The 65,888-nt window shown below is 33.3% G+C and overlaps 1 protein-coding gene and 1 non-coding gene across 2 annotated transcripts; both read left to right on the forward strand.

Annotated features, from left to right (window-relative positions):
* The first annotated feature begins 3,805 nt into the window (after positions 1–3,805).
* Positions 3,806–47,206, forward strand: CYLC2 (cylicin 2). The gene is made up of 12 exons (XM_007089255.2): positions 3,806–3,872; positions 13,770–13,810; positions 15,181–15,302; positions 16,716–17,196; positions 17,746–18,821; positions 19,155–19,216; positions 31,965–32,096; positions 33,976–34,120; positions 44,466–44,604; positions 45,355–45,488; positions 46,597–46,711; positions 47,043–47,206. Exons 1-5 carry the CDS (start codon positions 3,856–3,858, stop codon positions 18,159–18,161), a joined length of 1,077 nt encoding a protein of 358 aa, XP_007089317.2. The 5' UTR covers positions 3,806–3,855; the 3' UTR covers positions 18,162–18,821; positions 19,155–19,216; positions 31,965–32,096; positions 33,976–34,120; positions 44,466–44,604; positions 45,355–45,488; positions 46,597–46,711; positions 47,043–47,206.
* Positions 40,200–40,305, forward strand: LOC122233301. Its single transcript, XR_006210863.1, has one exon. It is a non-coding gene; the product is annotated as a U6 spliceosomal RNA (small nuclear RNA).
* Positions 47,207–65,888: the final 18,682 nt, after the last annotated feature.

Consider the following 65,888-nt stretch of genomic DNA (forward strand, 5'->3'; position numbering starts at 1 on the left):
TTTATGAAAAGTTTGCTATAATTCTTCTTTTTCTCCTTTGGTAGGTTATGTGTTGTTGTTGTTGTTTTCCCTACACCTGCTCTTTCACCAGTGTTCCTAATTATTAATAATCAGGAAAACGTAATTTAAAACAGTGATATACAATCACATAACTTCAAACTAGCTAAAATTAAAATAATTCATAAAAACCACTGTTGAGAGGACAGGGATGAACAAGAGATCTCTCTCATACACCACCAGTGATACAGATACTTTGGAAAATTATTTGGCATTGTCTAAAGTTGAGCATCATTAAACCCCACCATCAAATACTTTTATAAATGTTATATATCAACATACACATACGATCATGTCTGCCAAAATACATATGAAAAATTGACCATAATAAACTAATTAAAAATAGTTAAAAATTAGATGTAAAATAAATTCATCAATTTAAGAATATATAAACAATGTTATATACATATAATGCCATAATACACAAATAATTACACATACAGAAAAATTATGAACAAACTGCAAACATATGCAACTAGATGGATGAATATAAAAGTGTATATTGAAAGAAACCACATTAAAGAAAATACATATTACATACTATAATAGGATTTCAAAAACAGACAAATTAATAGTATAATAGTTATGATAATTGTGGTCACTTTTGGGGAGGGCATAAGGTTAACAATTTGAATAGATCATAGGCTACCAGTAATAATCCATTTGTAACTGAGATCATTGTTAAAAACTTTGTTCATTTTACAATATTTTATCATGCTGATCACTTAACATTTTAGTTACATTTAAAAATAATAAAAAAAACTTTAGATATTTATATAATTTTGTGGTTAATCTTCACAATAATGACACAAACTACTATACAATACAAATAGCTTAAATTATATTTAATAATTTTATTTCTACATTTATAATACCCTTATTAGGTGTCTTAAATCTTTTAAGCAACACAGAGAGAAATAAATAAGTTGATGATACATGGATACATAAATAAGTTAATAATCACATATATATATTGTATACATAATTCTGTGAACTTTGAAACCAGCACAAGCTTGAATAATCAATCTATCTATCTATCTAATGATCTATCTTTTATGGGGAAAATTATATAACCATACTTTTAAATTGGTAATCTATTATAAAATGTTAGGAAATAGCTGTAAATATCAAGGACCAACTGTACGCACTTCATACTGTATTATTATAAGAAAAAATGAGTTAATATACACAAATTATTTTATAACCTATAAAACCCTTAAAATATATTATCTATTTATACTTTTATATTTTTATTTTACACATAGTTTTTAAATACAATATTTATATTTGAAGACATACTTACTAAGCTGAATGGCCTTTTAAAAAACAACAAAATGCTTGTATATAATCATAGTGCTGCTGGATAGACATTGGCAAACTCTTAGGACATAAAAATAACATATATCAGGCTGATATATTTCTCATAAGCCTCAAATAAAGACTTTAGTCTAATTTTGGCTTTATGTGAAGCCATAGGCAGAATGTGAAGAATGACCCCCAATGACCTTTCATTTTGAGCACAGGTGGGACTTGTGACTATGAAGAGATATTATCCCCATGGTTATGATCTGTTATGAGGGACAGGTGACCCTCAGAGAGATATCTACAGGGGCCTAATGTACCCAATGAGCTGTTTAGAAAACAAAATTTTCCTCATCTGGTAACAGTGGACGAAGGGAGAAAAAGAACACAGATATGAACTAGGAGAAGGATTTGAAATGCTGCTGGTTTGAAGAGGGAGGGGGTCATCTAAGAAGGAACGTAGGCACCTTCTAGGAGCAAAAAGTAGCAGACAGTGATAACACACAAGAAAACACAGACATCAGAACCAGTCACAAGGAAGTGAATTCTGCAAGTGGAATGTTGCTTGGAAACAGATTGTTTCTCAGAGCCTCCAGCTAAGAGACTAGTCAACAAATTGACTTCAGCCTATGAGACACTGAGCAGAGGAACCAACTGAACCTGAGATTTCTGAACTACAGAATATGAGATTATAAAATTTTTTTAATGTTTATTTTTTGAGAGAGTGAGAGAGAGCGAGCATGAGCAGGGGAGGAGCAGAGAGAGAGAGGGAGACAGAATCTGAAGCAGGCTCCAGGCTCTGAGCTGACAGTTCAAACTCACGAACCACGAGATCATGAACTGAGCTGAAGTCAGAAGCTTAGTCAAATGGGCCACCCAGGTGCCCCCAGAATTATGAGATTATAAATGTTTTCTATTATAACACTAAGTATCTGATAATTTGTTATACAGCAATAGAAAATTAATACAAGCTTAGAATAAAAAGATCATTAGGTCTCTGAGATCTTAAAAGATTACATACAGTTAAAATGACTGAGAGATTAATTCAAGAGGTCATGGTGCAGAAGGCAAGTATTGTTGGCTGCCCAGTAATGATCTGGACCTTACTACATGCTGACAGAAGAAATGCACTGGGTATACCTACTTTCATAAACCAGGTATTTATTATAAAGTCTTAACAAAATACTGTGGATTCAGAAATCATACTTTGCTAATCATCACTTTGCAAAAAACCAACAGCATTAATAGTGTTAAGTTAGTGGATAATGAAGCCATTAAATCAGAGAAACCTGAATTACTAAACATTGTTTTGGAGGAGCACCCAGGTGGCTCAGTAAGTTAAGCACCGGACTTCAGCTCCGGTCATGATCTCGCAGTTCGTGGGTTTGAGCCCTGTGTCTGGCTCTGGGCTGACAGCTCGGAGCCTGGAGCCTGCTTTGGATTCTGTGTCTCCCTTTCTCTCTGCCCCTCCCTTGTTTGCTCACTCTCTCTCTCTCAAAAATAAACATTAAAAAAATTTAAATCTTGTTATGGAAACCTCCTACCTCAACCACCCTAGAGCTTACCATGGTCTGAGACATAAGATAATAAGTTTCACTGAGTTAAAACCACTGAGATTTTTGTAACTGATCTCCTACAGTAGCTGAAGTTTAATGAAACTATTCCTTAAGGGGAAAAAAAATCAGCTGAATTTCCCTAAAAGGAGCAAGATAATGGCAGCATGTTCAAATACTACTTGTATTTGCATTCATCTGTTAGTGGGGTGGAGGGTGGGTATAGTAAAAATGACCTGAGATCTATCAGTAACTTGATAATTTAAAAAAAAATTACGTTTATTTATTTTGAGAGAGAGAGAGAGAGAGAGGAGGAGGGAAGGGGTAGAAAGAGAGACAGAGAGAGAATCCCAAGCAGGCTCTGCACTGCCAGAGCAGAGTCCAATGGTCATGAACTGTGAGATCATGACATGAGTTGAAATCAAGAGCCAGATGCTAAACCGACTGAGCTACTGACGTGCTCCTATATTCAAATTTTAGTAAGCACCTAGCCTTATTTAAAATCTTGTATCTATGAGCAACCCGTGTGTTTAAGATGGGAAACGGTAAAAGGCACAAAGTTATACAAAGAATTTAACAAAAGACACATGAATATCAAGGAAGTTAGGATTACAATTTATTTTAATAGATACTCAGATTCATCTTTTTGTCTTATTAGTCAAAAATTAAAATTACATGAAAAACTTAAACAAGAATTTTATAAGATGTAAAACCAACTGGTTATTTTTAAACCACCAGTTGTAGTCTGTCAGTAATAATGAGTGAAAGAAAACACAAATCTTAGACTGAATATTAGAAAACATAAAATACAAGTTAAAGTGATTGCTTTTGTTTTCCCCTTTAACTCCCAGTGCTCTTGGCCTCTTTATGATGTCACCTCTCAACATCATTAATTTGAACTTACAGTGCTTACTTAAGTCCTGGCAAATCATAGGTGGTGGAAATGTCTGTACCAAGATTGTAAGTCCTCTTGTCAAATTTTATATTTTTAAAATAACTGAAATGCTCTAGTTAGCTTTATATTTATTCTCTTTAGTATAAAGAGATGTCCATTATTATTCATTATAAACAAGAGAGTATGTGTTTAGCAGACACATACATTCTCAAGCAACATCATAGGCTGTTTTGATCCAAGACTTAACTAATTCATTCATTTCAGTGAAATATATGCATAGTTTTGGATAAATCTTTTTGAATGTGATCCTTACTTCATTTTTTTTTATCATACTGTATTTTGTAACATACAGAATAAAATGTTTCATGGTTCTCATTCAGGGAACTTTCACATCTTGGAGCCTATTTGGAAATCTCTGGGAATGTTTTTTTGTTTTGTTTTGTTTTTGTTTTCTGTTTTGTTTTAAACTTTATTTTTGAGAGAGAGAGTGGCACTGAGAGAGGAAGAGAGAGACTCCCAAGCACGCTCCTCACTGTCAGCACAGAGCTCGACGTGGGGCTCAAACTCATGAACTGTGAGATCGTGACTGGAGCAGAAATCAAGAGTCAGACACTCAACCGATTGAGCCACCCAGGCGCCCCTTGTTTTTTTTGTTTGTTTGTTTGTTTGTTTTTTTAAATTCTTTTTTTTTTATTTTTTTTATTTATTTTTTATTTTTTTTTTATTTTTGGGACAGAGAGAGACAGAGCATGAACGGGGGAGGGACAGAGAGAGAGGGAGACACAGAATCGGAAACAGGCTCCAGGCTCCGAGCCATCAGCCCAGAGCCTGACGCGGGGCTCGAACTCACGGACCGTGAGATGGTGACCTGGCTGAAGTCGGACGCTTAACCGACTGCGCCACCCAGGCGCCCCTGTTTGTTTGTTTTTTTAATGTCACAGTAACTGAGGAGTCTACTGACTTTTAGAGGGCGTGTATCAAGGATGCTAAACCTTTGGTAATAAGTGGGGCATCCCAACAGAAAGAAGATCAATTAAATACTAACTGTATTCCCCTTGAGAAATACTGAGTAGGCAAAAATACTTTGCAATGAAAAGCAGATTATGCAGACATGGGAAGTTTGACAATAGTAGCTTCCTTATGCTTAATTTATGTTGTGTTATAATGAGGTAGGGAAAGAAGACCTTAAATTATGTAAGCCTTTTAACTATGTAGACTTGGAAAAAAGGTGAAAGTATGAACTATGAAATAGAAAGAATGTAACTGGTTTTTATTTTGGACAGTACTTTTGAAGAAAAATAAAATACAACTCTTGAAAATAAACAAAATGGGCTTTAAAAGTCCCTAGTGCCTACTCCCTTATAATGCAATCATAAAGGACTACCATCAGTAAAAGGGTTCAAAGTATGTGTAATAATTAAAGGGTGAGGGACTTGCTGATGATTACAAAGCAATCTGTACTTTGGCATGTAACATGACAGAATTACACTGTATAATAATTACTTTAAAATGTTGAAGCACAATAAAATATTGATGGCATTACTATTATCATGAGCACTGCATGACTTTCAGAGAACTTCACACAAAGAGTTAAAAACTTATTTATGGTTCTATGACTATTTCTTTATGTTGTTTTCTGGTATAATCCTAAAACTCTCATGTATCATAGAAGGAACGTGTCGTTCAATTCATAATCAAATGGCCTCATTGTTAGCTAATGAAGCACACATACAAGTCCTTAATAACAAAATCTTATATTTCTTTGGGTTCAAATGGCAACTTTCAATTCAGTTACAAGAGAATTTGAGATGCAGAAAATAATTTTGTGCTTTTTCCTCTGAATTCTATGACAGGACCTTAATTCTGGACTTACATTTCTGTGTCATGGCTATCAACTTATAGTTGATAGAAGAAATTTTCTCCTTTCAGTTCAGTTTTCCCCCTCCCCACTTATTCCTCTTTAATACCCTTGTTCATCAAAACCTCAACAGCACCGTTCAAATGTTTCTCCTCTTCCTGCCTTTTCCTCCAACTCAGGTTGTATCAGTCAACCCAATCCTTCCATTTCTAATACTGAATAGACCTAAGGTTACTGAAGGAAGTAAGAGAGGTTTTCACAAAGAATGGGGCTATCTAAAACGTGAACTTCTTAAACTTCCAGTATTAACTTTTGGATCCCATATTGACTATACATTTTTTTCATCCCTCGAGTTGCATTAATAAGGTCCTCTCGTACCATCTTGCCTAGGAATTCACCTTGATATAGAACAAGGTATATGAATCTTAACACTATTGACATATTAGGAAGGATAACTACTTACTGGAGGACTGGGCAGGGGGCAGGGAGGTACTCTGCAGTGTAAGTAGCTAGCAGCATCCCTGGTCTCTACCCACTAGATGCCACTATCAGCACTGTGTGTACACCCCCCCCCCAAACCAAAAGATACACACAATTGTGATAAAAATATCTCAGATGTTGCAAATGTCCACTGCAGGCAAGGCATTAATAATAAACCCAGCTTGAGAAACACTACTCTAGAAAATGTTAAAAAAAAAAAAAAAGAGCGAATTTGACCATACTATACCTAGAGTCATCTTTCACCAAGACAATAACCATGTGACAGTTGAGTTTTGCCTTAAAAAAGAGACCTCTAGAACAAATACAAGAGTGACTCAGACCCAGTCTGTCCCTGGAAAACTTTCTGCCAACTACTTTATTTGTCATATATCTGATGCAGAATACAAAAATCAAAAGTCAGCCAGCAGGATATGTTATGAAACTCACATATAATGATTGTCTGCAGCCATTTTAAATCAAAATAAAGTAGGTATAACATTATTGAGAGCCCTTACTCTTTGAATTTATTATACATTTCAAAGATATACCAGAGATACAGTTAAAGGTAAGAGTAAGGGCAGGTTTATTGTATACAAAGATTAAAAATTTTAAGACTAAGAAAAAAAAGTCCTACAAATACAGTTACACATTTACTCCTTTAAAAGGAAAAAAACAACTTATTTCCAGTGGTAATATAAAAATAGATTTTTGTCATAAAAAATAAAGATCCCCATGTCTCCTACTTTGGGATCTCAATTTTTTATTTAGGAAAACCCAAACCCAGTTTCCCTTTCTAACTCATGAATGCATGACATTCCACAATGCTAACAATGGGCACCTTCTTTACTTAAAGCTCACACATATGTGGAATCTAACACAAAATGAAGAATCAGACCTATAAATACAGAGAACAAAGTGATGGTTGTCAGAGGGGAGGAGGATTGTGGGGATGGGCAAAATGCATGAAGGAGAATGGGACATACAGGTTTCAAGTAATGGAAGAAATAAGTCATAGAATAAAAGGCACAGCATATGGAATACAGTCAATGACACTGCAATATGACAGTGTTGATGTCAACTGTTAATATGACAGTTGTCAATATACAATGACACTGTTGTATGGTGACAGATGGCAGCTACACTTGCTGTGAGCAAAGCATAACATATAAACTCGTCCAATCACTATGCTACACACCTGAAATTAGTGTAACACTGTGTGCCAACTATACTCAAATAAAAAAAAAAATTAAAAGAAATCTTGAGATTAAGGAAAAAAAAAAGCTCAGAGACACTGAGACTGATTTTGAAATGATTAAATGTGTGCACTACACCTGAAGTGAAGGCAGGTTTTTGTGGCACCTGTTTTCCATTGCACCATGGTTAAGATGAAGTATTAGTTATTATGTTTCCTTATATACATATAGCCAGAGATCTTAATTCAAAAACTAGGTATATCAAGACAGAACAACCTTTTTGACTTGTTGCATTTTTTCTTTTTATGAATTAACCAATTGTTTCAAAATAGAAAATATAAAAAAAAATATGCTGACTTTGTGTGTGTGTGTGTGTGTGTGTGTGTGTGTGTGTGTGTGGTTTAATAAAAACTTTAAAAATTGAATCTAACTGCATCCTGGTCTAGAAATTTCTTGATGTCCCAGAGAGGTAAAGGGAGAGATGCTATTGCCAGGAGGACCTGATTTAGGCAAAAAAGTAGAAAAATGGTATCTATTCCCAGCAGGTTAAATTTATTGAATTGTTTATGGCATAGTGAGAACTAGAGTATTAAGATCATGGCTATTTTGGGATCCTATAAAATCTTCCCAGTGAAAATGAAAGAGAATTAAACTTATTTGTCACTAACCCTAACCTAACCAACCTTAAGAAACATTAAGAATTTTCAACCACACCATTAAGTTACATTGTGTCACTTTCTAATCAACCACTCTGCCACTCCCCCACAACGGGGCTGTTAAATTACCATAGAGAGCCTTGCCTATGCTTGAAATTCATACAAATTAGATCATACAGTATATACTTTTGTGTTTCTGGATTTTCTTTCAGTATAATTTCTTTTTGATTCATTCATGTTGCATATATCAACAGTACATTCCTTTACATTGCAGAGCAGTATTCCATTACATGAATATACCACACTTAGTTTTTCCATTCTGCTGATAGACATTTGAGTTACTTTAGTTTTTGGTTATTATGAATAAAGCTGCTATACACATTTTGTCCAAGTCTTTTTGTGAACTTCTCCTGGGTAAGGTACAGTGGAAATGCTGAATCATACGTATAGCACACATATGTTTAACTTTATTTTACAAACATCAAGTGGTATTCCAAAGTGACTGTACTATTTTACACCTACCACCAATGCTGAACATGTCAGATACTCTACACCTTTGCTGTTATGTTGTTAGCCTTTAATTTTAGTTGTTTTGGTAGGTATAAAGTACAAAGGATGTCTGTGAATCAGCAAATATATATTATGTATATGAATAAAAATATAGGTTTATACATATGCATATGTGTGTGTATATATATACATATGTATGTGTGTGTATGTATATATATATATATATAAAATTTTCCTCAAAAATTCACACAGAGCCCAATAATCTCATAGACTGTGAGATCATGACCTGAGCCAAAGTTAGACACTTAATGAACTGAGCCATTGAAGCACCCCTTTTAATGTTTATTTTTGAGACAAAGAGCAATCGACCAAGAGCAAGCATGAGCAGGGGAGGGGCAGACAGAAAGGGGGACAGAGGATCTCGAGCGGGCTATATGCTGACAGCAAAGAGCCTGATCCAAGACTTGAACTTGTAAACTATGAGGTCATGACCTGAACTAAAGTCGGACACTTAACTGAGCTATCCAAATGCCTCTTAGTTTTCTTGCACATATTTCAATAAATTTACCTCTAAGTAGTTTTTTATGGTATTGCAAATTATACTGTGTTCTTAAATTTATATTTTTAAATTTTTCCATTTATATTTAAAAATATGTAATTTTTAAAAAATTTTTATTTAAATCCAAGTTAGTTAACATATAGTGTATTAACGGCTTCAGGAGAATAATTTAGTGACTCATCATTTACATGTAACACCCAGTGCTCATCCCAACAAGTGCCCTCCTTGATGCCCATCATCCATCTTGGCGATCCCCCCACCCAACACCCCTCCAGCAACCTTCAGTTTGTTCTCTGTATTTAAGAGTCTCTTATGGTTTGCCTCTTTGTTTTTTCTTATTTTTCCTTCCTTTCCCCATGTTCATCTGTTTTGTTTCTTAAATTCCATATGAGTGAAATCATACGGTATTTGACTTTCTCTGACTTTCTTTGCTTAGCATAATACATTCTAGCTCCATCCAAATGGCAAGATTTCATAACTTATATAATTAGAGCCTATATCATACAATCTTATTACATTCACTTAACAGCTCTAAATAATTTTTTAAGTTTATTTTTATTTATTTATATTATTTAAAAAAATTCTTTAAACGTTTCTTCATTTTTGAAAGACAGAGGGTGAGCAGGGGAGGGGCAGAGAGAGAGACACAGAATCTGAAGCAGGCTCCAGGCTCTGAGCCTTCAGCACAAAGCCTGATGCAAGGCTCAAACTCAAGAACCATGAGGTCATGATCTGGGCTGAAGTCAGATGCTTAACCAACTGAGCCACCCACGTGCCCCAATTTATTTATTTTGAGAGAGAGAAAGAGAGCACAAACGGGAAGGGCAGAGAGAGAAAGAGAGAGACAGAGAATCCCAAGCAAGCTCTGCCTTGTGAGCATCAAGCTCAACACAGGGCTTGAACTCAGGAACTGTGAGATCATGACCTGAGTGGAAACCAAGAATCAACCAAAAGTGGGATGTTTGACTGAGTCACCCAGGTGCCCCTCCCTAAATCATTCTTTTTGTAGATGTTACTGGATAGTCCACTCAAGCATGTCTTCTATGAACAAAGACAATTTTACTTCTTCCTTTCCAATCTTAATGTTTCATTGTCTTATGGAACAAAATAGTCTGGATTGCAAGGTTGATTAGAAAGAGTGAGCATCTTTGCCTTATTTCTGGTTTCTAGAGGAAAGATAGTCAACATTCCACAACTGATTTTAGAAATGAGTATTGTCCGGAGACATTTTATCCATTTGAGGAAGGTGTCTTCTATTTCTATTTTTCTCAGAGTTTTAAATTATGAATTGATATAATTTTTTTCAAAAATTCTTCTGCGGGACGCCTGGGTGGCTCAGTTGGTTAAGCATCCGAGTCACAGAGAACTCTCTCTCTCTCTGTGCCCCTACCCGGCTGTGCTCTCTCTCTCTGCCCCTACCCCACTTGTACTCTCTCTCTCTCAAAAGTAAATATTGAAAAAAAATCTTCTATATATCTTGAAATTATTAGATGAATTTTCTTATTTGTTATTTGGAGTGACTGCCTGGGTTGATTTATACATGTTAAACCAAACTTATATTCCAGAAAGTAAATTTCAATGACCATGATGTATTTGCCATTTTATATATTGTTCAGTAACTGGTTAACAAATTGCTAAGGAAGTTTTGTGTCTGTGTTAATGCAAGATATTAGTCTATATACTCATTTCTCATAACTTCTCAAAATTTCTTTGAGAAGTTTTAGTGTCAGAATTATTTATATTGGTGTCAAAAATGAGTTGAAACTTCTTTCCCCTACCTCTTGTTTCTCAAAACCTTGTGTAGAGTTAGTATTTTTCCTAATTTTTTTTTTTAAGATCCGAGTTTAGGTCTGTGCTTTCCTTTCTTGGAAGGTTTTTGATAATGGATTCAATTTACTTATTATGGAGCCCATTCACATATTTATTATTTAATCATGTGTTTTGCTAAATTAGTTTTACAAGGAGCTCATCTATATCATTTGAGCTGCTGAAATTTTTGCCATACAATTATAAATAATATTTCCCATTATCCTTTAAAATCTACGTAGTTAAAAAACTTGCATCAATCCTGATATTGGTAATTTGTATTTTCTCTTTATTTTATCAGTCTAAGAGCTAATCAATTTTAATAATTAAAAAAACAAATTTTGGATTTTTTAATTTGCTTTAATTTTGTGTTCACTTTGTTTCTGGCTTATAGCTTTATTATTTACTCCCTCTAACTTTGAACTTAGTTTGATATTTTCCTAATTTTATTCATTTATTTTTCATATTTTCCTAATATTAAAGCAGGGATTTAAAACACTGTTGTAAACTTTTTTCTAATACCAGTCATTAAAACTATAAATTCTCCTTTGTGAACTGTAGTCCACAATTTTTGATACTATGTTATTCTTAATTGTTTCTTTTCGTAAATGTGCACTGTGATTTGATGATAGGTTTTTTAGAAGAACAATTTTTTAAAAAATTGTATATTTTCTATATAGTGACTTTGATTTCTAATTCAATTACTTGTTGATTAAAGAACAACTATAGAAATTATACAAGAAATAAATGGATCATGCCTATGTACATTTTAAATCACAAATTTAATATTGTTTCATGAATCTGAAATATTTCCTCTTTCAGAGTATTTAAAACAGAGATGTTCATAACCATAGCTGAACATCAAAATTTCTTCAGCAATATATTAACATACATTGGCTAGATCCAAACCTAGAGATTCAGATTGGCCAGATCCAGACTTAGAGATTCAGATACAACAGGGCAAGTGATTTTAATGCATGTCCTCAGTTAAGAAGAAAAACCATCACCAGCAACAACACCCAACTGTGTGGATGGAGCTACAGAGTATTATGTTAAGCGAAATGAGTCAGAGAAAAACGAATACCATATGATTTCACTCATATGTGGAATTAAGAACCAAATGAACAAAGGTTAAAGAAAAAGAGAGGTAAACCAAGAAACAGACTCTTAACTACAGAGAACAAACTGATGGTTACCAGGGGGAGATGGGTGGTGAAGTAGATTAAATAGGTGATAGGAATTAAGGAGTGCACTTGTTGTGATGAGCACTGAGTGATGTATGGAAGTGTGATAGCACTATATTGTAACCATGAAACTAATATTACACTGTATGTTAATTGGAATTTAAATAAAAGCTTAAAAAAAACTAAACCAGATAACTTATTGGTTAATACATCCTAAATTTTATTCAATTAAAATCATTTAAATTTTTATAGAGTGACAAAAATGTGCCAAGTTTTGTGCTAGGAAATAGACCCTAAATAAAAATATCAAGATACTTATTTTAATGTACTTTATTTTTCAATTTCTTTGAGTACAGTTGACATGCAATGTTACATTAATTTAAGGTGTACATTAGACTTCTCCATTATGCTATGCTCATCCCAAGTGTAGCTACCATTTGTCACCATAAAACATTATTACAGTATCATTGCCTATATTCCCTATACTGTGCCTTTTATTCTCTTTTATTCTAGTGACTTATTCATTCCCCAACTGGAAGCCTGTATTCCCACTCCCCTTCACCCATTTCGCTTTCCCCCACAAACCATTAGTTTGTTCTGTTTATGGATCTGGTTCTGCTTTTTGTTTATTCACCGTTTTGGTTTTTTTTTTTTAATTTTACTATGTAATTAATTCTTAATATTTATATAATGTCAAAATAAGTAAGATCCTGTGTATGTGTGTTTGTGTGTGTGTGTGTGTGTGTGTGTGTGTGTTTATGTGTGTCTGTAAGCCCCAAACTCACACACGATCAACAATGGCTTTATTTTTGTAATGCAATGAGATGTTGTAAAATAACATTTTTAGGGGTACCTGGGTGGCTCAGTGGGTTGCGCATCTGACTTGGGCTCAGGTCATGATTCACTGTTTGTGACTTCGAGCCCCACATCAGGCTTTATGGTGACAGCTCAGACCCTGAAGACTGCTTTGGATTCTGTATCTCTCTCTCTCTCTTCTCCCCTACTCCAATTCTGTCTCTCTCACTCTCAAAACTAAACATTTAAAAAATGTCTAAAATAACCTTTTTATATGAAATATTAATGTATGCCTCCAATGTGAATATTAGATAATAAAACATGCTCATATAGTACTGAAACAAATGGAAACTTTTAAATGAAAAATACTTTGCAAAATAGTTTTTATTTCTCAGATATTCCTAAAGAACAAAAATTAAAACAAATAAAAATCCGTATCGATACTTATGGTGCACACTGACACACATACACATTCACACACATATAAGTATGTCATTGAATGATTCAGATTTGCTTAAGTTCTGAGAATATTTTGAGGATCTGATTTTGCTTAAGTAATGCTTTTAAAGTGACATATTTGCTAAAATTCAATTGCAAGTGAATCTGGAGCATGAGATAGAGAAAAATAATTCAACTATGATGTCACAATTCTTTTTTAAAGTTTATATTTCAGACATGGCAATTTGGTAACTTTATAAACTGTTTTTTATTTACTTTGTTTTAGTTATGTTAAAGTTTGTGCAAAAGACACACATGTACTCATTTCTGTTTCTTCTAGAATAAAGTAATCTTACATAATAGTAGAGATCTGAGAATGCAAACTATTTCTCTAGTTGGTGATGGCAAGTGCTTACACATAATAGTGATCATTAGAGTGATTATATATAAATTAATTAAAAACTTTCCCTCTTATTTTAATAGCCAAAAAATAAACTTTGGAACATATGATAATTACATTCCAGGTAAGAAAGAATTTAATATTTACTTTTGAAACATGATTAATTTTAAGATTATGATTATTTTAAGGATAAGTGATTATTATCCTCTATTCAAAGGGATAAAGCAAGACCTCTTACAGAATATTATTAAAAATAAACCCTTTTACTTATAAGGCACCTTACTCATGGACTCAGCAAACACTTTCTAAGATATTTTGTTTTTAAATCAAACAAAGTTTAAGCAAATAGGTTCAGCAACATAAAGGTGTTATGTTAGAAATGATACATGTTAGAAATAAAAAATCAGATAATCTTACAGTTGAAAAGTAGTCTAGAAATTGGATAAACAACTCACCAATAACCACAATGACTTGTACTACATTCCTGCTAGACTATATCCCCCTGATAATAGGCCAAAAACCCAACAATCTGATGTTGAAGGCCTTCATATATCAAATGATTTTCCCTCATATAGTGAGCTTAAATATCTCTTTCATTCTGTATATTTTCTCATCGATCCTGTTTTCAGGAGACTCATGGGAAAAGTATATTTTCTCTTACACAAAGTATTACTACTGCACATGTTTAAATGCAGTGAAAATCTCTCACTAGTTTCATTTGTACCCTAAATGTCTCTAGCCATTCTCTTATAGTTTCCAGGTAACTTTACCCTCACAGTCACAATTCTATAGGTACTCTTAATTTGTTAGATTTTTTCATTAATATGCCACTTACATTTTTTTCAAATTTTTATTTAAATTCTAGTTGGTTAACATATAGTGTAATATTGGTTTCAGGAGTAGAATTAAGTGGTTCATCACTTATTTATAATACCCAGTGCTCATCAAAACAAATGCCCTCCTTAATACCCATCACCCAATAACAACAATGCTGTTATTAAGTGCACAACATTTACTCTTGTAGCTTGGAAAATTACTAACTAAAGGAATCTTAAGCAGTAGCATTTAGATTCAATCATATATTTACGAAATATTTTATAACAAGTACTGTGCTAAGTACTTTGGAGGCTACAGAAGTAGTTACCATATTTTCTGATCTCAATAGAATTTATTCTAACCTAAAGAATCTATAGCAAGAATCCAGACCCGGAGAGACAGAAAGATTATAAGAAAGCAGTAAAGATGTTTCTTTGCATTTATATCACAGACTGTATTAGTTTTACAATGACTAGTTATCTGTAAAACTGATCAAAATAGAAAAATAAATTTTTATTTTCATGTACTGATAGCAGAGAATTCCAAATATTAATAAAATAAATGAAGCCATAATTCGTATCATTTGTTTATTCATGAAGTCTATTATCTTACTGCCGTTTTAGTTCTGATGAAATTCTACTTACTCTAAAATGTTTGTTAAATATTTTCTTATTTTAGTCAGTGAATTAAGCAAAAAATCATGGAATCAGCAATACTTTGCCCTGGTATTTCCCAAACCACCACGGCCAGGAAAAAAAAGGAGATCAAAACCATCTCAACTACGAGACAATACAGCTCCTGTGAGTATTGAAAAGATCATATAATCTTACTAGTGATAAACTTGTGAAATCATGTATAGTTATGTGCTTTACAGATCAGTGCTGACCAATGGGATTTCTGTGATGATGGAAATATTTATGTATTTGCATTCCAATTTAGCTATTGAACATTCATTTTGAGAGGCTAGTCCAACTGAGGAATTGAATTTTACATCTCAACTCAATTCAATTCATTTCTCTTGAGGCTTATATACCATATTGGACAGCACAGTTAAAGGTAATTCAAATTCTACTACTTGACAAAAGTAGATATATTTTATTTTCATTTCACTGTATAAAAATTGGGCCTCTTATTTCATATTATTTCTTTAGTAACACCACACTATAGAAAATGTGTGTTCAAGAAGCACAAAAATCTGAGGATCCTAATGCTGCAGTTAATAAGAACATTCAGAAAATGTTCCCTAGCTAGAGAAACTCCCTCATTAAAGTTGTGGGGTTATATTATACCCTGATGAAGTTTTAATACTTCTTCAATGTAGAATTCAGTATTCTGAATACTTGAAGATAAATATTTCTTAATGTGTGTGGAGTCATCATGGGATATGAAATGTTAAAAAAAAAAAATTTCACAAGATAAATGTATCAACTCTTGTTTGTTTCAGGGAGTGTTTCTAATCAGTAGTGATCCTAGCTTATTCTGTAATCTCACACTCTTTGCTTTTCCTTTCTTTCTTTATTCAATTTATTTTTCCATTATTTGTTATCATTACTTGCTTTTTTTGCAATTAAGATTTTGCAAATACTTGGGTTAGGAGTTGAAAAGAAAATGTACCATTCTGCACAAATTTACTTGCACTGAATGTTACAGATTTTATCATTGTAGTTTCCTATCTGAAAGATATCAATTTATACCTTGCCAAGCAGTAGCAGTTTTAGGCTTGTACTTTTAACCACATGTAGCAATCCAAATTCCAGAGACCTTGAATGTGATAATAGAGAACAGGATATGCCTGAACATGAAACTATTAGATATTAGAGAATAGTTTCTGAGTTAGCCTAGTAATGGAGAGTGGGCAGAATATTTTAAGAATTCTCCAGAACACTGAGGAAAAAAAAGCCTCCCTGATTGTGAAATCATAAATGCTGATATGTCATTAGTCAGTGGAGGTCTCTACCAATTTTAACATAATATCTTGAGGGAATTATGAAGATCCTCTAGATTGAAATAAGGCCCACAATAATACATGAATATCAATTAGTCATAAAAAGAATGAAATTGGAAAAGCAAAATAAACTGAGATCTACAATGTATCCACTTATAAAAATCTAAAATCTTTTAATGGTTAAAGTTAAAATGTATTTGATATCTGGTAATAAAGGCTGTGTAACTTGCACACAAGTTGTTCATCATTATTCTAACCAATATTTCAGAAATATGATGAAGAGAAATTAAGAGAAGGTCCTAAACGACCGTTATGGATGCACAGTTCTTTAATGAGAATTTCTGAAAGACCATCTGATTATTTAGCTGCCAGGATATGGCCCCCACATAAACCAACCTATCACTCCAAGGAGGTTGCTAAAGTAGCAGATGTACACAAACCTGTATCTCCAGCAAGAGGTAAGAAAGATAAAGAACACAAGAAAGCAGACAAGAAAGACAAATCAGAATCAGAATCAGAATCCACAGTTTCAAAGGGACCACTAATAACTAGGAAGGAGTCAAAGAAAGATAAGGATATAGAAACAGGAACTAAAGGTGAAAAAGATGTTGCAAAAACAGATGTCAAAAAAGAGAAGAAACATACAAAGAAGGGTAAGGAGTCAGCTACAGAATCTGAAGAGGAACAAAAAGGTGCAAAAAAGGATACCAAAAAAGAAAGAAAAGATTCAAAGAAGGGTAAGGAGTCAGGTACAGAATCTGAAGGTGAAAAGAAAGATGCCAAGAAAGGTGCCAAGAAAGAAAAGAAAGATTCAAAGGACAAGGAGTCAGGTATAGAATCTGAAGGTGAGAAGAAAGATGCCAAGAAAGATGCCAATAATGAAAAGAAAGATTCAAAGGACAAGGAGTCAGGTACAGAATCTGAAGGTGAAAAGAAAGGGGCCACGAAAGGTGCCAAGAAAGATAAGAAAGACTCAAAGGACAAAGAGTCAGGTACAGAATCTGAAGGTGACAAGAAAGATGCCAAGAAAGAAAAGAAAGATTCAAAAAAGGGCAAGGAGTCAGGTACAGAATCTGAAGGTGAAAAGAAAGGGGCCACGAAAGGTGCCAAGAAAGATAAGAAAGATTCAAAGGACAAGGAGATAGGTATAGAATCTGAAGGTGAAAAGAAAGGGTCCACAAAAGGTGCCAAGAAAGATAAGAAAGACTCAAAGGACAAAGAGTCAGGTACAGAATCTGAAGGTGAAAAGAAAGATGCCAAGAAAGAAAAGAAAGATTCAAAAAAGGTCAAGGAGTCAGGTACAGAATCTGAAGGTGAAAAAAAGAATTCAAAGAAAGATGCCAAGAAAGATAAGAAAGATTCAAAGAAGAGCAAAGAATCAAGTATAGCATCTGAAGATGAAAAGAAGGGTGCCAAGAAGGATAAGGATGGGAAAAAAGATTCAAAGAAACCAGGAGAAAAAGATGATGAGTCAAAAGACAAGAAAGAATCCAAGAAAGATGCAAAGAGAAAGGTGAGTAAAAAAGAGAAGAAAGATGAAAAGCCCAGCGGGACAGATACTGAATCAAAAGATGATGCCAAGAAAGATGCCAAGAAGAATGCCAAGAAAGATGCCAAGAAAGATACTGACACAGAATCTCCTGATGCAAAGAAGGATACAAAGGATGCAAAGAAGGATGCAAAGAAGGATGCTAAGGCAAAGAAAGGCAAGTAGGCCTTGGATAAAATTCAAAAGCATGTTTGATAAAACAATTTTAGCAATCTGATACTAAATCTATGAGTGACAGGGGGCCTCAAAGAATCAAATAATTTTTAAAGTGGAGCAAAGAAGAATACAAAGAAAGACTCATAAAATCATAAAAATATAAAGAAGAAAAGAAAAATTAAGAGATGATTCAATGAAGAACTTGGAGGATACATATGCTAAGTTTGGGGATATGAAGGATTCAATGAAATATCCCTACAAATGTTCAAAGAAGAATATTCAAATCAGGATGTAGAAGTTAATGACACTGGATCTGTGGATAGCAAAAAAAAAAAAAATATATATATATATCAAGACTTCAAAAAAATCCAAGGAGGTAGACATTCAATCTATATAATCAAACTGTAAAGCTGCATCCACAGATTTAAATAAAGAACTACAGGTGTATCAGAGGAAGTCAAAAAAATTTCAGAAAGTCTTTCAAATAAGTACAAATTAAAAGTAGCATTCTTCAAAAAAAATATGGAAGGAAGGAAGGAAGGAAGGAAGGAAGGAAGGAAGAAAAGAATTGCTTCCTTGTGAACCTATACCATCATCCCTGAAGTGTAAACAGCCACACCAGGTTGATGGAAATTAAATTCCACATCCAAGCCAAGACAAACACACTTGGTAAGTTAGTTTTGTTTTTTAAGCGAAACTGGATTAAACAGTAATTGAGTCAATTTAAAGTTTGAATTGAAATATACCATTCTTACAAAAATCTGTGTCATCTGCCGAGTATGTTTTGCTGGAATTTGGTAGAATTGAGTAGAATTTACTTAGGGCTTTCTCATTATAGAAATTACTGATGAATTTGGTAACAATAACACAAGAATGAAGACTTTAAAAGTATCAACAAAAAGGTTAATTAGAATTATTTATCATGAGAGAGGAGACTGATTTTTGATACATGGAAACTAACAATTATCAAGAGTTTTTTGGTTTTTTTTTTTCTTTAAACAGAATATAGTAGCCAACTTCTCTCCATTTAAGACAGGAAAATCAAACTTTTCCAAATTGCCAAGGTAAGTAAATTTATTTTTTATTTTATTTATTTTTGGGGGTGTGCGGGGAAGGAGAAAAGGGAGGGAGAGGAAGAGGGAGAGGGAGTGGGGGAGAGAGAGAGAGAGGGAGAATCCCAAGCAGGCCCCATGCTCAGCACAGAGACCAACATGGGGCTCAACCCCACAACCGTGAGATAATGACCTGAGCTGAAGTAAAGAGTCAGATGCTCAACTGACTGACCCACCCCAGGTGCCCCGCACCGTAAGTAAATTTAAACAAGTCTAAAGAGACACCTGATAAATTGCTAATACATATACAAAACCAAATTATCCAGAATTCAACAGGGTCTAACAGAGTGAAAGCATTTACATATTTTTTATATATGAAAACAATTAACTTTGTATTTTTATAACTATGTTAAACTCTCTCGTGATCCATAAGTCCGATTAATGTGACAAAAAATTTTTTAAAAAAAGCAATATAAAGCACAACGCAAAACTCTCTGAATGCCCAATTAGTGGAAATTAAATTTCTTTAACATTCTCTCTCAGATAAACTCAACATTGTTGCAGAACTTGCTAAGTGACTTTCCCTCATTTTTATCCATCCCAATATAAATTCTGAATACAAAATAAAGCTTCTCCTTGATACTCCTATTCCACATACTTTCAAGAGCTACCTTTCTGTGAACAGAAGTATAATTATGTTGCCTGGTCTTTAAACATTGGCCCCTGTTCCCCTACATCAACTACTCAAGGATTCATGGCTACTGGAATTTATGGTCTTCCAGGCTGCCCTACCTTGCAGATCTGACTCAGCTGTAATGACATAGAGTCAAATCCTGTCCCACTATTCTCTCCCTCTTCCAGGAAAATCATTCTTTTTCTCCCTTTGCTTTATAGTAAAATACTATATTCAGATTTTCAAAATTTTCTGAAAATGTTAGCATCTCTCCCAGGATTTAGGGAATCATTTAAAATCCCCTAGGGGAGCCTGGGTAGCTCAGTTAAGTTTCCAGCTTTGGCTCAGGTCATGATCTCATGGTTCACGAGTTAGAGCCCCACATCGGGCTCTGTGCTGACAGCTCAGAGCCTAGAGCCTGGAGCCTGCTTCAGATTCTGTGTCTCCCTCTCCGTCTGCCAACTCTCCCCCACTCATGCTTGTCTCTCTTCCTTTCTCTCTCTCTCTCTCTCTCTCTCTCTCAAAAATAAACACTAAAACATTTTTAAAATCCCCTATTCCTTTAAAACAAAAGCCCTTAGATTATTGTCTAACATAGTATTCAGAAGTCAACTTTTAGGTTAAAATTTAATGTATAGTACAATAATAACTGAGCTGTCTTTACCATTCTACTGAAATGCATGAAGGTCCCCCGAGAACCTCTTGGAGTTCCAGTTGCAATGTCTTTTTATCCTAGCCCCTCTTTTCTATGTATTTCTCTATATTTATTCCATCTATTCCCATGGCTTTATACATCATTCTTATTCTGCTGAAGCCTTCGTTTTATTTATTTTTTTTTAGTTTATTTTTGAGAGAGAGAGAGAGACAGAGACAGTGAATGGAGGAGGGGCAGAGAGACAGGGAGAAAGAGAATCCCAAGCATGCTCTGCACTGTCAGCACAGAACCTGATGCAGGGCTTGAATGCATGAACTGTGAGATCATGACCTGAGACAAAACTAAGAGTCAGATGCTTAAACCCACTGAACCACCCAGGTGCCCTGAATCCTGTATTTTAAATCTAGTACTGACCTTTCCATTTAGATCCAAAATCATGTGTCTAAATATTAAGTTAAAGCATATACTTGACTGTCTTCTAGACATCTCAAAATTAACAAGTCCCAAAGAGAACTCAATACCTCTCCACCCAAACCTGTTTTCCCCAGGTATTCACCAACTCAGTAAATGATGACTGCTGACTCAATCAAAAATTGGTGGGTCATTCACAATTATTTTGTTTCTCCATTCTTATCTATTATTAAGTCCTGCCTGGCTACCACCAATATTTAAATTGTTCTGCTTCACTCCATTTATACCACTTTTACATTAGAAGTCCAATCAGCCATTATATTTCACTTGGAAATCCCAAAGCCCCCTAAATGCAGGTAAAACCGCCTACTTCAACTCTCGTAACCACCAAACACCCCTTCTCAACCCAGAAATCATGTTCCTCCATTACTCTAAGTCTTCTAGTGTATTGATGTCACATTTAGCATAAGCTTGCTTGCTTTTTTTTTTTTTTTTTTTTTTTTTTTTGCTCTAGCTTATATAGCCTTTAATTATCTGGTTTCTGACTACTTATCTGCCTTCATGTGGTAGCAAAATTGTCTACCATGCTCTTGTGACACTGGATTTCTTTCTGTATTTAACCATATAGATCATTACACTTTCAAGGCTTCACACTGTTTCCTCTGCCTATAACACAATTCTTCTAGAACTTTACATTGCTGACTCCTAATTATTTATACTTAGCTTAAATTTTACCTTTCCAAACATTTAAAATATATTTTATTTTTAGAGTATTTTTAGGTTCACAGAAATATTGATGATAAGGGGAAGATTTTTCCCATATATCCACCTATACATGCATAGCTTCCTCCATTTATCAACATCCACCACCCGGGTAGTATATTTATTACAACTGATAAGCCTATATAGACATATCATCATCACTCAAAACACATAATTTCTATTAGGGTTCACTCTAGGTGGTGTACATTCTATGGATTTTTAATGCATAATGACATATATCAACCAACAGAATCATACAGAGTAATTTCACTGCCCCTAAAAATCTACGTGCTCTACTGTTTCATCTCATCTTTCCCTCTTACATCTGGCAACTGCCGATCTTTTCACCGTCTCCATAGTCATATAGCTGAAATTATAGAATAGGTAACTTTTTCAGGCTGGCTTCTCTTATTCATCTACATGCATTTAATATTCTCCCATGTCTTTTCATGGCTTGAAAGCTCATTTCTTTTTAGCATTGAGTAATATTACATTGTCTAGATGTACCACAGATTATTTATCTATTCACCTACCAAAAGACATCTTGTTTGACTCTAAATTTTAGCAATACTGAATAAAGATGCTATAAACATTCATCTGCATTTTTGCATGTACATATCTTTTCATCCTATTTGAGAAAATACTATGGAGTGCAATTGCTGGATTGTATGATAAGGCTATGTTTAGTTTTTTCAGAAGTAATGTATGCTTAAAAAATTGCTAAGATGGGATCTTATGTTATGTTTTCTTATATAGATGATGATAATAGTATATAAAAAAGGTAGGAGGAAACTTTTGGAGGTTATGGATAATGCTTATGATACAGATTGTGGTGATGGTTTCATAGGTGTATACGTACCTCCAAAATCATCAAGTCATCAAGTTGTACACATTAAACTTGCACAGCTTTTTGGGTGTCTCATATATATATATATATATATATATATATATATATATATATATATATATATATAAAATTCTAATTCTGTTATTTATTTAGCTCAAAAGGATATGGATATGGCCCAATCTCATTTGACAAGGCTCCTATAATGTAACTTTACTCCATTTCAAAGGGCATTGTATTTTTTAAGTTTATTTATTATTATTTTGAGAGAGAGAGGCAGAGAGCACACAAGTTGGAGAGGGGCAGAGAGAGACAGAAAGAGACAGAATCCCAAGCAGGCTCTGCACTGTCAGTGTGGAGCCTGATGTGGGGCTCGAACTCACCAACTGTGAGATTATGATCTGAATGGAAGTCAGACACTTAACTGACTGAGCCACACAGGTGCCCCACTTTACTCCATTTCTAATGGTTAGCTCAACTTGGAAGTTGTGTTACCTAGCTTAGTACTCTCCTTCCTATTTATAGACTGGTATTAGTAGACTTTTATTTTAATTTCCTATTCCCACTCCATAAGAGAAATTAAGATTTTATCCCCTCTAAAATCCAGGGGGAAAGTACACATAGTTTTTTGTTTTTGTTTTGTTTTGTTTTTTTTTTTTTTTTTTTTGAGTCTTTATATGTAGCTCTGATTTCTGAACTAAGTTACTTAATTCTTCCATAAGGACTACTAGGATAACCTCTAAATGACTTTATTCATCAGCTTATACCTTGACCTATGGCAGAGGATATTAGCTTTTCTCCAAAGCTGTGTTCTATTTCCCAAATGTAGGTTATGAGTTGTTAGAAATATATAGAAATGATTAAAGAAAAAATTATATTGCCACTCATATGAAATATAGGGTTTTAGCCATTAAAATAAAAATATAATACAGCAATATAAATATCCGCCTATCGATGACAATTAATACATGTCTCTAAGAAGTATCCAGTTTTCTAACTTTTAGTTATTTGCTAACTTTTCTTCACACATAACAACGAGCAGCAGAGACAATTAGTTGTCAATTATAGGGTGTTTTTCTAACCCTCTTTACCTTGTCTCCTTAGTACCAAAGCCAAAAGTGGAGGTGAAACAAGTTAGCAGATCAATTCAAAGGCAAAAATCCACATAAAGGACAAACTCCTACTCAATAATCCTGCCCTATCTTTCACTTCTCAATTTAGCCTTTTAATCACACAGTTTGAATGTATAAGATATTTTTCCTCTTTTACTGATTCATTTTCCCTCGAGTAAAATGGAGAGCTGTAAAAGTGAAATACAGATGTGAAAGAATTGCTAGCTTTGTATGCTTGTTAATATATGATTAATTCACTGCAAAGGCTTGGAGTGGTGGCTAAAGAATTTCAAATGTGACTAAAACCACAGAATATCATAAAAAAAAGAAATATCATAAAACAAAAACAAATCTTTAGAAACGTATATGTCCTGAAAGAAATATGTCAATCTTCTGGCCTCCTTATGTGAAAAAATAAAGTAGTATAATAGATCATTAATTAGTCATGTCTGATTTTATAGAATTCTATAAATATTCCACATCTTGACTTATCAACTGCAGTGGTATGGTTATTTGCAAGGTGCTTTCGAATTATTTTTCTCCTCTGTATGTGTATGTCTCTGTGTGTCTATGTAATATTGTCAATAACACAGAACAAGTAAGAAAATCTGTTAAAAGTGAATGTCATGAAAGATGAAATGACTGATGGATTTGAGAACTCTGTTTTATGTAGGGGGAACAAATATCACATTATGTCCAATTTTCTAAAACTGCAGGAAAATTTAGATATTATCAATTTTCTTTAATTCTAATAAAACTATCAACAATAATTTTAAACATATAAATAGGAAATAAGTACTAACATCAATAACAATTGATTTTGCACTCAAAACAGTATTTTCTGCCTGTGTTTCACATAACTCAAAGCACCACTTCTCTGTTTTATAGATGGAAATAGTTCAAGCCTTGTCCTAGACTTCTAAGATGCTACTCCAATTGAAAAAAAACCTAGTTATACCTGTATTACAATCCACACTCCAGCATGAAGTAGACATCTGGAGATTAACATGACTTCTCCATGCCATTCATTATCTCCTTTCAGTTGCTAGTATTCATGAGCTTCTTTCAAAGGGTCACACTTTATCCTTCCATGTCCTCAGTGATATCTGCACTGCAGTATACATATTACCTCCTTAAGAAATGTTGCTGTAAAACTAATTGAATTAAAAACATTTTCTCCCATTCCACAAATTGCCTTTCACTCTGTTGATTGTTTTCCTTGCTGTGAAGATATCCTTTGAAGTAGTGCCACTTGTCTATTTTTTGCTTTTACTGCCTGTGCCTTTGTTGTCATACAATCATTGTCTACACCAAAGCCATAAAGATTTTCCCCTGGATTTTCTTCTAGGTTTAAGTTTTACATTTTGCATTTTTTAGATTTTAATTCATTTTAAGTTTATATTTCCATACAGTGTAAGATAAGGTAATTGCCCACTTTCATTCTTTTGCATGTAAATGTTGTTTTCCTAACACCCTTTGTTGAAGGGACCATCTTTCCCCATTGTACTCTTGGCACCCTTGTCAAAGTTCAGTTGACCATTATGTGTGGATTTATTTCTGGGCTATTCTGTTCCACTTGTCTATATGTCTGTTTTTATGTAAGTACCATACTATTTTAATTACTGTAGCTTTGTAATAAATTTTGACATCAGAATGTTGATTCCTTCAGCTTTTTCTTTATCAAAATGGTTTTGGCTATTTGGGGTATTTTATGGTTGCATATATATAATTGTTTTTTCTGTTATAGTAAACAATGCTATTGAGATTTTGATAGGGATTGCACTGAATCTAGAAAATGCACTGTGCAGTATAGACATTTTAACAATATTAAGTCTTCCAATCCATAAACATAGAATGATTTCTATTTGTTTCTAATTTCTTTCATCGATGTTTTATAGTTTCAGTACACACAATCTTTTACCTCCTTGGCTAAGTTTATTTTTAAGTATTTTATTTTTGATGCTATTGTAAATAGAATCATTTTCTTAATTTCCTTTTTCAGATAGTTTATTACAGAAACACAACTAATTTTTTTAATTAAAGTATAATGGACATGCAATGTTATATAAGTTTCAGTTGTACAACATATTGATTCAATAATTCTATACACTACTCAGTGCTCACCATAAGTGTAGTTACTGTCACCAAACATTATAATATTATAGACCAAACCCTCTATCCTATACTTTTCATCTTCAAAGCCACTTATTTTATAACTGCAAGTTGTATCATTCTCTTTATGTATTTTACTCATCCTCCTACCAACCTTCTCTTGGGCAACCAGTTTGTTCTCTGTATCCAACAATGTCTATGTGATACAACTATTTCATATAAATTTCACCTACATGGGAATCTAAAAAACAAATGAACTAAGAAGCAAAGAAACAAAGTAACACAACTGATTTTTGTATGTTAATTTCACATCTCAGGAATTATTGAATTTGTCCACTAGTTTTATTAATTTTTTGAGTTTACAATAAGGGTATAGTGTATTTATTATTATTTGTAAATTGTGTGGTATATACCTTATATATAAAGTGTATAATAACCTTATGTATAAAACACGTACATTTTTTCTGAGAGAGACAGTTGTTAAACATTTATCAACAAACCACCACCTGTGCCTCACTCTCATATAGGGAAGGGGGGATTTGTTTTGTTTTCACTCTTAGGACAATTATCTCTTTTTATTGAGAAATATCCAATTTCAGATTTCTGCCTATTGACCCTTTGTTGTTTTCTACAGTGTCAAAAGAGCTTGGCTTAAGGGCTATTACAAGGAAAAGAAGGCAGCAATTACCTATTTTGTTTATAATTAAAAGTGGCTTTTAAGGATGAATGTAGTTGACCCTTGAAACACAGTTTGAACTGTGTGGTCCACTTACACGCAAATTTTTTACAGCACAGTTCAGTAAATATACTTTCTCTTCCTTATGTTTTTCTTAATACTTTTTTCTCTAGCTTACTTTATTATAACAATACAGTATGTAACACAAATAACATACAAAAATATATGATAATTGACTACTTATGTTATGGGCAAGGTTTCCAGTCAACAGTAGCTTACTACTAAATTTTGCGGGGGCGGGGGTGTCAAAAGTTATACGCAGATTTTTGACTATGCAGGGGATGGGTCAGCACCCCAAATTCCTGCATTGTTCAAGGGTCAACTATATGTACACACTGAATTATCTTTGCTAATAATCAAGCTGACCCAAAATGTATTAGTTGTGTCTCTGAAATTATTTTATGAATTTGAAAAAGATTTATGTTTGTGATATTAGAAAAACTTAAAAAAATTTTTTTTTTACTTTTTAAGCAACCAGTATGCACTCTGAGAACCAGAGTACCTACATTTTAAACCTGCAAACTACCAACTCTGTTACCTGCTTAAATAACCTCTCTGTACTTAAGTTTCCTCATCTGTGAAATTAACATGATAATAAAATCTATGGCACAGGGTTGTTGTGATAGTCAATGTGTGCAAAACATAAACAGTGCCTGGCACACAACAGAAGGCTTGCCATTATCATTACCATTGCTATTACTACTACAACTGCTGCTGCCCCACAAAGAAGTCAACTCACTGACATCTTTTTTGGGTTCTAATACTACAGACTGTGTGATCTTTGGTAAGTCACTCTTTCTACACCAGCATGGATCTAAGGTTAGGACTCTTCACAGTTTACTTTTAATATCTGTAAGTCAGCGAGTTAACTACTTTGTTCATTAGTTCCACTAATTTTTTGTGGAGTCTTTTGAGTTTTCTACTTATATGTTCATGTCATCTACAAAGATAACTCTTTCTTTCTTTCTGTATTAAATGCCTTTTATTTATTTTTCATGCCTGACTTCTCTAAGACTTCTATTAAAATGTTGAATATAAGTTGCTGGAGTGGGCATCCTGGTCTTGTTATAGATCTTAGAAGAAAAGCTTTGGGTGGCAAGGTTGAGTAAGATGTTAGTCATTGGCTTTTCATATATGGCTTTTATTATGCTGAGGTAAATTCTATATTTCGTTTTTTTTTAAGATTTTTTTATCATGAAAACACGTTGAATGTTGTGAGATGATTCTCCTGCAGCTACTGAGATGATCATGTGATTTTTGTCATTCACTGGTGTTGTGTATCACATTACTTGTGTATTTTAAACTATCCTTGCATTCCCAGTGATAAAACCACTTGATCATGGTGTATGAGCCTTCTAATAATGTGTTGTTGAATTCAGTTTACTACCATTTTGCTGAGGAAGTTTTCATCTATATTAATCAGGGATTTTGGCATGTAATTTTTTCTTATAATGTTTTTATCCAGTTTTAGTATCAGAGTAATGCTGGCCTCACAAAATGAGTTTGCAAGTATTCTCTGCTTTTCTATTTTTTCTGGAAGAGTTTCAGAAGAATTGTTATTAATTCTTCTTTAAATGTTTGTTTTAATTCACCAGACAAGCCATGTGGTCCTGGACTTTTCTTTCCTGGGAGGTTTTTTTATTATTGAGTCAATCTCTTTACTCATTATTGATCTGTTCAGATTTTTTATTTCTTCATGATTCAATATTGGTAGGCTGTATGTTTCCAGGAATTTATCCATTCTTTGGGGTTATCTAATATGTTGGTGTATAACTGTTCATAGCAGTCCCTTATGATTCTCTTTATTTTTGAAGCATCCCTTGTAATTATCTCTTCTATTGTTTAATTTGTGTTTTACCTTGCTTTCTTAGTGTAGTAAAAGGTTTTTCAAGTCTGTTTATCTCTTCAAAAGCCAAGTCAGTTTTAATTTTTTTCTATTGTATTTTTGTACTATATTTCATTTATTTCTGCTTTATTATTTCTTTCTTCCACTGGCTTTGGGCTTAGGTTGTTCTTTTCTTAGTTACTTGAGTTGTAAAGTCAGGTTAAGATATCTCTTCTTTTTTAACGTCTATGTTACTGTTACAAGCTTTCTTCTTCCTACTGATTTGGCTCCATCCCATATGTTTTGGTATTTTGTATTTTTTTAATATGTATTTAAAAAATTTTTTTAATGTTTATTTATTTTTGATAGAGAGAGACAGAGCATGAGTGGGGGAGGAGCAGAGAGAGAGGGAGACACAGAATCCGAAGCAGGCTCTAGGCTCTGAGCTGTCAGCACAGAGCCCAATGCGGGGCTCAAACTCACGAACTGTGAGATCATGACCTGAGCCGAAGTTGGATGCTCAACCGACTGAGCCACCCAGGCGCCCCATTTAATGTTTATTTATTTCTGAGAGAGAGCACAAGTGGGGTAGGGGCAGAGAGAGAGGGGGACAGAGGATCCAAAGCAGGCTCTGCACTGACAGCAGCAAGCCTGATGTGGGGCTTGAACTCACAAACCATGAGATCATGACCTAAGCTGGAGTCAGACACTCAAATGACTAGGCCATCCAGGTGCTCTTGGTACCTTTTGTTTATCTTGAGTTATTTTTTTATTTCCCTTTTGATTTCTTCTTTGACCCACTCATTGTTCAAGAGTGTGTTGTTATATTTCCACACATTTGTGAATAAACCCATACATATACAGTTAATTGATCTTTAACAAAGGTACCAAGAGTACACATGGAGAAATGATAGATTCCCAAAAATGATGTTTAAGAAACTGAATATCCACATTCAAAAGAATGTTATAGCTTATACCATATACAAAATATATGATACATATATCATATACAAAAATGAGCTCAAAATGGATATAGGATCTGAAAGTGTGAAACTCCTAAAAGAAAACATAGGAAAACTTCATGACATTGGTCTTGACAGTAATTTCTTAGATTTATCATCAACATGTAGTCAACAAAAGCAAAAAATAGACTACAAAAATCCTACAACTCAGCAACAAAAAATCAAATAATGAACTTAAGAAATGGTGCAAGGACTTGAAGAGGAATTTCTCCAAAGAGAACATAAAATCGCCAACAGACACAGGAAAATATGCTTGGCATCCCTAATTTCTCCCAGAAAAACAAAGATAACAAGTGTGGGTGAGGACATGGGGAAATTAGAACCCACGTACATTGTTGATACAAATATAAGATAATGCTGTCACTATGGAAATCAGTACAGAAGTTCCTCAAAAAATTAAAAATAAAACTACCAAATGATCCAGCAATCCCACTCCTGGGTATATATCCAAAATAATTCATAACCGGATCTCAAAGAGATAGCTGCACTCTCATCCTCACTATGGTATTCAAAAAGCCAAAATATGAAAACCTAAATGTCCATCAGTGAATGAATGAAGAAAATGTGACATATGCATACAATATTTGATTTTAAAACAGAAGGAAATGCTGTTATATGCAATTACATGAATGAATCTGGAGGACATCATGTTAAGTGAAATAAGTATGTTACAGGACAAATACTGCATGATTCCACTTACATGAGACATCCAAAATAGTCAAACTCCTAGAAACAGAGTAGAATAGTAATTTCGAGGGGATGGAAGGAGGGAGATAAGGGGAGCTGTTCCTCAACAGGTATTAAGTTTCAGTTATACAAGATGTATACATTATAGAGATCTGCTGTACATCATGTATTAACAATACTGTACCACACACCTATAAAAAAATTAAGATAGATTTCATGTTAAGTGTTTTTACCACAATGAAAAAAAAATGAGTTATCTAGGATTAGACAGCTAACCTTGAAAGTGCTACCTAATCTACTAGCGAATCTCTAATTGTACCTTTTTCATGGAAAAGTACTTTTCTTGGTTTTTCAATCTGATAATATCCCTTTTAGATATATCACATTTTCTAGCCTTGGATTTTCTAAACTATGTAGATATTTTAACAGGTGAAATCTGAGAAAATTTTTCTAATGCTACCTATTGAAGAGACTGAGGTCAAATGAGATTCAGTAATATACCAGTTTTTATAGTTTCTCAGTGACATAATTTGGATGAGGATGGTGATCTTCAAATTCCCATTCCACTGGTTCTGCTTATGCCTACTAAGGAAAAAGTTTGATTATTAAATGTGTGTCTTTATTCTCCCTTCTCACATCATCTCTAATCTAAGTTTTCTTTGGTAGCTCTATTCAAAAAGAAAAAAGGAAGTGATATTTTCAGGCTTTATTGAAGAATAGAAAATAAATTAATGTTCTAATCAAAACCATAGAAATATACATATTTTAATCCTTGGGAAAATATATTTGACAGGTAAAATACAGCATTTCCTAGTAACAATGTGTTTTTTTTATTTCATCAGTAATATGGATTAAATGTCCAAGAAAACTGACCTTACTATTTTTTTTTTGTTTATATAGAACTAATTTTTAGTCCTAAATATATAAATTCTGGGAAATGTACTTAGAGATAGAGTTGGAATTTTTTCAAGTAGAATGTAAACAAAATGTATAAATTCAAATCATTTAAACAATTTTAATTATAGATTAATCTCCAAATTTCAAGAGAAACAGATATTCCTGCAACAAATTTGGATGAATGATACATTGTCTTGTTACTTGCTATAAAAATTTTTAATTTTAAGATAAAATGTTTTACATTAGGTTTGATAATGATTATCTGCTACCAAAGAAGAAGAATTAAGCTCTATTACTGCAACTTTTCTGAAGACTGAAATTATGACAAAATAAAAAGTTAAAAACAAACTACTGAAAAGTAAAATGCTCTGACTTAGGCATAATCGCTATTAAAACATTATATTCTTTGTATCTGAAAAAAAATCCTGACTAAATTAAGTACTATCTCTCTCTCTCTCTCTCTCTCTCTCTCTCTCTCTCTCTCTCTCTCTCTCTCGCGCACACACACACACACACACCTAACAGATATATCTAGTGTTCATGTATATGTATGTGTGTGAGTAATCAAATTACCTCTTTCTTCACCATTTTTTTGTGAATTTTTACAATATCTACAAAATATTCACCATTCATGGATATCCTATGACAAGGCCCTTAATTAAAAAAAATAAAAAGCATGGCTATTGGTCCATGTACATCTAGGAATTTTCCACATATATACATATACATACTATCACCATATAGAATAAATGGAATAAAACGCTTGAATTCCTAAGTTCTATAGTCAATAACTTATTTTCTTTTCACAAAATTCATATGATTTTTGTACTGAATAGACACTGCTATGAAAGAAAACATTTGCAGTAGACATTGTATAAGAAGAGTGAAGTAATAGCACCCGAGAGTTACATCAAGTTCTAAATTTAGAAATATTGGTGTAGTTGTTTTAGTTGTGTAAATTTTTATTCCATTAAACTCATCCCCAGAGGCAATCATTAATTCTTTGTAATGTTCTATCATTTAGAGAATATTATAAGACAAGAAGATGCTAAACAGCACAGAGATAACTGCAAACATGAGCATGGAAGAACTAAGGAAAGATATGTAGAAAAAAGAACACTTATAAAGGTCTTTCTGGAAGTACAGGGGAACCTTGGTGAAGATTTTTCATGGTTTTATTATTTAAGAACTATGATATACATTCAACTTTAATTTTGCTGATTTACATAATGTTTAAGCGCAGGATGGTATACAAGAAACCATCATTTAGGTCATACGTAAACCTTGTCTGCTGGTCATCCAAATTCATCAAAATATTCTCTGTCCAACCTCTGTGTACAAAGCATTAGTTTTTGCAATGAGTTAAAATGTCTTTAAATTATTATCAATTCAGTCTTCTAGATTTAGAAACATTTCTTATTATTGGCACCATAGAAAATAATTTAAAATAGTAAATTATTTGCATGGAAAATTAATAGATTTTCCATTTTGTTTGCAATTAATTCATATAACTATGTAGAGTAGGAGATGGTCACATCATTTTCCCCATAAATATCTTGCTGTATACTCTAGAGAAACTAGAGGTAGCAAAGATATTAGTAAATCTAGATTTTATTACGAGGCAATTGTAAGAATTTTGCTCCACTAATGAAAGGGGATTGACTCAACTTTGAGCCATTCTTGAATTGTATATATAACTACATTTCCAAAAAAAAAAAAAAAAAAAGTGCATGACTTCCATCCATCCAAGTATTAAACTTTATTTGTGCTTTTTGGTTAGACATAAGTCACATAAAGAAAAAGAAATTATTTATTTAGACTCTAATTATTATTCTATATTTTAATATTTCTATTTCTCACATTATTATACTATTATATATCATATACTAATATAAGTATTAAATTATCAAAAGACTACATTTGAGAATAAAATAAACTATTTCTTCTGTATATATTCAATATTGAAATTAATGTGAATCACTAAAAATATTATTACATATGAAAATAACATTTCACATTCTGGTGCTGTGAATAAACATAATCTAGTTGGTTGAAAAGGCTATTTATTTGCTTTATTATTTTAGTGGCAAACACTTAAGAAAGCAATTTTTATATCTGTGGTCCTAATTCCATATCAGAAACATCAATAATAGTAATAAAATAAAGAAAAATTTAAAAAATTATTAGATATATTTAAAATATATGTCACTACTTGTGGATATATTCAATCTTATTTCTAGGAGGTATCAAGTACTATTCATGAAAAAAGCCAATAGTAAATCACTGAAAAGAGACAGAAAAGTTATCTACTGAGAAGTCATATACCACATTACTGCACAACCAGGAAAATCTTTTAAAAGCAATGGCAAAATACAAAAATATTTCAATATAATAATAATTCATATCACTGCTCAAATAATCAACAAAATATTTCTAAATTGAAATAACAGCAATAGCAAAATCACCCAATATTTATTTGCCACTAACGATTTTCTAAACACTTTTCTTGTATTGTCACTTACTCCTCATACCAGTCCTAACATGTTGTCTCTGTTTAACTGAACATAGAGCAGTTAAGCTAACAGGAGAAAATTTTCAAAAATAATGGTAAAAGCAGACTTTCAATCTGAATTTAAATCTCACAGCACACTAGGATTTAGACCAAGATTTTGTGGCTTAATTGTTCCGGGATTTGGGGAAATTGTTCTTTAACACCTCGCCTCAGTTTCTTCATAGCATCATTACTTTATCTGCAAAAATGTACAGTTCTATTAAAATTACATAAAATTACATCACATATGTAAAGTTCCCACTCTACAATTTTTTAAGAAAAGCAGTTGTTCAATGCATAACTGCTTGGCTCCATTAGTCTCAAAGGAACCTGTCCTGCTACTACTCTTCCCACTGCTGATAGACTTTAGTGTGTCTCTTCACAAATATTGCACTCTGATTAGTAAGTCATAGGAGTTGTATTTGCAGGAATATGCTATAGAAAACAAAAATACGGAAACTGAAAATATGCATTTGAATCCTAGCTCAACCATCATGTCATCATGAAGGAGGGACAAGACAAGAATATAAAACACAGAACTCAAAGCAGAATGGGAAAGTACTATCTCACATCCAAATACCATTAATTCTAAAAAGCATTAGAAAAAATGAATTATGCCTGGAGACAAGGTAAAGATTCATCTATTTATCTATCTATGATATTATTAAGGAATCAGCTCTAGTTAACACGATATTTTCCAAAATATTTCATGTTTTCCCCTTATCTTTATGTGTGTCATCAAGAAATACCTCTAAAGGGGTGCCTGGGTTGTCCAGTCGATTAAGCCTCCTACCTGGGCTCAGGTCATAATCTCACAGTTGGTGAGTTCGAGCCCCACGTAGGGCTCTGTGCTGACAGCTCAGAGCCTGGAGCCTGCTTTGGATTCTGTGTCTCCCTCACTCTCTGCCCTTCTCCCACTCACGCTCTGTCTCTCTCTGTCTCTCAAAAATAAATAAAAATGTTAAAAAAATTAAAAAAAAAAAAAAAGAAATACCTCTAGGGATGCCTGGGTGGCTCAGTCAGTTGAACAACCGACTTCAGCCCAGGTCATGATCCTGTGCTTCATGGGTTCGAGCCCCGCATCGGGCTCTGTGTTGATGGCTCAGAGCCTGGAGCCTGATTCTGATTCTGTTTCTCTCTCTCTCTGTCCCTCCCCCACTCTCTGTCTCCCATAAATAAACAAACATTAAAAAAATGTAAAGAAATACTTCTATAATTCCTTTTTTTTACATTTCAATTAATCAGTTTATAGTATCTTAAATTCTGCTAAGAATTGAATAGAATAAGAGAAAACGGACATCTAGTGTCAAATAAATCATATAATGGTGAGTACAGAGATAAAGATTACTAGAAAATTGTTTCATGTATGGTTTCTGCAAGTAGTGAATATTGATAACAGGCCAATTGGTTTTGCAATGTTTTACTTTGATACTGATAGTTAAAAAAAAAATTATTTTGAACGAGACTGAAAGTGGGGGCAGAGGGAGAGGGAGAATCACAAGCAGGCTCTATGCTCAGCACAGAGCCAGACATGGTGCTTGATCTCATGACAGTGAGACGGTGCCTGACACAGGTCTGGATCTCACCACTGTGAGATCATGACCTGAGCCAAGAGTCTGTTGTTTAACCCAATGATCCACCCAGGTGCCAGACATTGATACTCTTTAAAGCAGTCATTCTCATATATATAAAAGGAGATTTCAATGAATGAGAGTTGCAGGTCAAATGATATAATACTAGCAAAAACACACACACACACAAATCATGCTTATACATTATTGAAATACCCTAGTCTAAATTAGAGGGACTTAGTTTGGTTAACTAGTAATCAGGAGAGTGGGGTTTAAGTCTAAGGTTAGTTTAGACAAGTAAACATTACTGAGCTTCAGTGTTTCTTCAGTAGCATAAAGGCACTGAAACAAATTCTAATATCTCAACAAGTTACATTGTATGGTTTTAAAACTCATTAATAAAATGAAAAACAAATATTTTTAATAATGTCAAGTCATATAGACCAAAGTCAATATTGCATTTTATGTGGTATTTTAATCCATGGTAATATAAAATATTACAAATGCCAGAGATATAATATGAACAAAGGTAAGTGATTTCTTGTAATCCTTCATAATGCCCATGTCAACTACTGGGAATTATAAAACAAGAAGCAGTAAACACATTATTTCTGACAAAGAAACTAAATACCAGATATTCTGCTGCTCTGACATTTCAGAAAACTGATAATCAAGATTACATTTTTAAATGCCAGCATGTTATTACTTTTTGTGCTATGTGAATGCAGTTGCATGCATTCAAAAAAAATGATGGCATTTAGTTTATCTTAAAACAGAGCATAATAAAGTAATTATAAGTTAGAATAAAATTAACAGGACTATGTCCCATTTTAGTACAAATATAGGGAAATACACTTTTAATTCATGATAATTTTGTTATTTTAAATATTTCTAAACATATGGTTTTACTCTTATTCAAATACATTTTTTATGCATTTTAATTGTCTTATTGTGAAAGCTATGTATCTGAGGGCAATAGAAAGAATTCGGAATTCAAGTGTTACATTATAGAAAAATAACTAATAAACTAAATTTTCTGCAGTAAATTCAAATGAACAATTCTAAGAAATTTTAATAATAGTCACTAAAATCTCAGTCTAGATAATTATATATTTGATTTGAAAAATAAACTGTAGACTTTAAATGTTCTTCTAAAATTTTATGAAAGTACAATAAAATTTATGATAGATTTAGCATACAACACAATCATGATACACAGAAATACTTATTGAATAATTATTACATTAAACTTTTATTATAAAAGGATATAAACCTAGTATTTTGTTTTATTTTTATGAAATGTAAGTTTAATAAAAACTGATGGCATATGCAATAAACATTTACAAAATTTAGACAAGTCCATGTAAGTAGAGTGTGAGTATATATGTATATATATATGTTTGTGTAATGTATATGTGAATGCATATGTGTGTACATATAATGTGTTCTATTTCAGAAATGCTACATTAGAATTTTAGGTTGATTCCTTGGAACTCTTTATTCTAGAAATATATAAGTATCTCTAAAAATTTTAAAGCATATTTAAATTGACCTCTGACTCAGGAGATAAACCTTGACAGAGGTAAAGATCTTCTACAGAAATTTCTAGTAAGCTAGTACGTACTTACAGAGTAGGTAAATCCCTCACCCCTTAGTAAGATAAAACTTCTCAGAATAAATTGTGTTTAAGTACTATCCATAATTTCCTTAGAAGTCCATGATGTGGCAAGCTTAACAGCCTTTGTTTTTGCAACCTAGTTACTTTTCTCAGGACACGTGTGTTAAAATAATTCAAGAGAAGCTGACAAACTGGGAGGTCTGACAAACTAAAAATTCTATATGTAAAATTCCTTCTCTCTCTCTCTCTCTCCCTCCCTCCCTCCCTCTTTGTATGCATGCACGTGCACCTGTTTCTTTCTCTGTCTCCAACCCCATTGGTTTTTTTCTATAATAGTTGTTATGGATTGGTAAACACAGGGCAATAATGCCTTTGGGTGGTTTGCTCTGCCTAGGAAATTAGAACCTTGAACTCCAAAAGAATGAAGGTGACACATCTGAATCCCAGGAGCACACTCTAGTTTTTCCCTACAATTATCAAGTACAGTTTGATCTAAACAATATGCTAAAACTCATGAAAGGCAGATACATTGTATTTATATATCATTTCATACAAATGTTATATTTCACACTAAACAATAAGCCACCTTTTACGAATATTTTCCGTATCAATAAAATATATCAAAAATATCAATAAAATATAAATATAAAAAATTAAAAATAATAATTAAACAACAATAACATTAAAAAATTGTAGGTTAATACCAAAAGGTCACTGGTATCGATATTTTGAAGTCAATAAAAGAATCACTAATTAGGGAAATGAAAGTTTGAAATGAGAGTCACTACCAATAACATATGATTCAATTCACCAGGAAAATGATAATTCTAATTTTTTATGCACCTAATTAAAAGTATCTCAAAAATATAAAGCAAAAATTGACTGAAGTAAAAGGAGACACAGATCCACTATCCTAATGGGAAAATTTAACTCATCTCTCTCTGTAAATGATAGACATTAAATATCAGTAAGAATTTTTAAAAGTTCAACATAATCAACACCTAAATATAATCGATAAATTATCCAACTTTACTCCTAATAACTAAGAAAATATATACCCTTTTCTCTACCATGCAAGGTCCACTCATGAAAACTGTTCTCATTCAAATCTCGAAAGCAAGTCTCAAGATATGAAAAAAAAAATCATATGTTAAGTTACAAATAAAGAATACACATAGTTTTGGAAGATTCTAATTGTTTGGAAATTAATAGCAATCCCTATATAAATTAAAGAATAAATTTTTTTTAATAAAATCAGAAAGATAAAGAAATGACAAAATTATACAATAAAACTTGTGAATCTAATTAAAATTACAGTACAGAACTTTCTATAATGCAACTTAGCAAGTTAGAAAAACTAAAACAGAATGTAATAAAATATCAAAGGACAAAGAGAAAATTATAAAAATAAAATTAAAAATATATGATCAATTTATCAACAAAAGTGAGATTCACAAAATAAGATTCATAAATCTTTAAGATTTACAAACTAAGATCAATGAAGAAAGAGAGAAGGCAAAAAACAGATCACATTAGGAAAGCAAAATAGTGTGAAAAAAGGGGACAGCAATATTAAAAAATAATGGATGGAAATTGTGAAATCTTTATCCCAATAAATTCGAAAACTTGCACTTCCAAAAAAAACATAATATTTGCCAAAACTGACTCAAAACAAAAAACTTAAGTATTACTCTAATCATCACAAAACCCAATATGGTTTTTAAAAATCATCCTACAAAAAAGGGCAGGTCCAAGCAGTCCTACCTTCTAACATTCAAGGAACAAACAAATCAAATTCACCACAATTATTGTAAAGTCCAGAAAGAGAACACATCTATGTTACTTTAACCAAATCTCTTAACCTTGGTACCAACATAAAAATAATATTAAAGGTAGAATTATAAGCAAATCTCACATATAAATATAGATGCAAGTATCTTAAAATAGATACCTTCACACCAAATTAAGAACAACTAAAGGTGATAATACACCTTGAATAATTTAAACTTACCACAGGAATTTATTGTTTTTTAGTATGAGAAAAAAATTATTATAAACTGACTAAGTTGTATATGAGAAAATCAAGTAATCATCCCAATGGTTACCAAAATGGGGATTTAGGAATCACAACCTGTTATGTTAAAAAACATCTCACCAAAATAAACAGAAAATAGAGTTTTCTCAATGTGACAATCCTTAACCATTATAAAATTGGAAAAAAACACATAATGTGAAATATTTAAAGTATTTATTTTATGACTAGAAACAAGTAAAAGGCATCCATTTTTACTGACGTCATTTCATATTCTGCTGGAGACACTGTCCAGTGCAAGAAGTCAAAGAAAATTAAGGGGATAGCAAAAAATAAGTCAGATCCTTTTTTATAAATGATATAGTAAAAAGAATCTACAAGTAGATTTATAAAAATTTTAGATTGTACAAAATTATTAAAATTAACAATGGAAAATTTGCTTCTATACAAAATTAATATCTGAAATTTTATTGCACTTTAATGTTAGAACTAAAAGCATTTCTAATATTTAATTAAAATATATCACTTAACATAGAAACAAAACCTCTAATGTACCTAAGGGGTAAAATCTAAGAAAATGTGGGTAAAATTTTTACAGAGTAAAATGCATTTATAATATTTATATATAGTTTATATATTTTATGTATAGTTTATGTTGAGTATACATAAAAATTACTGATATATATTGGAGGAGACATTAATAAATCAAGAGATATGTACTCATACTCAATATAACAAGATCCCATATTTATCATAAATGAGATATAAATTCAATTCTAATCAAAATTTCAATAGGATTTGGTTGAAATTAATAAACATAAATTTAAGTCATAAAATGCCAAGAATAGTCAAGGAATTCCCAAAGAGTAAGACTTATCTGCCACATAATTTTCAAGTATTATTTTTAAAGATGCCATATATGTCAGTGTCATATGACAGCACTTTAATCAATGTTATTTTCAACCCATGTGACTGCAGAATTTAGAGCTGAGATTATATATAGGATTCCTATAAACTTACAAAAAAACCCATAAAGTATCCAGATGATAAATGGACATACACAGAGGCAATTTACAGAGAAGGAAATATGAAAGCCTAATAATTATTTTTATGATATCACCTATTGAAATGTCAAATACATGCAACTTAAAATATAATTTTTAGCAATTCACACATATGTGATGACGTTGTCAAGAAAGACAAAACATAAAACAAAATTGAGGCTAGTAGTCCTCTAGATGGAAGAAGAGGATGTTGATTTTTGTCAGGGAAAGGCCAGTAGGAATTCTACAATGACCAGAAAGTTCTGGATTAAAGGTGATTAGTGGGCACACAAATATTTTTTTCTTATTCCTTATGTGTCACATGTTTCTTATATTTTTATGATATATTTTCATATAAAATGCACAATTTAAGGAGTATCATGGTAAATTATTAAAAAAAATTAAAAAGACAAAAATGTAGTATAAAAAGTTTCCAGAGAGACCTTGCTTCAGCAGCACATAATACTAAAAGTGGAAAGACACAGAGAAGATTAGCATAGTCCCTGGACAAGGATGACACAAAATGCTTCCAGAGAGAGTAAACCTCTTTACTCATAACAAACTCAACCACAGTAGTATATACTACAGAAAGCTAAATAAAACCATTTTCAGAAATGCAAGCAGTGAAAATCTACCATGCAATGACCTTCTAAGAGTGAATTACTCTTAAGTGTATTCTTGCACACTAATAAATTCATCAATGAAGAATCATGAAATATAAGAAATAATGATGAGAAAGAAAACTGGTAAAATGTATAGTTAATACTAATAATCATTAACAAAAAACAAAACTCAACAAAACAAAAATGGGCCTTTCTCTGATTTTTCATTCTGAATGGAAATAAATTTGATTCAAGAAAGAGTTAGGTGGTCCCATTTTAGTGTATGGCACAAGATGTATTTTTCACTGCAGGTTCTGCCAGAGTCTTTCATTGGCGAAACAGACTGTTCAAATTATACACACACAGCAATTGTGTGTGTGTGTGTGTGGCTGTGCACACACACTATAGATCCAACAAATCCTAAAGAAAGCATAAGTAGAACACACTGTACCCACCCTCCTTTATACAAAGGTGTTCTGGCTAAGCTTTCAGTAAGTACATGTAATATTTTTAATATTTGCTATCTAAATGCTACATGGGAAGATGAAGGGTTATGTTGATCAAATTCTGTATCATTTTAACCATCTTCCCTCCTTGCTTGGCTTTAGTATACACAGGTTGATTAGTAATGTAGTTTCGACTATTGTGCTTACTCACAAGATCACAATTGGGGTTAAAAAGAATAAGAATCTTCATTTTTTTTCAGCAATTTCAAGGTATTAGTTTCAGAATTCAGGCCTTTTCTAGGGCCAAGTAAGATGTATCTCACATCAAACTTATTTCAAATTTGGCCTCTGGCATTAAGGAGAATATAAGGTCCAGCAAGTCCATTGTTTGAGATTTCCTTTGAAGTATTAGGTAACAGATATGGATTGAATTATCTTCCCAGATGCTTTCCTTTAATTCTTTCTGTATGAAATGCTAGGGCTCTGTTATTTAAGACTGCAACATGAAAATAGAGCCAAAAATATATTCTGGTTGTTTTGGAGCAATGAAGTTTAATGAAGGCCCAGTTTATGAAAAATTTGAAGATGGTAAAAAATTGTAAGACCCTAAAGCACACTTTACGTTGAAATTCGGAAGGCTTAGGGAATGTGCCAACTGGAACTGAAGTCATACCATAGAATAAATATTGCATTATTGAATATCTACTTATATATTTGTATCTTGTGAATATAATGTTGCTGCCATGAAAGTATGCGGGTGCTTAATAAAAATCATTTCACTTAAAAGATGAGCCAGTATGGAGCTGTTGCAGATAGAGGCTAGGATATAGGTTGACACAAAGAAAGAGGTTATGAAGTTTAAATGAGGTGAGAAGAATGAAGCTTCTCTTCTGCCCTCAGCCCTCTCCATGTTTTCTACCCACTTTTCTTTTTTTCTTTCATTTTTTTATACCAATTCTTGCCAAAATTAAGTTGATACTTGATTTCCCTATCTAGTAATCTCTGCATGAAATGCTTACTGGTCACAAGCCTGTAGAAGAGGAAGGGTCAGTGGCAGAATACACTGCTGAGCTACTCCTTAGACACTGATTCCATTTAGAATTTTTCAAAAATAGGATGCTTACGCTTTTGATTTGGTGATGCTGCTAGATTTTGTTTCTGCCACTATTACTGGAAGGAAAAACGACAGTGGTCCCACAAGTTTCTAATTTCTATTCTGACATATATGCCCAGGGGCATATCACTCTCCCCCCATTGGAGTTGCTTAAGATTTTATACTTCCATAAAACCTGGACTTGGTATAGGAGAAGATGTCTACTCTTGTAATCCAGATGTTTGCCTCATATTCTGCTCAATTTTCAAGGATGATCAAGAGCAGGGACATCCATTCTCTTATGAAAATCCTTTATCCTCAGCTTTTGAGCCATTTACAAGATTCCAATGGAAAAAAAGGATATTTATCATGTGAAAATTACATAATTTTTAACATGTTTGAATATTGTAGTCAATTTATATATATGTGCATATATATGTGTATATATATATATATATATATATATACTTACATATATAGAAAGTGCAGTCTTTGTCAGAAAATATATATTTAAATTAGCTATATTGATAAAAATGACAATTATTGGAAGGATTTAGAGATATTGCTCAGAATCCAAGAAAAGAAATGTAGCAAAAATCCATGAGGCTCTGGAATCAGGAAATACAATGTTGAGAACTCAGGCCATAACATAATACAGATGTTTAGGGATTAAAGCTTTGGATAGTAGAAGCTTGTTAATATTAAATCACGAATAGGTCAGTTCTTTATTAACTAGAAAACAATATACAACTGAAATGAGTTTTTCATAAAGGGTATCCATATTAGATGAAAGGGTAGAAATCATCCAAAAATGTTCTCTAACCCCTCCTACGTAAGGATTTCCTTGATATTCATACATGTATTGAAGGATTGACATTTAATGCTCAAACTATCCATATATGCACACACACACACACACACACACCCCTATATATAACTAATTGATTGAAGTTTTCATTTTCCTGATCATCGTTTTTACATATAAACAAAACTTGCATTTCTTCTCTATCTTTTGCTTCTATAAAGTTGAAAGTTGCTTGGATTTTCTTCCTTTAAGTTACTATGTAACTTTGATAATGTAGGCTTTCCAAATACTACAAGACATGAACTATATTATTTTTCTTAAAAAAATGCTTCATGTTTGACATTGTCAACGTAGGTTTGATGGCTAAGTCACTTACTATTGAATTTTGGTACTTCAGGTTAAGGGAATTTAAGATTTTTCTATAGAAGAGGTGACAGTCATTCTGCAGCAGTTCTTGAAAGCTGATGAAACCGCCTAAGTGACAAAAATGGGGTCCGGTTGAAGCTAACCAATTTGGAAAATTCGGGGAAGGGAGGATGGCTAAGTGGATAAAGCATTATTAATACAGTTCTAAGTAGGGTCCAATTTCACAAGAGATGTCAGAAATCCAAAACCACTACTCTGTGGGTTTACAGTGTGAAGTTTTCTAAAGTTTCCTTCTGAAGTATACAAAAATTTGCCTACCAATAAGATGGGATTAACCTAAGGCCCATAAACATCCAGAATTTTATTTGTATTATTTGTATTTGTATTATTTGTATTTATTTGTATTATTTTTTACACAAAGTTTGGTCTCTTTGAGAACATGTTAAATCCAGAGAATAGACGAAAGTAATTCTTAAGAAACATTACTCAAATTCCCTTGGCAACATATATCTTTGTCAAGTCACAAAAAATAATTTGCTAAATCTTGGATTATTCTTTTTTAAAAATAAGATGGGAGTAATCATTTTAAGATAGAGAATTGCTCAAAAGCTTATAAATAATGTGGAATATCCATTTATCAATCCTGGTCTTTTTTCAGTAATTTTGGTATTTTTCATCATGCTCTGTAAGATCTATTTTTAATCTATTGGACAATAATTCATGAGAAATTTGGAAGAACTCTGGTGTTTTGATCTTGAATTCAATATGGCATCTGAAGAGATCTAATAATTTTTAATAAAGCACAGCTTCCATTTCAACCTTCTCCTTATTAAATGATTTATTTTAAAAATTTTTCTAAATTAAATTTTTTTTTTCTTATTTGAGAGAGAGAGAGATTAAGAGCAGGAAGGGACAGAGAGAGAGAGGAAAAGAGAAGATCTCAAGTAGCCTCTGCGCTGACAGCCAGGCTCAAACTCACAAATCATGAGGTCATTATCTGAGTGGAAATGAAGAGTCCTACTCTTAACCCACTGAGTCACCCAGGTGCCCATTCTTGTCAAATGATTTAAATGAAACTCGTGACTTCTTCAGCCTAATCTGGAGCCTCATACGTGATAAAATCAAAATTGCTTATGGAGATAAAGTATAATATGTTACAAATGAATAATATTTTTAGGAGAGAATATTGAGGGGGGTAACCAAAGATTAACTCCTAGTTTTCTTATTAAACAAAAGTATCAGAGAAAAAATAACAGGAAATCTACTCAAGGTGCTGAATCTGTTCAAGAATTAACTTTATGGTTCTCAAAAAGTTATAAGCTAAATTTATACATTTCCTAAGTTCTTATATGCAAAAGGAGATAGTTGCCACAGTAATTACATTTGTAATTCCTATAGCTGGCAATAACCAGAGAAGGAAGTTTCATGGTGTATAGAGAGGGTAAAAGAACATGGAATGGTGAAGTTCAGCCTTTGGATAAAGGAAGTGAAAAAAAAAAGCCTGGGCATTCGAAATATATTTTTGTGGAGAAAAAAGGTAAGATGTGGTTTTTACTGATACCACAATTAAGCACCACACGATATGTTTGAAAATCTAATGATTTATCTAAATAAAAGCATCCTTAAGACAATTTCAATATAAATCATGTCCAAAATATTTACCTTGAATGTTCCTTGGAATGCCTATGTGAGTATGTCAAGTGATATGGATCACTACCTTTCAGCGTAGGGATTTTTATGTAATTGAACCACAGTTGATACACAATTTTAATTTTACATTAGGTTCAGGTGTAAAACAATGTTTCAACACAGAATAGGGCACTTTGGCTTTGACTAGCTATAACTTTTAGAAGATGTTCTCCTTAGATCCAGGATTGCACAAATATCAGTATCTCTTCAACTTCAAATATATGCAAAACCAGAAAAAAATGGGAAGATGGAAATTAATGTGTACTGCTGATTCCCAGTTCAAGCATAGATCTGGAGATATGAATGAATGAATGTTAAAGTTGATAAAGAACTGAAAAGCTGGGTAGAGAGAGTGGCCTAAGATTGAGGAAAAGCAGCAACCTCTCTGGTAGCAGTTGTTTACCACTATGGTCAGAAAGTAGGCTATGGGGCAGATTTTTTTCTCTAACACATTGCCATGGGAATATCATTGCCTACTCCTGCTCTTTCTGGGCAGAAAAAAGATACAAAACTAACATAATGCTAGCACCAGAATTGTTGTGAGGTGCAGGTAGCAATTAATGCAGGATGATTATTCTTCTCCTGACCTTTATTCAAGGCTTAGAGCCAAACCAGGAGAACAGCTTTAATGGGAGTCATTCGCTAAACCACCTAATGAAAGTGAAACAAAGATGATCAAGATTATGACTATGTGAAGTCTCCCACCCATCAGAAACCCTACTGTAATTGTATGTAGGTAAAGTGTATTAAGAATTTTAAAACAATGCATTTTTCATTTATCGATTTTTTTCTTTTATTCATATCATTTCTTTACTGTTTTCTTTAGAATTTTCATAGACTTTTTGTGTGTGTATGCACAGTAGTAATCCTATAATTGTTATATTTTCTCCCATTTACTACTTCTAAGGACAATATATTCTAGTATAGAATTTAATTTTTTTTTGGTTTGAATTATTTTATCTCTGATAGTTCCCAATTAATTTCATATTGTTGTCTTACCTTCTCATTAATCACTGCTCGTAAAAAAGTAGCAAAAAAAAAAAAAGCTGTATGTCAATTGATTCAGTTGATTCACCAGGGAAAGTAACTTCCTCTTAGGAAGAGAAATTCACTTTGTCTTAAAGTACGTTAACAGAATAATGGGGTAGTTGAGCATGAAAGATGAGGCCTTCTAAACATAACCCAGATAGAAGGTGTTTACTTTACAAAAAGTCAATTTCTCTACGTAAGAAACAAACAGGATTTTTTTTTTTTTGGAGTTGGGGCTGGGGGTGGAGAGGGAAGGTGATGGTTAATGCTGGAGAAAGTTATCCTAAGAGGCAAGAGTAAGACACCAATAAAGGGCATAAGAAAGCCAGGGAAAAATTATCTTTTATGTGTAATGGACATCTAATTTTAGGAGAGTGATATTTAGTATGTAAGGTCTTTCTTGCCACATCTATTGTTATCATCTGCTAGCCCCATACTTACAAAGAAAGACATTTGTACCGCTAGTTTTGTTTAATGGCATAAATGATGTTTAATTGGGAAAATGGTAATTATAAAGAGGACAGAGAAGGAATTTCAAAAGGGGGCTTAAGGTGAGCAACACTTGTGAAACAAGCTTATAAATGAATTAACCATTAATATATATCTCCTATTAATACTGAATCCTTCTGAAATTCAGAGTAATAGAGAAAATCTCAAAGATGATTTAATTATACTTAAAGATTTCTTATTTAAATATAAAGGGCATCCAATAATGCTGAAGGCCTAGAATCACCTGGAATATGTTTATTTCATAAAGAGCTCTTTAATTTTCAGAGTTTTTATTTGTTGCCTCTTATTTTGTTTAATAAAGGAAATGATCTGGAAAAAAAAAGAATGGCCATCAACTATTTTCAGCATGCTCTGTTTATCTCTTCAGAAACTTCTCCTTCATGATGTTTCCCCCCATCACCCCAGTGAAACATGCAGTAAGTACGTCTGTGTCTCAAATATCTTCTTAGAGGGTACATCAGTCATATTGGTTTGGGACCCACCTTAATGACTTCATTCAGCCATAATCACCTACATAATTTACTTATCTCCAAATACAGACACATTCTGAGATACTGGGGGTTAGGATTTCAACATTTGAATTTGGAGGGACACAATTATGCCCATGAAAAGGGACATATGAAACTAGTTTATTTCACAGATTTAATCACTCAGAATCCTAAAGTGCTGGGTTTGGAACTCACAGCTTCAGTAGAAGAATAGAAGAATTTTACCATCTGATGTGACTCTGCTCTGATTATATTTTAGGACTACCATGAAGATATACTAAAAATTCTAACACCCTGGAGGAGTCTAAAATCCCATTCAGTTGCAAATCTTCCTGTCATGGCAGTTGATTGCCAGCTCTAATTTTGAGTGAACGCATTAAACATGATGGTGAAAATATCAATTAAAAAAATCTACTCTCCATACTACGTGTGTCTATTTCCATGTGTGTTCTTCCCTAACTTACATTCCACCTACACATAGTTGTTTGTGGCTTCTATTTTGTCAAACTCTTAAAACATTCTTAGTTAAAATCAGCTATTTTTTTTTTCTACTATCCTACCTTGACCTTGTCTTCAGCTTTTGCTCCTTAAAGATTGGGATGTGGGGGGGGGGACACTTCTCTCCTTTACCACATAATTCTTTTGTCAGGAATTTCAGGATTTCCTCAAACTTTGCAGTTCTATGTTTGACATTCTCTAATTTCAACACTGATGTTTTTCATTTTATATTCTCATATTTTTGTAATTTGGGTTGGTTCTTGTATGGATTTGAAAACTTACACTTATTCTAGGCTATTATTCCCAAGAATTTCCCCATTACAAGGTTTGTATCTACCTGAACGCCCCAAAGATCCCAAAAATGCCAGTATTCAGGTTCCTAATTCCTAGTTTTCCCCATTTTTAATACAGTCCTCCTTGACAGTTTGAAATTTAGCAGATAAACTTGTGAACATGAAGTAGTTTTGAGTTAATTCAAAATCATCATCAGGGAAGAAAATTCTTGTCAATAAAATTAAAATCTGTACCCATCAATACTAGTATAGATCATTTCCCTTTAACAGATTGCTTTTGAATTTCAAACATTTTTTTTTCAATTTAAATATTAAGCATTTACAATCAAGTGCTAATTTATTTTCAATCCCACTTCCACTATTTCCCCACCTTTCTTCTTTAATCCAACATTATATGTCAACATTCCTTTTTTTCCAAAATATATTTTATCCTTCCTTTCCCTGGTATTTTTACAATACTATTTACTTGAGCTGGAATATCATATTCTTCCACTGTATCTGTTAAACATTTTTATATCCCCCAGTGTTTCTATTTAGGCAGCTAGCCTCATGAAGAATTTCCAGTCCATCTTCTATAATCTGAGTTTAAAGTCTCAAGGGGCATCTACTAGAGAAATGTTGAGCTCTCCTTATCTTCATGAGCAGAAATCAGCATTAAATACAGACAGCAGTGTAATTCTTCCAAAGGAGTTGTATTTGAACTCTGTATCAATTCCTCTAATCAGGATTGGCTCCATTGATGAGTAAAGTTGCATAGTGTCCAGCACTTAAAAAGGCCCTACACTTGGGGTTTCATGTTCTAGAGACATCATTTAAAAATTATCTTTGAATTGGTGTTTTATAAATGAGTCCTATTAGACAATGCAGGACTGGAATGGGTAGGATCAGATTTAAGTGAGAGCCTTGCAGTGGCTGGGGCTGGGCAAGGTTGCAGCCTCCCTGACGCTGGCAGTTAGCTGAATAGTACCTTCCAAGGGGATTTGATGGGGAACTCTTCACACATTCCCCATCCAGATACTGAGTGCATCCCAGCATGGAATCTGCAATCCTTTGGAGGTCTGCAGGGTTAGGGTGGTGGGCTCTGGAGAAAAAGAAACTGATTCCTGCCCCAAACCAGGGCCCTGCATTTTCACTTTGTACTGGGCCCCGTAAATTATATAGCCAACTATACCTCCAATGAATACCAATTAATCTAAAGTAATAGGGGGAAAGGAGGGGAAAAAAGTATTAGGAACTCCTTTTCTCCCATTCACACAGTTCAACATTTAAAATTAAGTAAGAGTATCATGGGTAAAAAGGCACTTCACAGCCACTGTCGGTATTTTTTGTCATTTGAATGGTTTCAATAAATATTGTTATTCTATTAAGTTGAATTAATATAGTCCTGAAGGTAAGATCTGTACGTATCTGAATAACTAGAAAGCAAATATAAGTGTATTCTGAGAAAAAAGAAAAAAAGATTCTCTAAATAAAAGATATATATAAAAGTTGTTTAAAAAAGCAGATGATGTAACTGGAACATTGTAAGTGTTGATGGTTAGTGAGAATAAAAGACTTTTTAAGGAGATGGGTGAGGTCTTTGTTATATAATTATATATCAGAAAATATCTCTCAGTGCTCAATAAAATTCACAACCACTTGAGCAGTAATTTTGTGAAGAGTAACAAAGGGGGACCTACCAAAGTAGTGCACTAGGGTGCTGATCAGTGGTAGCCTATGAACCCAGCATAGTCGAACTGTGTTATTTCACCAGGACTAAGAACTCAGCCCAAACATGTGAGCTTCCTGTACCATCTTTGCTGCAGAGAACAGGATAAAAATGAACTATCACTAAAAATAAGGGCAGACACTTAGATATGATTAAATATGTTATGGACATATCATATACACCATAAAAACTCTACTGAGACAGATACTATTAACATACAGATAAGGAACCTAAGGCACAGAGAGGTGATTTGTACACCACACAGAGATTACAAGTGGAATAGCCAGGATTTGAACTATGTATGACTCTTCATCTCAGGACCTATGCCCTTAACCTCTACATCTCTCTATTGATTCTCAGTTTCCTAATATAGGTGAATGTAATTTCAAGTTTTTCCTCAGACAACATCTGACTTATACTAACTTGGATCTTTTTTCTCTCATTCTTAGTCAACATGGGGAAACAGCCAAAAATGCAAAACCATTCTAATACGTTAGGAGCCAGTCCTCTCCCTCTCTCTCTCTCAATTGCTTGAAAGCGTGTAGTCATATTTCTGATAGACCAGTAGCAATAAGACTAGATTTTTGAAAGTTTATACTATAGTTATTTTATGTTTATTTTAGTCTGTAATTTGTATCTTTTGAGTGATATTATAAATGATGATATTTGTTCAGGGTTGGTCAATATGATATTTTCCAATTAGATAATCATTTTAACTTCTAATATCATTTTTCGTAGTATATTGTCCAAAAACGGGTAAAGGTATTCTAGATTAGACTTCGCAATTACTATTATACTGAGATTGTACTGAGGACTCCACAGCACACCATTTGACAGGTGGTATTTATTAAATACATGACATTAGAGAAGGCAGAAAATAACAAAGGCAGAGACAGACATGATAAACATGTCTGTATTTCACCTATGAATTTTAGTTTTCAGTGACTTTGACAGTTAAGATAATGCGAGGCTAGTGTCACTGCTGAATTTTTTTTTAAGTTTGTTCAGAAATTCATTTTTCTTACCTTCGAGTTAAAGAGTCAGTGTTTCTAGCCAAGATAGACAATAACAGGGTCACACAAGGTATAGGAAACTACAGAATATAAATTATTTTTGTGACTTTGACTAAAAATAAAAACAGATTCTCATATTGGTGTATATTTTAAAAATACTAGAATGTATTAAACACTTATTATGTGTCAGGAAATATGATCCTAAAAAGACAGCGCTCTCTCTGCTTAAATTGCCTTAATATATTTTCTTGATCTACCCTAAAAATACACTCTATCATTCTGTTATTTTTCCCTGCTCTGACTTAACATAATCATATATTCCTTTTCTTTGACTTTGTTTGCATAAAAGTAAATGATGGTTAATCAATCACCCTTTTCTCCCTACTTTCCAGGAGTCAGCCTGCCTTTGCACTCAACCAACTTTCCTTCTCTAGACAAATTTATTACGAGTAGCTCTGCTTCTCTTTGGAGAGGTGTGCAAGAAGTCTAAAACTTCAACTGAGGTGTGCCCTGCTGAACCTTATTCAAATGGCCTGGGGATCTCACCGGTGGATGTAGATAAATAGCCATGGCCTTTGCAGTATGAGCTCTTGATATTCTATTGGCTATATTTAGCTTTACCTTTTATTGCAGGAGATGCTGAAGCTGAATGCAATCTTCCTGACGCAATGTTGAACAAAATAACATGTCCTACTTTTCTTTTTTTAAAGCTGTTGATTTCAGTAAGTCCCACAGAGCATTTAGGCGTGAGCTTCTAGCTTTAACTTAATGCTAAGTAGACAACACTGGATAAACTACCCCGACTTCCATTTGGGATTAAAAGCAAGGACAGGAATAGTAAATATTCAAACTTAGATGCATGTGGTTGTCCCCAGACTTAGGAATCAGGGTCCTATATGGTCTCACATGAATTCTAGGTTTATAAACTATGTATGAGAGCCAAATAGAAGTTTTCCCATGAAAAGGTGTCTGATTTTATTAAAACACAAAAAGAACTGATGGCTCACTCTTATTGTTGTGAAAATATGCCAATTTCTTAAGTTAGTTAAAATACTCATGAAACTATTGCAAACCCGAAGGGTAAGAAAGCAATTTAAAGGCCTGAAATTAAAGCACTGCCCCTGGAAACCAATAAATCAACGGGAAACTAGAGTGGATTCTGTCGTACTGTCAGAATGAAAACGAAAAGGAACGCAGAAGACACATAAACTAAAAGTGGAAAGAGTTTTCCTTAAGACAAATGAGAAATCTTAAGAGACAGATTAGATACATATAAAATGAAAAGTGAGATACTGATAGCCAAAAAGACCGATATAAAAAAAAAAATGTAGGCTTACTTACATTACTGCTTTTAGGGAAGACACTGGACAATGTGTCTTAATTAGTAATGTGGTCTGGGATTAATAAAGCAGCACATTCTCAAGACAGCTCTCTTTCAGTACAATTGTGGTATTCAAAAGAAAAACTGAAACTAAGTGATTTGATTACTTTCCTCTTCTAAGAGATAATTTGCACATGTGGAAATATCCCTCAAGATATTTTAAAGTATCATAGATCAAATGTTTACATCAATTTAGTTTAAATGCAAAAAGCATGGATTCTGAAATAGACTGCTGTTTTGATAAATAAATTTATAAATAAATCTAACTTTATTTATTTATTTATTTATTTAATAAATATCAGTCTCTGCTAGGCTCCTAAATACCACCAAATTTATATTCTGGGACATAAATTTTGCTGGGAAGCTTGTTGAGGGCTAGGATTTAGCTTGTTTTTATTTATTTATTTTTTATATTTTAAATATTTGGTAGTACAGGGCTGGTGCAATAACAGTTTTATTTCACATTAAGCTCTATAAAAGTGATATTCATGAGAGACTTGGCACTGGTTCTAAACAATTTCTGATGTCCTAAACAACTTAGCACCACTCCATTGAGAAATACCTGACTGAAATTTCCATTTGAATCCCAACTTTACCTATGCTTTGATCCAAATTTATCATACTAGAAAATAAAAGCTAGAACTTGGCGTACTAGGTTAACATCATCAATTCAGTCCACCAGCCATTTGCTGAAGTTCCAGTATCGTGTATTTTTTATTGAGGCTTTTAGCACTTGATGCCAATGCCAAAACTGTTCAGTTAAGCTGATGCCAAATTCTTGCACAGAAATTGTGATACGATAAATGTTGTAGTTGAACCCATTAAGATTTGGTATACTTTGTTACTCAGCAACAGTAAGCGAAGCACAGAGCAAAGAATTTCATAAAAAGCTTTGGCTTGCAATCTTAATATTCTGCTTTGTTGAGATAGTCTGAACCATGGCGTGAAGTATTTTAGCCGCTCTTCAGGTCCTCAATTGTATGACAATGCAGTATAAAGGCCTGCTATGATTCTAAACCCTTATATCAATCCTGGATCTTAAAATCTGCAGAAATTTAGAAAGGAAGAAACAACAAACTGGACCAAAGCATTCCACTCACAATCTATACATACTCAACCCCAGAAAAAAGTTTTTGTTTTTTTTTTTTTTTTACATTTTTCTCACTGCTGTGAACAAAATATCTTATTCCGCATCATTATCCTTACTAGCACTCTGGTACAGAAAAAAAATCCATGATATTTGTGTATTTATTGCACAACAAAAACTCTACTGAAACACTTATTACTTTTTTTTTCAATATATGAAATTTATTGTCAAATTGGTTTCCATAAAACACCCAGTGCTCATCCCAAGAGGTGCCCTCCTCAATGCCCATCACCCACTGTCCCCTCCCTCCCACCCCCAATCAACCCACAGTTTGTTCTCAGTTTTTAAGAGTCTCTTATGCTTTGGCTCTCTCCCACTCTAACTTTTTTTTTTTCCTTCCCCTTCCCCATGGGTTTCTGTTAAGTTTCTCAGGATCCACCTAAGAGTGAAAACATATGGTATCTGTCTTTCTCTGTATGGCTTATTTCACTTAGCAGAACACTCTCCAGTTCCATCCATGTTGCTACAAAGGGCCATACTTCATTCTTTCTCATTGCCACGTAGTACTCCATTGTGTATATAAACCTCAATTTCTTTATCCATTCATCAGTTGATGGACATTTAGGCTCTTTCCATAATTTGGCTATTGTTGAGAGTGCTGCTATAAACATTGGGGTACAAGTGCCTGTATGCATCAGTACTCCTATATCCCTTGGGTAAATTCCTAGCAGTGCTATTGCTGGGTCATAGGGTAGGTCTATTTTTAATTTTTTTGAGGAACCTCCACACTGTTTTCCAGAGTGGCTGCACCAATTTGCATTCCCACCAACAGTGCAAGAGGGTTCCCGTTTCTCCACATCCTCTCCAGCATCTATAGTCTCCTGATTTGTTCATTTTGGCCACTCTGACTGGTGTGAGGTGATATCTGAGTGTGGTTTTGATTTGTATTTCCCTGATAAGGAGCAACATTGAGCATCTTTTCATGTGCCTGTTGGCCATCCGGATGTCTTCTTTAGAGAAGTGTCTATTCATGTTTTCTGCCCATTTCTTCACTGGGTTATTTGTTTTTCGGGTGTGGAGTTTGGTGCGCTCTTTATAGATTTTGGATACTAGCCCTTTGTCTGATATGTCATTTGCAAATATCTTTTCCCATTCCATTGGTTGCCTTTTAGTTTTGTTGGTTGTTTCCTTTGCTGTGCAGAAGCTTTTTATCTTCATAAGGCCCCAGTAGTTCATTTTTGCTTTTAATTCCCTTGCCTTTGGGGATGTGTCAAGTAAGAAATTGCTGCGGCTGAGGTCAGAGAGGTCTTTGCCTGCTTTCTCCTCTAGGGTTTTGATGGTTTCCTGTCTCACATTCAGGTCCTTTATCCATTTTGAGTTTATTTTTGTGAATGGTGTGAGAAAGTGGTCTAGTTTCAATCTTCTGCATGTTGCTGTCCAGTTCTCCCAGCACCATTTGTTAAAGAGACTGTCTTTTTTCCATTGGATGTTCTTTCCTGCTTTGTCAAAGATGAGTTGGCCATACGTTTGTGGGTCTAGTTCTGGGGTTTCTATTCTATTCCATTGGTCTATGTGTCTGTTTTTGTGCCAATACCATGCTGTCTTGATGATGACAGCTTTGTAGTAGAGGCTAAAGTCTGGGATTGTGATGCCTCCTGCTTTGGTCTTCTTCAAAATTACTTTGGCTATTCGGGGCCTTTTGTGGTTCCATATGAATTTTAGGATTGCTTGTTCTAGCTTCGAGAAGAATGCTGGTGCAATTTTGATTGGGATTGCATTGAACGTGTAGATAGCTTTGGGTAGTATTGACATTTTGACAATATTTATTCTTCCAACCCATGAGCACGGAATGTTTTTCCATTTCTTTATATCTTCTTCAATTTCCTTCATAAGCTTTCTATAGTTTTCAGCATACAGATCTTGCACATCTTTGGTTAGATTTATTCCTAGGTATTTTATGCTTCTTGGTGCAATTGTGAATGGGATCAGTTTCTTTATTTGTCTTTCTGTTGCTTCATTGTTAGTGTATAAGAATGCAACTGATTTCTGTACATTGATTTTGTATCCTGCAACTTTGCTGGATTCATGTATCAGTTCTAGCAGACTTCTGGTGGAGTCTATCGGATTTACCATGTATAATATCATGTCATCTGCAAAAAGTGAAAGCTTGACTTCATCTTTGCCAATATTGATGCCTTTGATTTCCTTTTGTTGTCTGATTGCTGATGCTAGAACTTCCAACACTATGTTAAACAACAGCTGTGAGAGTGGACATCCCTGTCGTGTTCCTGATCTCAGGGAAAAACTCTCAGTTTTTCCCCATTGAGAATGATGTTAGCTGTGGGCTTTTCATAAATGGCTTTTATGATCTTTAAGAATGTTCCTTCTATCCCAACTTTCTCGAGGGTTTTTATTAAGAAAGGGTGCTGAATTTTGTCAAATGCCTTTTCGGCGTCAATTGACAGGATCATATGGTTCTTATCTTTTATTAATGTGATGTATCACATTGATTGATTTGCGAATGTTGAACCAGCCCTGCATCCCAGGAATGAATCCCACTTGATCATGGTGAATAATTCTTTTTATATGCTGGTGAATTCGATTTGCTAGTATCTTATTGAGAATTTTTGCATCCATATTCATCAGGGATATTGGCCTTTAGTTCTCTTTTTTTTACTGGTTCTCTGTCTGGTTTAGGAATCAAAGTTAATACTGGCTTCATAGAATGAGTGTGGAAGTTTTCCTTCCCTTTCTATTTCTTGGAATAGCTTGAGAAGAATAGGTATTATCTCTGCTTTAAACGTCTGGTAGAACACCCCTGGGAAGCCATCTGGTCCTGGACGCTTATTTGTTGGGAGATTTTTGATGACTGATTCAATTTCTTTGCTGGTTATGGGTCTGTTCAAGCTTTCTATTTCCTCCTGAGTTTTGGAAGGGTGTGGGTGTTTCGGAATTTGTCCATTTCTTCCAGGTTGTCCAGTTTGTTGGCATATAATTTTTCATAGTATTCCCTGATAATTGCTTGTATCTCTGAGGGATTGGTTGTAGTAATTCCATTTTCATTCATGATTTTATCTATTTGGGTCATCTCTCTTTTCTTTTTGACAAGCCTGGCTAGAGGTTTATCAATTTTGTTTATTTTTTCAAAAAACCAACTCTTGGTTTCATTGATCTGCTCTACAGTTTTTTTAGATTCTATATTGTTTATTTCTGCTCTGATCTTTATTATTTCTCTTCTTCTGCTGGGTTTAGGCTGCCTTTGCTGTTCTGCTTCTATTTCCTTTAGGTGTGCTGTTAGATTTTGTATTGGGGATTTTTCTTGTTTCATTGAGATAGGCCTGGATTGCAATGTATTTTCCTCTCAGGACTGCCATTGCTGCATCCCAAAGCATTTGGATTGTTGTATTTTCATTTTTGTTTGTATCCATATATTTTTTAATTTCTTCTCTAATTGCCTGGTTGACCCACTCATTCTTTAGTAGAGTGTTCTTTAACCTCCATGCTTTTGTAGGTTTTCCAGAGTTTTTCCTGTGGTTGATTTCAAGCTTCATAGCATTGTGGGCCGAAAGTATGCATGGTATGATCTCAATTCTTGTATACTTACGAAGGGCTGTTTTGTGACCCAGTATGTGATCTATCTTGGAGAATGTTCCATGTTCACTCGAGAAGAAAGTATATTCTGTTGCTTTGGGATGCAGAGTTCTAAATATATCTGTCAAGTCCATCTGATCCAATGTATCATTCAGGGCCCTTGTTTCTTTATTGACTGTGTGTCTAGATGATCTATCTGTTTCTGTAAGTGGAGTGTTAAAGTCCCCTGCAATTACCCCATTCTTATCAATAAGGTTGCTTATGTTTGTGAGTAATTGTTTTATATATTTGGGACTCCTGTATTCAGTGCATAGACATTTATAATTGTTAGCTCTTCCTGATGGATAGACCCTGTAATTATTATATAATGCCCTTCTTCATCTCTTGTTACAGCCTTTAATTTAAAGTCTAGTTTGTCTGATAGAAGTATGGCTACTCCAGCTTTCTTTTGACTTCCAGTAGCATGATAAATAGTTCTCCATCCCCTCACTCTCAATCTGAAGGTGTACTCAGGTCTAAAATGAATCTCTTGTAGACCGCAAATAGATGGGTCTTGTTTTTTTTTTTTATCCATTCTGATACCCTATGTCTTTTGGTTGGCTCATTTAGTCCATTTACAGTCAGTGTTATTATAGAAAGATATGGGTTTAGAGTCATTGTGATGTCTGTATGTTTTATGCTTGTAGTGATGTCTCTGGTACTTTGTGTCACAGGATCCCCCTTAGGATCTCTTGTAGGGCTGGTTTAACATTTATTATTTCTGATACCTGTTTGGCTGATTATGTACTTTTTTAATGTAGATAATCCTATCACCTGTAGCATGGGAGAAACTCTTCTAATACTTAACTCTTACTTAATTTTCCTATAATTGCATTGACTAGTACTCAAAGAAAATATAAATAGGAATAATACAAATTATAACTGGGAATAGTTTTGTTAAAAACTTTAATGTAGCTAGCTTTAAGGTCCATAGTTCCAGGCATTATACGCTTGTTTTATGTATTCCATGTGTGATTCATTTTTATAAACTGCAAAATATAATCCCACTCCTATCATTTTATCAGTGGACTTTTTAAAGTTTTTGTTTTGCCCAGTAATCTCTTTTCCTATTAAGATGTTGAGGCTGGAGGAATAAAATAGATGGGACATCATACAGGATCTCCATTACACAGGAAGTCCAACTGTGCTTCTGACTCTTCTTTTCCATTCCTGTTTTGGTGTAATGCTAATTTTACCCTGTCAAAGCAGAGTCAGCAATTTTGACTTGACACCTACTTTGGTTTTGATTTTATTACAAAGATTTTAGAAGACAAGTCATGAAAAGCATAGAAAATGCTGAATTTTATACTCCTAGCCTCCTGTCTTTTTCATTGACATTTTGCTAAAAATTTAAATGTAATCTAAATTGGATATGGCTCCAAAATATCTTACTCCAAGATAGTAATAGCTTCGAAGTCACTAATCCACTCAAAGCTTTTCAGCTCCTTCATTACCTGGCCAGACAGTACCAATACTAATCATATCCTTCTATAAGTACTCTCACCCTCAAACACTATAAAACAATAGTATTGTGACATGTTTGTACTATGCGGGTTGTTTCTTTCCATTTCCATGGTCACCTTCTCTGTCAGCTGATATTTAAAAATTGAAATATCTCTAGTCCTTTTTTGTGCCCCCCATGCTCTTTTCTCTTTTCCTTTCCTTCTTTCTGCCTTATGCCCCAACCCAACTATATAAATATTCCTATCTACAAGGAGATCCTATCTACTCCAATGGTTTAAACTCCATCACCACCATCTCTTAAATATCCATCTTAGGCTTTGAGCTCTCTTGAACTCTGATCTGAATATTCTACTAATTCTTCATATTCTTTAATTTGTCTCCTTATAAATACTCCAAACTAACAATGTCTCAAGCTAAAATTTTTATGCTCCTTTCTAAAACTGGTCTTTTTCTTTTCTCAATGTCCTGTATCAGAAATTACAACTACTTTTCAATTAGTTGTTCAAACCAGCAATCTGCATGCCACGATTTCTTTTTTTTAAAGCTCATTTCTCAAATCTCCTCCCAAATACCTCTCAGATTTATTTATTTCCTTACAGACCTATTGCTACCACCCTAGTCCAATGCACCAATACATAGGACACATGAACTATCGAAACAGTCTTCATCTTCCTGCTTATACTCTGGTCCCTTTCTACACTATTCCCAGTGGTAAGCAGAAATGTTGTGGTATTTTTAGTGCAAATCTAATTGTCATCTTTATGCTTAAGTTACTTAATGGCTTAACTTTTACACACTGAAAAAATATTGCTTTCTAGAACTCTCAAGTTCTTATACCTACATCTCTCTCAACAAACTCTTCATTGATTCACTAGAATTCAACTATGAAGGACCGCTTTTTGTTTCCATAATGCAGCTATTCTCCCTCAAGGTTAAGATGTTATCAAGGTGAACTCGCATAACATTTAACACTCGTTGTTTCTTGTATCTTTATCTTTATGGTGTTTGGTATACCTTATTTTGCTTTTTAATTAACTCTTTTTGTCACTAATTGGATTTCACTCTACTATAATTTTAAGCATGTGACTTAATTTCACACTTACTATAGTTACAATTGTGTTCCATTTTTCAAAAATACTTTTGTAATTAGTATTTTCACATACACAAACATACATAGACACTCACTTCTATATGGCTTCACAGACATTCCCATATTAAGCTTTTATTATGTTTCTTATGATTTATAACAGTTTTTATAATAATATACAGCAAAATTAATAGCTGGATTCTAAGCATTATAAACACAATGATTCCTTGCCAAATGCAAACTATTTTCTATGTTAATGGAATCATCTCACAAATGTCTCTGTTCATTCTTTTGCCTGAGGGAAGGAGTAAACATCATGATGTTAGTTTTCATTATTATCATCTTTGTCTCCTCTCCCCTAATTTTTTATGAGGTATTTTTGGCTATTGTCTTTTCTTTAGAATCATTTTTTTTTGTTAAAATATGTGTAATTTATCTACTGGTGGAACAGTTGGCATTGTTGAAGTTGAGCTAGTATCAGAAACTTAGGCATTATTTGCTACTTAAATCTCAAAATCCATGGGGATTAGATGCATCCACCACTATGGTAACTGTTTGAGGTACTAAAAATCTCACATTTCAAAAGGCATGTTCCAATTTCTAGAATATCTCAGTGTCCCAAATCAATGCTATATTCTGCTCCAAAGTTTTGGAAATTTGCCACTTTCTCCTTCAGGGTATACTAACATTGGAAAAACAAAGTAAGGCTCCTAACATTTCAGAGATATTTCTTCCAAAATAGTCCTGTCACTGTTAGGTGTGGGGTGTGTTTGCATGTGTGTGTGTGCACAAACATGCGTGCACATGTGTTTATATATCTACTTATACTACTGGTTTTCAAATGTTTAACTGAAAATCTTATGAAGAAGTAAGACTTCCAGAATGGCAGTTTGAGGAACTTGGGGAAACCTCTTCCACTGGTAAGGTATCTACTAAATAGACATAAAAATTGGCAATAACAATTACTTAACGTCTTTGGGGATTTATTAAAGAACATGCAATAATTTAACAAAATTGGCCAAATTTAACAAAATATCTATTGGGCTTAATATGCACAGCCTTGGCACTTGATCTAGAGGATTCTCTCATCTACTCACAGTTCTGCCAGTGACTGTCCTCCAGCTCCATGGGTAGAAAAGCTATTCTGGGTAGATTAGGCTGATGAACACCAGCAGATCCCATTACTCCTTATATTCTCCTCACTGTAGAAGGCTTATATCAAGTGGGTAGTAGCAGTGGGACAATGGTGCTATCATCCTATCCTCAAATTCTAGTATGGATCCAGTGGGGCAGCTGGTGAAAAGCAGAGTCCCCCTTTTCTGCCAACTTGTGTGTTGCAGGACAGTGCTCTGATAATCTTGCCAGTCAAGTGTCAGTTCTAATCTCTAGCTTCCTTGGGCAGAAACAATAAATTTGGCAGCCACTGAACATGGCAGAGCCCATCCCCCCATTTCTGCACTACAGGAGGTCCACACTGGGCAGTTCTCACTCCCCCCCCCACCCCACCCCCCGCCAGAAGCAGCTTCTCTCCATAGGAAAGAGATCTGTAAGGCATCTGGGGAAGATCAAGTTCCTGCCTTCAACACCCCAAACATGCTCCTTCTGCTGTATACTCAGAGGTTCTTCCCAGGGTGGGGTGTGAGCAAGCATCAAAAACTAACCACTCCGTAGATCTTACCAAGTAATTCAAGTTTAATCATATCAAGGTGTGAAACAATTTATAACCAAGACATGGTCATCAACAATAAAGCAATCAGCTAGCAATTAATGGAGGCTAACATCTGGGTTTGATACCAATGATGCAGATCTGCTGGAAGCTTAATGGGAGATCAGGAGAAAAGATTGTCAGAGTACTCAGCTAAATCCAAAATGAAATTAGAAAGCAAACATATACACAGTAATATTTTTAAATGTTAAGAATAAATTGAACATAACAAGTATAAGAAACTACACTAAAGTTACAAAACATTGTTGAAGGAAATAAGATCTAGCTAAATGGAATGATATCCTATACTCAAGACTAGAAGACTTACTATTGTTGAGATGCCAATACTCCTCAAATTGATCTTCAAATTCAATGCAAAGTCTATTAAAACTTCAACTTCCTTTTTTGCAGAAATTGACAAGATGATCCTTAAATTTACATGAAAATAAAGGGACCCAGTATAGCCAAAATAATATAATTATAAAATTATGAAAATAATAAAATAATATTTAAAAAGAAGAACAGAGAAGTACTCATGCTTCACAATTTCAACACTTAACTACAAAGGTATAATAATCAAGATAGTGAATTACTGATATAATGCTAAATGAATACATAGCAATGAGAGCCCTGAAAGAAAGAAACCTTAAATTTATACTTCAATGATTTTTGATAAGGGTGCCAAGATAATGCAAAGTTTAAATACAGTTCTTTCAACAAACTGGGTTGGAACAAGATAACCAAGGCAAAGGTATGAAGTTGGACCCATACCTTTTATCATATACAAAAATTAACCAAAATATGCCATAGGCCTAACAGCTAAAACACTATAAAATTCTTAAGCAAACACCAAGGAATAAATCGCTGTGATTTGGGTTAGTTTGGTTTCTTAGATAGGACATCAAAAGCACAAGCAATAACAATAAAAACAGATAAACTGGATCTCATGAAAGTTTTCAAAAAACACTTCTATAGTTCAAAGAACATCACCATGAAAAAGAAAACCCACAGAAAGAAAATATTTGCCCTAAGACTATATAAACATGATAGACAACTCAATAACATAAGTAATTGAAATGGACAAAAATCTGAATAGACCTTTCTACAAAGATGATAGACAAGGGACCAATAAGCATATGAAAAGGTGCTCAACATCATTAGCCACTAGGGAAATGCAATTCTAAACCACAGTGAGATGTCACTTCATGCCCACTATAATGGCTAAAACAAAACAAAGATAATGACATGTGCTGACAAGGCTATGGAGAAATTGGAAGCACCATGTATTGTTTCCATGGCTGGTAGATACAGCCATTTAAAACAACAACACAACAACAACAAAAAAAACCCTCCATGGTAGTTCTGCAAATAGGTAAACATAGAGTCACCATATGAACAAGCAATTCCACTCCAAGAGAAATGAAAACATGCAGCCATACCAAAACAACAAAAAACTATTTATAAGTTCACAGTAGTATCGTTCATAATAGCCAAAAAGTGAAAAGGGCTCAAATGCCTATCAAATATGAAAGGATAAATATAGTATATCCACAAAATGAATTTTTAGACAATAAAAAAGAAAGAAAATTGTTACATGCTACAACATGGATGATAAGGATCAAGTCACAAAGGGAAATATATTGTATGACACCATTTATATAGATTGTCCCATATAAGTAAATCTATAGAGACAGAAGTGGATTAGCAGTTGTTTAGGACTACGGTAGGAGTGGGAGTTTCTGGAAATGGGGAGTGAATGCTAATGGGTATTGGGTTTCTTTTTTGGGGCTATGAAAATATTAAAAATAATTGTGGTGATAGATACATGACTTAGAAATATACTAAAAACATCAAATTGTATACTTAAATGGACAAATTGCATGGTATTTGAATTGTATCTCAATAAAACTTAAAAATAGAAATATTACTACATTTTTACATTATGACACATACATGTTTGAATTTCCCATAGTTCAGATACATTTCAGAATTTTTAGGCCCAATTTACAGTATAATCACTACATACTCAAACTTAACTTTATACCACTTAAGTAATAATCTCCCACCTCATTTGCATTCTCAAATATTACTTTATTGTCTAGAATTTTAATTATAATTCATGTGTAAGCCACAAAGTACTTATGTTTTTACTTATATTGTTTTTTTATAACTTGTTGCATATCCCATGTTGCTAAGTAGTTGCTTTATGTCTTCCAAAAGCAGAGAACATATAATTGATTACATTTGCTATTTTTTATTTCTGAAATACAAACTTTAAGAGAATAATTGGACACATGTACAATATACTTATTGTCCTAACACACCTTTCTCGCTATAGTTTTATATTTCTCCCCCACCTTTCCTCTTCTTCCTCTACCTTCTACTCCTACTACTTCTGCTCCTTCTGCTATCCTTTCTCTTTTTCATCTTTGCCTCCTCCTTCTACATACAATTCCTACAGTTTTATTTTATATTTTTTAAAAAGAAGTTATTTGCCAACAGAGAACCTTATTTTTGTTCAGTATTTTTAAAAATAATTTGGAAGCCATGCAGTGATACGTTACTTTTGTGCATTATACTTGAAGCCATATTTTTACACTTGAATCTCTACTTCTCTAACTCATCATGTTAATTTTTTTATTGCCTTCTACCCAGTGAAATAAAGAAACTGACACAATACTATACTCCCATTCCCCCTCTTGCATTGTTTCTAGTTGGTTAAATCTGGGATGGCTAATTTTTGCCTCAATTTCTCTTTATTCTCTTTTATTTTTCCTATGGCAATTATTATTATAGTTTTCATAGATTGATTACCTAACACAAATATTTTGAATCTTACTAGGATTGTTATTTACACATAGATCTGAGATTCCATAATTTTGCTTCTCAGTATCTGTCATTTTAACTAATTATATTTTGATTCTTTATTTGTTTTTATTCATTTCCTTATTGGCTTGTAAACTCCTCTTTATACAGATTTTCAGGGAAGTCATTTTTAGTGGCACCCATTGATTTCAACGTTCAGTGACGTTGCTGTTCCCTTTACAAATTTGTAAAGTATAGCATTTCAGGTCTCTTTTCTTATCCTCCCCACCCCCAACTTACTCTCCCCACCTCCCTGATGAAATGATTGGAAGTTCATACTCTATTGACCTGTGACTTTGATTTTACTATGTTAATTGGAGTAACATTACAGAATATTCCACTGGAAGACAGTATTAGGAGTTCACAAATAAAAGTATGAGGTTAAAAACAAAAACAAACCTTGAAAACACAAAAAAGCTAATTTCCTCAGAACAGACTTTTTCCTAGCATGTGTCTAAATTTTTCACTGTTTCAATTAAGGCATTTATTCAATCCAAGAAAGGTTTCTTATGATAAAACTGTGATTATTTCTGATTTTAATGTTCTTGAATCAAATACAGTGATACTAAATTTCTATACTTTAAATCTGATCTTTCACTTACAAATTTGTTTCCTCTCTAAATGCTTTAGAGATTTTTGCCATATTAATTTTCAATCTGACAGAGTGGCTTTTTGTACTCAATATCACTGAAAAATTTTTGTAGTGGTGATTTTTCTATTCAGGGCTATGACTTAAGATGTAATTATATTATTGAATTCACAGACTCCTGACAGCATGTCATTTCATTCAGATCTACTTCATTTCTTCTACTTTTTTCTACAAGCCACTCGTCTATATCTATTACCTGATTTCTTAAATCACTAATTTCATAATACAGAAATAAGAAAAATATATATGGTACCTTAAATTTACTTTTTTATACTAATAACAGTAATTGATAATCAAGTAGGAAAAAAAATCAATGAGGTATAACTGTAAATAGCAGTAGCAATCAACCTGATCTGACACTTATAAGATCTAACAGTAGCAAAATTATTTTTTTCAAGCTTACATAGAACATTTACCAAGACAGACCACATTCAAGTCCACAAACATGCCTTAGGAAGACAACTTAAAAAATAAATCATACAAAGTATGTTCTCTGATCACAAAGGAATTAAACTAGAAATAACGAAAAGATAGCAGGAAAAAGTCCAACATTTAGAAATTAACAACACACATATAATGAGTGTATCAGTCAAAAGACAAGTTTCAAAAGGAATTTTAAAATATTTTGAATGAAGTGAAAATGAAAAATCAATTTACCAACATTTTTCCTGAATGGAGCATACAGAAGAAAAATTTAGGATTAAATGTACATTAGAAAAGAAGTAAGATCTAAAATCAATAACCTGAGCTTCCATGTTAGGCAAACACTGAGAGAAGAGCAATTTAAGCCTATGGTAGAAGAAAAAATAAAAATTACAGCAGAAATCAGTAAAATTGAAAATGGGGAAAAGGAGAGAAAAATCAATAAAAAACAAAAGCTGTTTATTTGAAAAGATAAAAAAAAGATACCAAATCAGCAAATCAGAAATAAAAAGGGGATCATCATTACTGATCCCACAGATATGCAAAGGATTATTATAGACCACTCTATGTCCAAAACTCTAGTAACTTTGATGAAAGTCAGGCCAATTACCTGAAATAAAGAAACACTTTTTACAACAACAACAACAACAATAACATGAATAGCCCTGTATTAAAGAGAGATATTAAATCAATTATTTAATCTTTCCAAAAAAAGATATCATCAGGTCCCAATAGTTTCATTTTTAAATTCTACCAAACATTTAAGGACCTTTTCCAGAAAATAGAAGGAAAGGAAGAACCTTCTAACTCATTCAGTGAAGTCATAATCACCTAAATATCAAATCCAAATAAACACATTACAGTGAAGGAAAACTATAGACCATTATACCTCATGAACATAAACAGAGAACATCCTCCAAAAATATTAGCAAATAGAATCCAACAACATATGTAATGATTATAAAACACAATCACAATTTTTTACCTTTTTTAAGGTGTGCCAGGCGAGTTGACATCAGAAAATCAGTCAGTACAATTTATCACATTTCATAAATCTACCAATTGAAATTAAAAAAGTGTTTGAGAAATCCAACACCAACTCATGAAAAAAACTCAGCAAATTAGCAGGAGAGAGTAACTTTGTCAATTTGATAAAGAACATTTACAAAATATCTACAGCTGAAATCCCACTTTACTGTGAAAATTGGATACTTGTTCCCTAAGATCAGGAACATGTAAGGCAAGGATGTGTTATCTCATTACTCATACTGAACATGACCCTATATGTTCTAGCTGGTACAA

Source organism: Panthera tigris, chromosome D4, assembly GCF_018350195.1.
Source record: "Panthera tigris isolate Pti1 chromosome D4, P.tigris_Pti1_mat1.1, whole genome shotgun sequence".
Classification (NCBI taxonomy): domain Eukaryota; kingdom Metazoa; phylum Chordata; class Mammalia; order Carnivora; family Felidae; genus Panthera; species Panthera tigris.

Bases quoted from the DNA above. Each gene is read 5' to 3' on its own strand.
- CYLC2 (XM_007089255.2), top strand. The intron at 13,811-15,180 runs GTAAGAAAGAAT...TTCTTATTTTAG, and splicing joins ATATGATAATTACATTCCAG to TCAGTGAATTAAGCAAAAAA. The intron at 17,197-17,745 runs GTACAGAATCTG...TCAAGGAGTCAG, and splicing joins AAAGAAGGGTAAGGAGTCAG to GTACAGAATCTGAAGGTGAA.